The sequence below is a fragment of the Quercus lobata genome, chromosome 2, assembly GCF_001633185.2.
Source record: "Quercus lobata isolate SW786 chromosome 2, ValleyOak3.0 Primary Assembly, whole genome shotgun sequence".
In the NCBI taxonomy this organism is placed as follows: Eukaryota; Viridiplantae; Streptophyta; class Magnoliopsida; order Fagales; family Fagaceae; genus Quercus; species Quercus lobata.
This window is the reverse complement of record NC_044905.1, coordinates 85,167,146-85,221,366: the sequence shown is the minus strand read 5'-3', so window position 1 is coordinate 85,221,366 and position 54,221 is coordinate 85,167,146. Positions and strand designations below refer to the sequence as shown.

At 37.9% G+C, this 54,221-nt stretch overlaps 5 protein-coding genes across 5 annotated transcripts; 3 read left to right on the top strand and 2 right to left on the bottom strand.

Moving 5' to 3' along the window:
• Positions 1-9,740: 9,740 nt before the first annotated feature.
• LOC115963530 (60S ribosomal protein L37-3-like) lies at positions 9,741-11,380 on the top strand. The gene is made up of 4 exons (XM_031082564.1): positions 9,741-9,799; positions 9,917-10,052; positions 10,162-10,263; positions 11,185-11,380. Exons 1-4 carry the CDS (start codon positions 9,797-9,799, stop codon positions 11,223-11,225), a joined length of 282 nt encoding a protein of 93 aa, XP_030938424.1. The 5' UTR covers positions 9,741-9,796; the 3' UTR covers positions 11,226-11,380.
• Positions 11,381-12,435: 1,055 nt separating this feature from the next.
• On the bottom strand, positions 12,436-18,292 carry LOC115976945. The gene is made up of 5 exons (XM_031098517.1): positions 17,805-18,292; positions 17,621-17,658; positions 14,423-14,693; positions 13,438-13,721; positions 12,436-13,010 (listed from the first exon to the last, which is right to left on the bottom strand). Exons 1-5 carry the CDS (start codon positions 18,159-18,161, stop codon positions 12,569-12,571), a joined length of 1,392 nt encoding a protein of 463 aa, XP_030954377.1. The 5' UTR covers positions 18,162-18,292; the 3' UTR covers positions 12,436-12,568.
• Positions 18,293-19,387: 1,095 nt separating this feature from the next.
• On the bottom strand, positions 19,388-23,616 carry LOC115976944 (ribulose bisphosphate carboxylase/oxygenase activase, chloroplastic). Its single transcript, XM_031098516.1, has 7 exons — positions 23,176-23,616; positions 22,257-22,367; positions 22,042-22,140; positions 21,829-21,939; positions 21,442-21,745; positions 20,440-20,579; positions 19,388-20,310 (listed from the first exon to the last, which is right to left on the bottom strand). The coding sequence occupies exons 1-7, from the start codon at positions 23,314-23,316 to the stop codon at positions 19,768-19,770; spliced, it is 1,449 nt and encodes a 482-aa protein (XP_030954376.1). The 5' UTR covers positions 23,317-23,616; the 3' UTR covers positions 19,388-19,767.
• Positions 23,617-29,839: 6,223 nt separating this feature from the next.
• On the top strand, positions 29,840-30,511 carry LOC115973078. Its single transcript, XM_031093323.1, has one exon. The coding sequence runs from the start codon at positions 29,840-29,842 to the stop codon at positions 30,509-30,511; it is 672 nt and encodes a 223-aa protein (XP_030949183.1).
• Positions 30,512-41,811: 11,300 nt separating this feature from the next.
• LOC115976943 (probable chlorophyll(ide) b reductase NYC1, chloroplastic) lies at positions 41,812-48,350 on the top strand. The gene is made up of 10 exons (XM_031098515.1): positions 41,812-42,316; positions 43,174-43,252; positions 43,355-43,490; positions 43,971-44,045; positions 44,146-44,341; positions 45,367-45,435; positions 46,007-46,146; positions 46,313-46,435; positions 46,678-46,870; positions 47,835-48,350. The coding sequence occupies exons 1-10, from the start codon at positions 41,969-41,971 to the stop codon at positions 48,018-48,020; spliced, it is 1,545 nt and encodes a 514-aa protein (XP_030954375.1). The 5' UTR covers positions 41,812-41,968; the 3' UTR covers positions 48,021-48,350.
• Positions 48,351-54,221: the final 5,871 nt, after the last annotated feature.

The window sequence follows — 54,221 nt, the reverse complement described above, 5'->3', positions numbered from 1 at the left end:
TGAAACGCTTTACTCGAGAGACTCTAGAGGTGGACGAACTGATGACAAGGTGCAGCTGACGACCTTCAAAGCGGGATTAAGATCCAGAGATCTCGTGGCTTCACTTGCGAAGAATCCACCAAAGACGATGGCAGAGATGCTCCTGAAAGCGCAGAAGTACATGAATGCTGAAAACGCTTTAGCAGCCATAAAGAATGCAGAGAAGCCAGGAGACAAGGGAAAGAAGGAAGACGAGTGTAGGGGTCAAAAAAAGGAGCTCCCAGATCGTTGGAACTATGACGGGAACAGAAGAAAGGATGACAAAGGTCCTCGAACGGTAAAATTTACTCCTTTAATTATGCCTGTTAACAAAACTTCAATGCAGATTAAGGACGAGCACTATCTCAAATGGCTGAGACCATTACACACGTCCCCTAACGTCCGCGATAAGAACAAGTACTGTCGATTTCACAAAGATCGCGGCCACAACACAGAAGATTGTAGGGACCTAAAGGAGCAAAGAGAGAAGTTGATACGGAAAGGGAAATTACAGAAATATGTGAAAAATGGGGAATATAGCAAGTTTAGGGATGGCAATAAGAGCCAGCATGAGCCCTCTTACGGGAGTGACGACCGTCCATCCCAACCTCCACAGAATGTGATCGGGGAGATAAAGACAATTACAGGAGGGCCTTTCTCAGGAGGATCATTTAAATCCCTCAAGAAAGCGTACTAAAGGCAGGTGAATAGCGTCCACACGATACCTCCACTTAAGCAGCAACGAACCGACCGGGACATGTCCTTTAGTGAAGCGGATGCCAGAGGAGTGAAGCAGCCCCACAATGACCCTTTGGTTATAATGCTGAATATAGAGGGATTCAATACCAAAAGGATCCTCGTGGACAACGGTAGCTCCGCCGACATCATCTACCTCCCTGCTTTCCAGGAGCTGAAGTTAGATCCAAAGAAACTGCGCTCGTTTAATTCTCCCCTCGTCAGCTTCAGCGGAGACAGGGTATATCCCAGGGGTATAGTGATGTTGACAGTAACAGTGGGGGCCTACCCGATGCAGTTGACACGTCAGTTAGACTTCCTAGTGGTAGATTGCCCTTCATCTTACAATGTCATTATTGGGAGGCCCACGCTCAACAAATGGAAAGCAGCCACGTCCACATATTGTTTGAAGGTGAAATTCTCAACAGATAACGGTGTTGGCGAAGTAAAAGGAGATCAAGTCTTAGCTAGGGAGTGTTATTAGGCCGTCCTGGCTGCAAAGGAGAACCATACATGGATGATTGAAGAGAAGGAAGAAGGCAAATTGGAAGCTCTGGAAATAGTAGAACTGGCTAAAGGAGAAGCAAACAAAACAACGAAGATAGGGACGACGCTAAGCCCTGAGATGAGAACAAACCTCATCCAATTTCTCAAAGAAAATCTAGATGTCTTCGCATGGAGCCACGAGGACATGCCGGGTATAACTCCTGAAGTCATCCAGCACAAGTTGAATGTGAACCCATAAAGGAAACCCGTCCAGCAAAGACGGAGAGTCTTCGCCCCAGAACGAGACCAAGCAGTTGTTGATGAAGTTACCAAGTTATTGACGGCAGGGTTCATCCGGGAGGTATACTATCCTAAATGGCTCGTAAACGTCGTCCTAGTGAAGAAAGCAAATGGAAGATGGAGGATCTGCGTAGACTTCACAGACCTGAACAAAGCATGCCCGAAGGACAGTTTCCCCCTACCAAGAATAGACCAGCTAGTGGACTCTACAACCGGACATAAGTTACTGATGTTTATGGACGCCTTCTCGGGATATAACTAGATAAGGATGGTTGGAGAAGATCAAGAGAAGACTGCTTTCATCACGAGTCAAGGACTCTACTGTTACAAGGTGATGCCTTTTGGATTAAAGAATGTCGGGGCAACGTATCAGAGGCTGGTGAACAAAATGTTCAGCCAACAGATTGGTAGGAACATGAAAGTATACGTGGATGATATGCTCGTCAAGAGTAAGGAAGAGCTCACTCATCTGGACGACCTGAAGGAGACGTTTGCCACCCTCAAAAAATACTAGATGAGGCTGAACCCTAGTAAGTATGTTTTTGGTGTAGTTTCAGGGAAATTCTTAGGATTCATGGTGTCCCAAAGAGGAATAGAAGCAAACCCGGAGAAAGTACAAGCCATAATCAACATGGCATCGCCCAAAACTGTCAAGGAAGTCCAGAAGCTCACAGGAAGGATTGCAGCTTTAAATAGGTTCGTCTCTAGGGCTACGGATAAGTGCCTACCCTTTTTCAAGACCTTAAAATAGGTTTTCACCTGGATCGACGAATGTGAAGCAGCATTCCAAGAACTCAAACGTTACCTGAGTAGTCCGCCCCTCTTAAGCCAGTCCAAAGAAGGGGAAAACCTATATTTGTACCTGGCAGTGTCAGCTTCAGCAGTGAGTGTAGCCTTGATTAGAGAAGAAGGCAAGAAGCAACTCCCAGTTTACTATGTCAACCAAGCTTTCCAAGGGGCTGAGACCAGGTATCCATAGATTGAAAAGCTCGCGTTTGCGTTAATAATAGCCTCACGCAAGCTAAGGCAATACTTTCAGGCAAATTCCATCCTAGTGATGACGGACCAACCAATCAAGAAATCCATGAACAAACCTGAGGCAGCAAGAAGGATGGTCCAGTGGGCAATTGAACTCAGTCAATTTGACATTGAGTACCATCCCAGAACGGCAATCAAAGCGCAAGCTTTGGCAGACTTCATCGCAGAGTTCACCTCCCCGGACGAGGACAGCCTCACCGACGAAGTCGAGCGATGGACGATACAAACTAATGGTTCGTCGGCCCAAAGAAGGGGGGAGTAGGGGGAGTCATAACCACCCCCGATGGAGAAATACTCAAGTATAGAGTTCAACTGAAATTTTCGGCCACCAACAACGAAGCTGAATACGAAGGGATACTAACGGAATTGAGGCTCGGAAAGGCGCTTGGAGCTAAGAACCTGTTAGTCCAAAATGATTCAAAGCTAGTGATCGGGCAGGTCAAGGGGGAGTACGAAGCAAAGGAAGAGAGAATGTAGAAATACCTCAGGCTGACGAAACATCTGATTCAGGGGTTCGATGCGGTGGAGTTCGTACAGATCCCAAGAAGTCAGAATATGGGGGCAGACGAAGTCTCGAAGCTAACATCGTCAGAAGAGGGGGAGATTAGCATGGACTTGGCGATGGAAGTCCAGAAACACCCCAGTATTGAAGAAGCCCCAACATTCGCAATCCAGAGCATAAACAGCTGGATGACACCAATAATATCTTTCCTCCAAGACGAGCACCTCCCTCAGAATATAGAAGAAGCTAAAAAGATCAGGAAAAGGGCGGTCAGATTTACAATCCTCAATGACACCTTATACAAGAGAGGTTTTTCCATGCCTTACTTGAAATGTGTCGACAAAGAAGAAGCCAGATACATACTGGAAGAAATCCACGGAGGAATTTGCGGCAACCACGCCGGCCCAAGATCCCTGGTAAACAAGGTAATACGAACAGGTTATTTCTGGCCTACTATGAAGGTGGATGCAGTGGAGCTCGTGAAGAAGTGTGACAAGTGCCAACGATACGGGAATGTCCAGCGTCTTCCAGCAGAGAGACTGGCGACAATAGCCTCCCCGTGGCCATTCACACAATGGGGAATCAACATCGCCGGTCCACTACCCCAAGGTAAAGATCAGGTAAAATTCCTACTAGTTACTATTGATTACTTCACAAAGTGGGTTGAAGTAGAAGCTCTAGCAACTATCACCGAGGCAAGAATTCGAAGTTTTGTGTGAAAGAATATAATCTGCAGGTTCGAGATTCCACTGACGATTATAACAGACAACGGGAGACAGTTCGACAGCCAAGGCTTCAGAGACTTCTATTTAAACCTTGGAATCAAGAACCAGTTCTCATCCCCAAGGCATCCTCAGGCAAACGAACAGACGAAAGTAACAAACCGGACGCTACTCAAGATTATGAAAGCCAAGCTGGACGACACGAAGGGCGCTTGGCCAGAAGAATTACCAAATGTCCTGTGGGCTTACAGAACCACGGCAAGAACCCCAACAGGAGAAACCCCCTTCAGGCTTACCTACGGCACCGAAGCAGTAATCCTGGTTGAAGTAGGAGTAACAAGCACCAGGCGAGATGCGTTTGACGAAGAGTGCAATGACGATGAACTGCGAGTCAACTTGGATTGTTTGGACGAAGTAAGAGACAAAACTTCCAGCAAGATGACAAAGTACCAGCTAAAAATGGCCGAATACTACAATAAGAGGGTTAAACTCAAACGACTAGACATAGGTGATCTCGTCCTGCGCAAGATCACAACAGCGACTAAAGACCCTGCCCAAGGAAAGCTGGGTCCCACATGGGAAGGGGCTTACTGAGTCATTCACTACTTAAGGCAAGACAGTTATCACCTAGAAACCATGGACGGACAGAGACTCCCTCGGCCATAGAACATTGAGCATTCAAAGAAGTACTACCACTAGATGTAACAAACAAATATATTCATTCCTGAAATTAACAAAAGAATTATTTATCTAATGTCTTTCTGTAAGCAGGTCTAGTCAACTGTACAACATAAAAAGGCTATGTAACAAGATTCCGCCTTGACGGATGTAAGTTACTGACGAATCCAAAACATGACAAAATCCCTTGAAAGGGTGTAAGTCAAAAAGCTAAGCAACAAGATTCCGCCCTAACGGATGTAAGTTACTAACGAAGCCATAAACATGACAAAATCCCTTGAAAGGGCGTAAGTCAAAAAGCTAACAAGATTCCGCCCTGACAGATGTAAGTTACTGATGAATACACAAACATGACAAAATCCCTTGGAAGGGCGTAAGTCAAAAGGCTAAGTAACAAGATTCCGCCTTGACGGATGTAACTTACTGACGAAGCCACAAACATTACAAAACCCCTTAAATGGGTGTTAGTCAAGTAACAAGACTCCGTCTTGATGGGTGTAAACTACTAACGCAGGCACAATCCCTTAGTGGGCGCAAGTGACAAGATTCCGCCTAACGGATGCAAGTTACCGACGGATCCACACAAAAAAAAAAAAAAAAAAAAAAAAAAAAAAAAAGACAAGTACCTTGCAACAAATCAAAATAAAGCTCAGGCTGTATCCAAGCCCCTCTGAAGGATTGCGAGTTGCAGATTAAGTAGCAAATCAATGACGAAAGGAGGGAAAAGGTCACAGCTAAAAGTTTTGCTAAGTGCAAGATACGAACAAGCGCAAAACACCACAAACATATCAGGTGCCAACAAAGTACAATCACATAAGCAATGTCAGGTCCAGGCATCAGTGGGAGCGTCACCAGAAGGATCGTTAATGGCAGGGGTGTCACCAGAAGAAGTGTTATCACTAGGAGTCTTCTCAAGGGCATCACCTTCAGGGGCCGAAGACTGGGCAGCCTCATCCATCGCCATCTCTTGATCCACCACTTCAAGATCCAAGTTCGGCAAGTCAACTCCAGTAGGATGCTTGACGAGGTACCTCTGCAGAAGCTCGAAGCCCTTGAAATACCAACTGAAGAGCACTGTGGCATACTCCTCAGTTTGCTGGAAGGCCTCGACGGACCTAGCAACAATGGTTTTGAGCTTTTCTTTGGCCGCCTGAAACTGGTCGTCCTTCTCCAAGTTTAGTTGACGCTCAACCCTAAGATCGGCATTCAAGGCCTTGACATTTTCCTTCAAAGTGGCAGCTTCATCCATTAAATCGATAAGCTTCTTCTTCAACGTGGAGTTCTCCTTCTCCAAAGCCTCCATCCTGGATGCCAAAGATGTCACCTTAGCCTCTTGGGTAAGACATTCAGAAGCAATGTGGAGACTCTCCCCCAACACCTGATGAAGGAAACTGAGTTTGTCAGTATAAAAAAAAAAAAAAAAAAAAAAAAAAAAAAAAAAAAAAAAGGAGGAACAAAGAAAGTACAAAAGTATTTTACTTGGACGATCTTGTGTACGTGTTGACTCGTAACTACGTTGAGTGGCACCCCAGAAAAGACCTTGAGGTCCTCAACATTCACAACCCCATGTGCCCACTCCACGGCCATACCCTCGTCATCCCAAATGGTAGAACCAACTCTCTCCTTTTCCTTCTCCTTACTCGACACTCGCTGCCTTTTCGAGGAAGGAGTAGGAATCTCTTCAACCGACGTAGCCAGAGAAGCTGTCCTTACATTCTCAACTCCGAAGACGATGGGAGTGGCGTCTGTAGCTGGGAGAACGAATGGGCCCTTCCCCGTGACGCGGACCCCCTTCTTCCCAATATTAGACAAAGGCTCGTCCTTCTTGGACCTCATCTTAGCGTACATGTCCTTATTGAACCTAGTCGTCATCTCTACAAAAAAGAAAAAAACACTTAAAGATCCAAGCACACATGAGGAAATCAATATTGACAAAGTCAATACTTACTCTTTTTTCCCTCAATGTCGATGTTGCGCAAGACGTAGGGAGATGGGTCCGGGCCTTGGCAATAGAATGCAAGCGTCCGTGGATCTACAAGGTCCTCCCAACTTTCAATCGTCCTGGCGTACTCTATCGCCTTTTCAACACGATCCTGGTATTTGCTTTTTAACTTGGGTTGTCTCTTAACTGCCAAAGAAACAACTAAAGGGGTTAGAGACGACCACATAAGCAAAATGAAAATTAACAGACGAGGAGAAACATTGACACACCTAAGTTTAGGGTTCCCCACTGACGGAGCAACCTTGGGATATCACCCCAAGCCTTGCTAGAAGGGGTCTCAAAATCGTCCCCAGACATGAAAAAGAAACAGGACTTCCAATACCTGAATGACGAGGGTAAACCCTTGACGATCCTAGTCCCCCTCGCCCAAGGTACTAACTCATAATATCCATACTCTTTTGACTCTTTTAGACGGTAAAGGTAGACGAGCTCACTCACCTTGATCATATCCCCGTAAGCGGCCAACTATATCTCCATACAATTGATCACTATCCTCCATGAATTGGGTATAAGTTGCACGGGAGCAATACCAAAGTAACCCAAAAGCTCCATCACCAACGGATGGACGGGTAGCCTAAGCCCACAAGTGAAAGCAGCCTCGTAGAAGCACACCTCACCAGGGAAGAAGTGGCAGGCCCAATCCTCACTACCGGGCCGACGAACACTAACCCATTCAGGAAATTGAAATCTATCCTTAAACCTAGCTACAGTATCAGCATCCAGCCCACACACCTCCTCGAGGGCGTAAAAAGCCTTAACTGGACGAGGGGCAGAGACGGCCGTATCGCCCTCCACTGGGCCATCGCTAGACGACAACCTAGTTTCGAGTTCGCTAGATCTCACCTCAGACATCCTCTTCGTTTCACCCTCAAACCAAGCAAGTGATTGGCCTAATATTAGAGATAGCTCCCCTAAAACCACACTCAACCCACAACCTTCAAAAATAAAGTCCCCAACCAAAGGGAAAAAGTCACTGGAAACACCCAAAGCCGCCCTTAAGCGAGCAAAAAAGAAAGAAACCAAGGGGCAAGCTACCCTAACTTCAGAAGAACTGACCATGAAAAGGGGAATAAAATCCTAAAAACCCAAAAATCAAACGCAACAACAACAAAGCAAAGGGCAAAGAAAAAATCAGGAACTCATAAAAGGTTATGAAGGAAAGGGGAATAGAGGAGGAAGAAAAGAGGAACGTACCTTGAAGAATGAACGATTGAAACCAGAAAAATTCAAAAGATATTTTCGGAGCAGGGTCGAAGCGGTCGCAGGAATAAATGGGAAAAATAAAACTCAGAACAAATGATTAAAGTGAAGGAAAGGAAAGTTTTGAAACCAAGACCCAAGAAAACTGAAAAATAGCGGGAAACCTAAGGGTCATGCCATTAATTCCACTGATTAGCACGCGTCACGTGGCCACATTGCGTGTAGCGTCGCCACTAGCGCATTAAATTCGGAGCAAAACCCCAAGAGTCATAGACAGCTCAGGAAAACCTTTCATCTTCTATGGTCCTCATGACACGTCATAGACGACCACAGAACCTAGGGGGCAATTGATGGGAATGATGAGATTACATCCCCTAGACGAAGCCAACACCCATGACGAAGTCGTCTTGAATGACGAAGAAACCAGTCATCACTGACGAGTATAGGGAAATCATTCAATATAATCAATCGATGACTTGGGTAGTTACAAAACCAGCCAGGCAGATCATTGGGAGCCTATTAAAAGCCTCATTATTAGGCAGGAGGCGTTACTAAGAAATGCATTAACGACCACAATGGCTAGCAACCAAAGCCACATATATAAAGCCCTCACATTGACAACAGAAGGTACATACACACTCTAAGAAACGCCCATTATTATCTTGCTTATCTATTTCATTTCACAAAGTGCTTTCATATTCTAACTTTCGCATCGGAGGCGTTGTGGCAGGCACCACACCGGTGACCATCTTAGAGAATACATTCACGCCGACAGGAGGTTGGTTCCATCTGCCTATCTCGACTGACGAACTCACGCTTCATCAGAAACCATGCGATGTGGTGGTGTGTTGTCTAGAGCAAAGAATTCATAAAGCTTGACAAGCCACCAAAAAGGATCTCCTCCTTTGAAATAAAACTCCATGAAAGCTTGATGAGCTGCAATAGATTTGGTCATCTCAAGATCGACGGCTCTGATATCACTTGTTAGGAATGATTCCTAATGAGGATAGTTAGGAATTGTAGAGGAATGTATGAAAAATTGTAAGGAAATTGACCTAATTCGAGGTAGTTACCCTCCATAGAGAAATACTAAGAGAGAGAGAGAGAGAGAGAGGGGAAATGCACTAAGAAATCAATTGGTTTATTTTTCAATATAAATGGAAATGTGATTACAAGTAGATATTTATAGAATCATAAAACTATTCTATTGACCCACTTGGCCTTATCCTAATGGTTATATTATTCCTCATGTGCATTAATAATTTCAACATATGTTAAATGTAATTAACATGCTTGGAATTGTAACTAACTAAATGCAACGTTACAATAATTATTATCCATATATACCTATAAGGTTTCCTAACATTCTTGCCATTGCTACTACAAAAGGTTTGTATCACACTCAATTAGATGTTAACAATGTCTTTCTTCATGGTAATTTATATGAAAAGGCTTATATTTCCTTACAAATTGGATTCATAGCAAGGGGAGCATGTATGCAAGTTGAATAAGTCTCTTTATGGCCAAAAACAAGATTTGCGTCAATGTTTCTCTAAATTTTCAACACTTCTTGCACATAAGAAAGCGACCTAGTCTGCACCTCAACTCTGCCATCTAAATTATACATAAATTGACTGTAATTTTCTTATCATGTTATGAGATGTATTTTTAGCACCAACAATGTATTACTCGTAATTTAATTTATGGTTTATGATGAAATCTAATTTTTATGAAATGTTATTATTCAAATGATAATTTGAAGATTATGAATTTGTAATATATTTATCAATTTATGTTCTTAGGACAATAATACAAAGATTTTTCTAGGCATCAAGTTTAACTCACGTTTTCAGTTAACTGAAAACACTTGACACACTGGAGTGTAGCAGAATTTACCCAAAAGTGTAGCAGAATTTACCCAAAATAATACATAATTATAAGCGCTAAAATAGTGGTTCTCTCGCTGTAATTCCTGAGGAGGTTAAGGGTAGTTTAGTAAAGAAAACGCACTGCTTGAAAAAGATTAAAAACACGTCCCATGCAGCTCGCACCGTCATGAGCCAGAGCTGAGAGCAAAAAAAAAAAATCTTCAAAGGTCTCTGCAATCGCAACAACATGGTAATAATTTTTACCATCTACTACTCCATCCATACTCTCAATTTTTATGTTTTCGATTTATTTTTTTAATTTCTAAGCAAGCAAAGTGAATCAATTAAATTGTTGTTTGTTAAACAGGGGAAGGGAACAGGAAGCCTCGGAAAGAGGAGGAACGAGAGTCACACACTCTGCGTGCGGTGCGGCCGTCATAGGTTTCATCTTCAGAAGAGTCGTTGTGCTTCTTGTGGCTTCCCTGCTAGCCGTATCAGAAGATGTAAGAGCTAAGACCTAAGACCTTTTTAATATTTTGCATTGAGCTCTACCTCTGCTGTGTGTGTGGAGTGTTTGTTGTAAATTCAATGCTATTTTTTTTTTTTTATTAGACAATTGGAGTGAGAAGGCGATCCGGAGGAAGACTACTGGAACCGGTAGAATGAGGTATTTGCGTTACGTTGCTGTCTGCTTCAAGTACAACTTCAGACAAGGTAATAAATATATTTACTGACTAACGGAATGTACACACTTTTACTTCTCTTGCCTTGTATATTAGGAAAATGCTAATGAATTCAACGGTTAATAATTTATTTTTAAAAAAAAAATTTATGGAAAAAAAAAATAATTAATGTTTTTAAAGTTTTTTTCATTTTCTATAAAAGTGTTATAAAAACTTTCCTAAAATGAATGGTTAACCATTGTTTTAAAGAGCACCCATTAGCATGACCTTTTATATTATTAGTTAGTTGGAATAAGAAATTTGGAGTTCAATTCCTAACTATATCAAAAACCGATTATATATTGGTCTGATAATAAAGAACTATTATTAAGAGCTATTATTAGGAACTGACACCATAAGTTAAAACTCTAAACAAAAAAAAAAAATTAGTACCACATAAAACGGAAGAAGCACGTTACTGTATTATAATGAACTGAACTCAACATATATAAATATATAACAAAATACAACCACAGTAACTTTTTTTTTTTTTTTTTTTTTTTTTGAGTAGTAGCTACTAGCTATAGTCCAAGTCTATGGTATTTTTACAAAATCATTATTATCTACATAATTATATTCAAACAAATATAATTCAAATATTCTTTTACAGTTGTGTTTTTTTGGGCTTGTCTGTTAAGTGATTAACTCATGAACTCAAATCAGCCCCTATAATAACTAGTTTTATTCGTTTTATAAGTATTTATTTCTCTAGCTTGGTAATTTTTGCGATTTACGGAATAATTAGTTCTAAATTTGACAGTTTTTCATTCGAATTTCATATAAAACAAGACAAAAACTAGTTCCAAGTTGGATTTACTGAATCGGGTCCTTCATGTGTCTAACACCCTTGGATTGATACAGTTTCATTGGCTTATGTGTTTTTCAACATTTTTTTTTTTTTTTTGGGGTATAGGTACTCAGCCAGGCCCGAGGAAGAAGGGAGCTTCAGCCTGACAGCCTCGTCTTAAGTTTTCAAAGGTTGTTGTTTGTAAGTTGGAATTTATCGTTTTAGTTGTACTGAGGACTGAAGTCTCGCAATGGTTATGATGTTTGTTTAGCAAGAGTCGCACTTTATTTCAATGTTTGTGTATCAAGATGAATGAATGAATAGTGTATTTTAAATATATCGATTAGGATGTATGCATTTCTAAGCATTTGAGCAACATTGTCATTTCTCGCAAGCTTGCACAAATTGGTAACTTTATTGCAATGTCCTGGATGCATTAATCTTGCTACAATCTCTACCTTTAGGGCCCGTTTGGATTGAGAGTGGAGGGAAGTAAAGTAAAGTTGATTGAAAATAAACTAATTTTGAACCAAAATTACTTTATTCTACTCTACTTCCCCTCAAACCAAACAGACCATTAAAGTGGCTTTATTCATGAGCATCCATTTTGGCTTTTGATCCTAAATGTGCCACAAGAATGCCTCCACTTCATGCTGTACAACTTCATTTAAAAGACTTCAGTTAAAGAGCAGGGATCATTAACTAGAGAGAGTATCTCATGCATCGGTTATGTGCATCACCATCTCACTCCATACGGGTTCCACACAATTATGGGGTTCACACTTCACACATTGTAAGAGGAAAGATAAATATACCAATGCATGAGATAATTGTTGGATTAATTAAGGGTTACAACTTATAATAGCTCTTTATTCACGGTATTCCTTCTGGGTTACATTCAAGGCAAAAGGTTCAATTAGGCAATGCTTGTCTACTTAGGAGGATGCTATCCAGTTTTTCAGATACATGCAGCAGGTATCCAGTATCCTTTTTCCTACTTGGGACTTGGGAGGGTGGTGTTGGCATGTTGCGACACCCCTGATGGCCCGGTTGACTCCACATCCTAGTTCTCATGCACTTCCCCTCATGGCTCTACTTAGTACTTACTTCATGCTCTACTACATATTTTCAGACAGTTGACTAACACACTGATTCACTTCTATAAACTTCAACCCTAAATTGTATTTAGGGAGAAAAAAAAAAGGAAAAGAAAAGAGGGAGATGGCCAACGAACATATTCCTATGATATTTTTACCAAGAAAGCAACAACTATTAATTCTAGCCATATCCAATTAGAAGTAACCAAATGTTATGCAAAGAAAAGACACACTGAACTAGTGTAAGGCTGATGTTCTACCACAATGATGTCCAATAAAACTTCGTCAATAAAAAATCATACTTAATATTTGGACTGACCAAGTGATTTACAATCTATTAATCAGACAAGTTTAAAATATTTACACAAGCTTATAAAGAATGTCTAGTAGTAAATGCATATGAGTTACAATTATCACATCACCTGTGCATTATCAACATATTGAAAAACTTCAGATACAAGTTGCGCGATCCAGTTAACTACATTGCCGAAAAAGAGCTCCCAAAACCAAAGATCTATTGCCAGCACTGAGGAAAAGATGAGCAGTGCCAATGTCTGGTAGCGATTTAGTGGCCAACCTGAGACTTTGGCCAGTGTCTTAAGAAATGGAAGGGAATTGCTATTTAGAATCCGATTCCTTATAGACCAAGCTGTTACCCACTGCACTCGGTTAGGGATTAGGTCAAACTCCTCTCGTAATCTTCTCCCTAAGTCCGGCATGTGGCCACCCCCATACAGTATGGCAATCCTATTATTGCCCTCATCCATTGCTCTTTTAAGTGCCTCTAACGCAGCTCTGTTCCTCTCACCAATAATAACAGATCCCTCCTCTACGTCTGCTGTCACCTGTGTAAACCTTCACAACCCCATGCACACACATACACACAAATAAATAAACCTGTGGCATCAGATACAACACCTAAAAAACTATACCTAAGTTTTACCCTTATCTAAATAAAGATGCAACTAGATGATCCACCCCAATTCTCTGCCAAAGGGCACCGAGTGGGGCTGCCTTTTCTTTACAAATCTAAAAATGAAACACTTGGAGATTGATGTCATATACTTTCTTGGTTTCTCACTGGATTTCCAAGATAATTAAATTAATAGTTATGTGAACTACATGACAAAGAACTAGGTAATAATACAAAACTCTAAAAGTAAAATATCAGTTGAGCATTATATCAAACATTAACCATCACTGCCTGAATCAAATAAAATTAAAATGTAGAAGGATATATAGAGAAATTAAAGAAAGAAGCTGGTAAATACATAGTACTTACTCAGATGTTAGTCGCTTTGCCAAGAAGACCTTCATTGCAGCACCAAGATCAAGCCTAGACAAGGCTTCCAGTTCTGGATATTCTGATGCCTGGCTTCCCGTATCACAAACACTTCCAATAATGAGAAGGCCAACAAGTGGCATAGGAAGCACACGTGAAGCCCATAGAAGCTTGGTTCTCCAAGGATCAAGGTCTTCTGGAATTGAAGGGGGCTGCACCATAGCTTTTGTTGATCGAAGAGTCATATCTCTTGCAAAAGTAAAAAAACTTTCACCTTTTTCAATCTGAAAAGAAATGATAGGATGGCATTAGATGCAGAGAGCACAAATTATTAAGAAATATGGTGGACTTTCAACTTTGAACCACAGGAAGAGAAAACACACGCATACACAGAATACAATATTATTATATACAAATATATAAAAGGCCATCACTACAAGTTATAGGGCAAGCACAACAGCAGGGATGCATCCAGACTGATACCGAGACTTTGAAAGAGAGGAAAAGCTTTTAATGAAAGCAAAAAAAAACAGTGTGACATGCAGTTGGAGATAAATCCATGTCCATACTTGAAAAGAGCACCACCTGCCTGGTGATAAAGCATCTCTAGACCACCTAGCCCACTTGTAAAATTTCACTGAAGAATGGAATAAATTAACTCAAAGCAAATGTAAATTACTTTTTTTATATAGATAAGTTATATGCACATCTAGTGAATTTTGAACCCATTACCTCACCCTCCACCCATTTTTATAGGAGAAGGTCCCATTTGAACTAGAGCCCAACAGCAAGAAAATGTCAATCACTTCAATGACCTCATAATAATATTACTTTTTTTATTGGTAGTTATATTTGCATTCCCAGTGAATCTTGAATCCACAACCACCTTGCTCTTACAAGAGGAGGTACCGTTTGAACTATAGTTCATTGGCTAATATTACTAGTTGACATGACCAGTTTAAGCAGAGGAGATAAAAGAACAGACCTGAAGTAATTTGAAGGTCTCATAGTCAAGATCTGCATGGTACCAATTCTCAGCCTGGTAATCTAGACAGTCTAATTGGAAATCAAGCATAAGAACTCGAGCCATCTGTCGCTGGATGCATCCCAGGATGTTAAAACCTCGTGAGCGTGAGCCTTTAAGTCTTTTTGTAGCAGTGGCGTTTCTTCTGTTTTCTAAACTCTCTCTGCTAGCCACCATTTCATAGAGGACACAGTCATATGGTTCAAGTTCCTTCTGGAGGGTTGCAAAATATCTGCACATATGGATCAGAATCATTTGAATTGATATTATTACGGAAAATATACTTTAGTAAGAAAAAAGGTCAACAAAACAGCAAGTAATTACTATTCAAGGGAGTGAGTCATAAAAATAACTCAGAAAGGGCTTGAACATAAAGTCAAGAATGTATCATCTTCCCCTAAATCACCACAAAAAAAACACATATAAATCCCCTTCCTATGAATTTAATACTCATTAAGTCAAAATTTTAGCCATAAGGCTATACAGTGGAACATCAAGTAATAAGTAAAGAAAACAAGGTAAAATAATTAGTAGCCTCAAAATTTTAATTGCTAACCAAAGAGAACACTCTCAACTCACAAGTCAATTCAGCAAGAAACAAAGACACTTAAACCCTAAACTCCAATTCTAAGCTTAAATTGAGGGAGGAATCAAATGTCCTAATTTATAAACCCCACCATCCCATTTCCACGTCTCTTCTCATGAGAAAGTATAATAAGCCAAAGTTCTACAGGCAAATGAGCACACAGGAATTCAGCACTTAACACATTGTTTTGGCCACTTGTTCCATCTCTCCATGCCACAATTTTATAGAGAAATGATCCAGATTTAATATGTTTTTATACTCAAATGTGGATTTTATAACTAAACAACAACAACTACGAAACCTTAGTCCTAACACTTTTGGGATGAGCTAGGATCCTCAACAAATTAATAGGGTCAACCACAAGTATTCTTCTCCACCATTTTATCCCATCTAAAATCATACTCTCAGTCACCTACCTTAATTAACATACCTTTTTTACTACTTCTACTAATGCTATTTTAGGTCTTCTTCTACCTCTTTTCGTTTCCTTAACTTAAATCAAATTACTCTTCCTCATTGATGCATTAGCTCTCCTTTGCACATAACCAAATCACCTCAAGTGACTATTACTCTCTTTTTTTTTCTTTTTTTTTTATTAATAGAAGCCATCCATAGATGTAAACAAAATTCTTCATTTCCTATCCTATCTTTCCTTGTTTTTCCACTTATCCATCTTAAAATCCTCATTTCAAGTACACATATTTTATGAACATGTTGCTTTTTAATAGCCCAACATTCAATATCATATAGCACAGCACGATTGAACAAAAAAAGAAACAAAGACACTACTTTGAACATAATCACCTTTCACATATTCCGAAAACCACCAAATAACTTAATTAACCAGTGCAAACATTCTGCCATCCCTTCTCATACTTACATCTTTTACTATCAAGATGTCACCCTTACCAATCCATATGAGTGCTACGGTACCTCATTCACCTTTGCTCTCTCAAACATAGATGTCCGAAGAGTCTCCACAATGCAGATTTTCCTTGTAGTCTAACTCTTCATCAATATCCTCCAACCACACTCTCTGTCCACTTCTTTAATCTAATTTTTAGGCTTGAAAAGTTGATACAACTACTCAATCCCTGTACATATTGTAATTGTTTAATTTACCCTATGCAACATGATAAACCAAGCTTACATCTAATGCCTACTAATCTTGATGTAGAGTTTATTTCATAAAAGGTCTTCACAACCACCAAAAAAAAGAAGCAATTTCCACTATATTATACCCAATGCACAAAACTCCCACTTTTGTGGGAGCTGAGAGAAGTCATAGTAGGCAACCTTACCCCTAATATTTTTTGGAGAGACTAATTCCCAGACTTGAATCTGCGACTTGTCGCTTTTGGTGGAAGGCACTTTCAAATAATAAAAATTCCATCCTATCCTTCCTCCTCATTAGACTATGTTAGGACCCTTAGTGTGTTGGCAAATCCCGTGCCAAGTTTGGATGTAATTCAAATTTCAATTTTACATTCTACTCATGCATTATTGTGGGTTTTAATTTGTAATGGGTTTGTGAGGCCAAATGCTGGAAATTGAAGTTGGAAGCTACGAAATTTCATTCGACTGAAATTCAATGTGGCAAGTAAATTAAGAGAGGAAATCAGAAGTTTGAATTTCAGTTTGACAGCTAGTTCTCCCCTCACTCACATCTCTCCCAGTTGTAAGAAAATCATAGAACTTGAGAGAATTCAGTTACAAATTGCTCTGCTATTCCAGCGGCCTCACTATACATCTCTCTTTTCCAACAAAATTCAACACCCAATTCCCATATTGAAGGGCTAGAGAGAACCCAAGGGCCCTAGAACTACAACCCTTTTCATCTCTCTACCTTCTCCCTCTCCAATTGTCAATTACTATGAGAGGAGATTAAATCCATCACACACAAAGTAACCTTCAGAGTCTTGAGTGTTTGCAGGTGCTAGGAATTATTTGATAACAATCCCAAATCTCCAAGAGGCCTTGGAGTGACCAAGGAGACCTGATCTTACGGATGGCAGATCAACTTGCAGATCTGGTGATAATCAAGAAGAAAGGATTCGAAGAATCGGTTGCTAACAGGAGCTAGAGTCTCAAGTACGTAGCCATTACTTAGCTTTAAGGATTTTGTAAGTGATATCTGCTGCAACTATTCGTGATTAGTGAATCTTTTGGTGCTATGGGTCCCAAAGAGTTTTTTTTTCACGTGTTTTTTTTTCACTTGATTGTTTTTGTTTATCTATCCATGCATATGTAAATTGTTTAATTACATTAACAATTGGGCTTAAATTCTAGTATTAGCTTAAAATTGACATAGACCGTAAAACCAGGGTCTAAACGTGTTACTCTCAGACTACATGTTTCAGATTCAACCAACCTATCTTTATAAGAATTCACCATGTTCTTATGTCACCACCACCCTAATTTTTTGCCACTTTTGTTTCCAAATATCCTATACCTATCTCATAATACCAACACATACAACCAATAGCATACATTACCAACAAATACAAATCAAGCTACAAACCAAAACTTTAGAACAATAGTAATTGAAACTCTATAAAAACAAATAGACATACTCTTTATCCGCAATGTGAATCGTCGAAACCAAATCAACCTAGACCACCAAAAGAACAAGAATCTCAGAGTCAAAACAACAACCCAGATAAGAAACAGACACACCCGCTTGAAGTGAAATTTTATTTTTTATTTAAAAAAAAAAAAAAAAAAAAAAAAAAAAAACCCATCTTGAATTGTATATACCTGAAGAAAAGGGCGCAAAAGGGACCAAGGAAACTTCTTTCTGTAGCTGACCACAGCAGTCTGTAACTCCGCAGTGCCTCCTCCATCAACACCACCATCACCCTTCTTAAACCTCATGAAGTCTGCAATGGAATTGTTCTGCAAAAACTGCTCTGCAGAGCCATCTTCAATAAGCTGTTTCAACGAAGCTCTGGGGATTGCCAAATTGAGAGGTTTGGGGAAGCCAAGGCTGCGTTTGAAGGAGTTGGAGGATCTGGGTCTGGGTTTAGTGGATATGGAAGTGGAAGCTGTATCGGTGTTGGAATTGGATAGAAATGAAGATGTGGAAGAGAGTATTGACAAAGAGCCTGAGACCATACTTCTCTCTGCAGATAGAGAGAGAGAGAGAGAGTGTGTGTGTGTGTTTTGGGGATGTTTGGATAACTAGAGAATGAAGGATTTTCCAGCGAGACTCTCGTTCTGGTTATTGCGGTTATTACAGTTTGTGTACCATACAATAATACTTTTATACTTGTATGGTATTTATTTATTTATATTTTTTTTTTTTAGAAACTGATATAATTAATAATTATATTTGTATGGTCTTTTTTCTTTGGGGTTTGGTGTTTTTAATTATATAATGATTTTTTTTTCCTTCATGTTTTACTATGAAGTATAAATATATTGTTGAAAAAGTTCTGGCTTGCACGCAAAAGTCGGAAGGCTTTGAAGTATGAACTTTGAACATTTGATTTTCAATTATTGGGACAACAAGGACTTGGCTCTATGCTTTTTGCACTACATCCATGATTCAATGTTGTCATTTAGATCTTCAGCCCAAAAAAAAAAAAATGTTGCCACGTAGATGTTTATTTGTTTTTTCTCTTAAACAAAACAATGTGTCTGAATTTTATTTCATTAATGAATTATTAATTTTATCAATTTTTTTTAATAATTAAAGTTTTGAAGACTGCTTTCTTCTCAAAAAAAAAAAAAAAAGTTTTGAAGACTATTTATTATTATCCTTGCTACCACATATAATACATTATTCAAAGGCAAAATTATATACTAATATCTTACGAACTCTTGGGTGTTACATTACAACGGATCAAAACCACTTACAATTTAAATGAGTCTATTTTTTATAAAAAAAAATTCACAAAAAATCACTCAAATTTTAAAAGGAATTTGAGGTTAATGACAAAATTGAACCATTTTCTTTTTTTGAGAAGAAGGTAATGAGAACCATTTTCAAAACATCTCAATTAAACTAGCAGTTTAAAAGGAGAAATTAAACTTTAATATAAAATTTGGGTGCCAAAATCATAAGTTACTCTTTTAAGCTTTTCATCTGATTAATTTGGCTGAACGAATAGAGAAAATTTTAGCTCTCCCACAAGCATATTTTGAACATATATGACAGATATATTGAAGTAACAAACAACTGCGCCAACCGTTCATACTTCATTCCCTGTGACTTTAAGTGCACAAAACCAGCTATGAAGAGAAAATTAGTAAAGAAAGAAAGTGGTAAACAAATGAAAATGATCTAAATGCATGCAACTGTGCAATATCTTATTGTTTGGCTGAACAATTCAAAGAACAATGTGAATTTAGATATCCATCAAATAAAAAGAAAAAATGGATCCTTTAAAGAATTTTATTGACACAAATAAATCAATCAAAATAATGAATTTAATAGAACCCACCCAGCAAAGATTTCATGCACCATTGACAGATGCCGTGAAGTTTTCAATTACAAAGAAAAGGATACTAAACCAATTCATTGGAAATAGGCCCACCAGCTATCAGTGCTACTCATGCCTGCTTCAACATCTTTTAACAGTAACTGCAGCTAATCCTTACAAGATGGTGCAAATAAGGGAAAGGCGTATGGATAAAAATCTTCCTAATTCAATTTGAAGAAGTCCTAATAGGCTGCCAAAAGAATGCTTGCTGAGTTCTTGTCATAGCTTATCCAAGACTATGACACTCGTGATAACAGATGTAGACCAGCTTCTAAGTCTTCTAGGGTAATAGTCTGAATTTCATCTGTGTCTATACAATCAAAAGAGAGCCTCAGGTCCAAATTCTCTCTAGCATTAACTAGCATTGGATCCACTAAACCACCATTCATCTCCTTACGCTGCTTTTCCGTTGTTTCACTCTCTATCAGTGCTGCCACGGCTTCTTCAGTACAAGAAGTGTGTAACTTAAATCCATACAATGAGCTCTCCTCTGCTTGATTATTCATCTTGATATGGAGAATCTTGGCTAATTCTTCTGAACTGAAGTCGTTAAAATAGAAAAATTTAGTCACCCGTCTGCAGAAACCTTCATTAGAAGCAATGACACGCTTCATCGGTTCACTATACCCAGCAAAGATGACCACAACTTTTCCACTGTCCATGACAGACATGATCTCTTCTAAGGCTTCCAATCCATAGTCCTTATCATCTGCCTTCTGCATAGGTATCAGTCGATATGCTTCATCCACAAAAAGAATTCCTCCCTCTGCGTCTTTAATCTGTGCATGGTGTTATATTATTAGCTTGCTACGGTAAAGCACCCGTACTTCTCCCTACCCATTTATTTATAAAATAAAATAAAATAAATGGAGAAACATAACAACATTTTATAAAGCCCAGTAGAGTACCTTCCTCCTAGTTTTTGGCCCAGTATGACCAACAAATTCTCCAACCAAATCAGTCCGCTGTACTTCTGTTACCTTGTCAGTTGGTAAAATTCCCACCATATGGAGTAATTTTCCAAGGATTCGAGCTACCATAGTCTTACCTGTTGAATGTAATAATAATCATGTTTTTCCAGTTAATTAAACAAGATAGAATAGAGTAATCTCTTGATACAATCAAAGCAAGTGGTGTGGCAAAAAGCAGCAGTTAAAATCCCTTGGAAAATATTCCAGGTTTCAGAAGAAAATGAGCATCAAATACATGGATGGACATAAAGTACACAAACATAACATAATTAACAACCAGCAAGCCCCTACCTAAAGTATGTCCCTTTTTTTTGGTTTGGGTGGGGTAGGGGAGACTGGAGAGGGAGGAAACTTAGTTGATCCCAAATAGTTTGGATAGGATTTTTATCAAATCAACTCAAGAAGTTCACATTGTACATAGAAAATCTAGTGATTATACACAATAAAAACACAATGCCAAAACAACGCATGTTTTATATTTTTATAATGGGGTGAACTATACTAACCACCATTGAGATTTGAGGAAATATCATAAACCTCCCATTTTCATAAACAACACTCCACCCCTTGAGGTTTTGATATATAATATTAACGGATAACCCCTATGATCATTTATGTGCCATTGCAAATTAACTCAAAATACACTTTGTTCAAATTAAAATCTCATCATATAGTATTTACTACCTAGGTTGGTTATATGATCAGGAAAATCCAGATACCTAAAATATAATTAGTAACCTCAAGGGGCTAAGTGTGATTTTTGAAAATAGGAGGTTTATAACATTTCCACAAAGTTCAAGGGAGGTTACTCACCCATTATGATGAGATTGTCTTCAAAATACAGAAAGCATAGTGTAGCAAAATAAAGAGAAATTAGCAGTGTTGACAGCAAATATAGAAATATCATCATGAGCCAGAAACAATCTTTCTAGAAATTACCTGTTCCAGGATTGCCAAGGAACGCCATATGTGGGGATCTTCTAGCGCCGACTTTCAGCCCAAGGGCCCTACGCCTCTCATCCAAAAGCATCCCCTTTGCCCATTTACGTAGTTGTACTTTGAGCTCATGCAAACCTACTACATTTGATATTTCATTTTCAAGTTCATCCATCTTAGCTTTAGTTTCACTGCATGCTTCAATTGCTTTTCTCTTTCGCTGCTCTTCAAGATGCCAGTGCAATAGTTTCTGCAACTTTTCACTTCCAGGGCCTTGTGCGAGATGATTCAGAGGTGTCATGCCCTCCTGCAATCCAAAGTATTACAATTTACTACAGTATAATTTTTTACTGAAATGTAAATATGGCATGCAATTGTAACCCACAGTACATTATCCTTAGCACTACAGTCAGCATTGTACTCGAGTAATGTCTTGACAGTAGAGCAGTCTTCAGCTCGAAGTGAGTACCAAACAGCAAGGTGTAATGGTGTCATTCCATTCTGCATCAATAAGACAGGAAAAGAAGACATAAGAACAATTTCAAACCCTTGAGTTAACTCAAGCTCTTTAAAAATAAATCATAAGTTGAGAAGAAAATGCACATTTGCTTTGGATTCAATAAGAGCACCATGAGCTAGAAGCAACCGTGCAGCATCACTGCACCCATTCTTTGCTGCCATGTGCAATGGAGTTTCTCCGTACTGCAAAGCAAAACAATAAGTCCATGAACATAAGCTCAAATAAAATCCAAGCATCATAACGATCTAGATCATCCAAATTTTTGCCAAAGGAAAATAATTACAATGAATCTACCTACCATGTTCTTGGCTTCCAACTCAACCTTTCCTGGCCCTTGCCAATCAAGAAGAAATTGAACTATCTCAGCCCTGTTGTAACCAGCAGAAACATGAAGTGGTGTCTGTGCCATCTGCAATCAAGCCAAAAATAAATAAATAAAATAAAAGGATGCATAAAAAGAAGATTAAACAACTGTGTAAAACATGCAGATTCAGGAATGCACTAAATTCATGATAAAGCATAGTCCTTGATATATTATAAAAAACTAGATGCAAATATAAACAAAAAGAAAAAGCCTAACAAAATAAATGATAGCTCATAGCTCATACCCACTATTTATAAATTCCACACCTACGTTACCCGAAGTTACTACTCATATGATCCGTGCTCATCCTACCTACTCTATAGCGTTCTCATTCTTTATATCCATATACCCCTATTCAGCAATGATAACTTCTCTAGTCTAATTAAACCAAGTCCATTTTATCACTACATGACACACATTATGCGAGCTCATTGTGAATTTAACTAATTAGATCCCTCATAACTAATGTGTGATTAAAAAGAGTAAAGAATCAATGCAATCCTTCATGCACACTGATAGAAAACTCATTCACCAGTAACCCAATTGTGAACAAGCTATATCAATCTCCATCTCCATCTCTGTCCTTGGATCTCATTAAAACATCATTTGGGGCTGCTTATGACTTCTCTATATTTAACCAAATTACATCTACATAGACCCTACTAAAAACATTTCCAAATCACCAAAAAAAGACAATAATAATAAAAAGACATGCCTTGCCTAACCCACCAAAGTTCAAACTTTTCAAACTCCAAATTAATTGATACAATACAATTATCACAACCCAATTCACCCACAAACTTAAAGAAACACATAGACCCAAAAAGAAAAGAGAAGAGAAGGGAGATCTTACAACGGGGTTTGTGTCGTTGAGAAGAGAGGGGTTGTCACGGAGTAGCCTCTGAAAGCCAAGAAGGTCACCAGACTGAGCGTAGCCATGAATGGTGAGCGGCTTGGCAGATCTTGAGCGATGATCGTTTGGCCTATGCATCATCCCCTAATCAGTGTGTTGTTTTTTTTTTTTTTTGGCTTTGTGGGTCACAATGTGGGTCTCTCCAATTACAACAAAGAAATGATGAAAATTGGAGAGACAAAACAGAAAGAGAGAGAGGATTGAGAGGTTGTGTTTGTTTATATAATTTGCTAGTAATTGTGAGAGAGGAATTTTGATTACAGTCTTTGGCGGTCAGTGAAGAAAGGAGGAAAGGAGACCCAACCCCGCGTCCGACTCTCGCGTCCGATTCTCACACAATTTTTAGTTTCTCCTCTTTTTCTTTCTCTCTACCTGGTGCCAGCTGCATGCCTGCCTAGGCTGCTTTGACTCTTTTGTTTTTTACTTTTTTGAAACTTGTTTTTTTTGTGGAAAAAATTTTTTTTTTCTTTTTTTTTTACTTGATATAAAGAAGTGTGCCGACCTTTTTAGTAAGGATTTTTCATTTTTAGAATGTTTTAAAATTATAACATTCTATTTATTTTTGTTCCTATTTATGGTTTCATTGTATTTTTTAGTACTATTTATGGGTCTCATTATATTATTTCAAGTAACTTTCACATTTATTTACAGTACTTTTAGTAATAAGTTTTCAGTTTCAGTAAAATAAACGGTATCCAAACAAACCCTTAGTATTTCATTCTGTCCATAAAACATTCTAAAAATGTTGGGCAAAACTACATTATTGGTCCCTGAAGTTTACCTTGTAAGTACAATTAGTCCCTTAAGTTTCAAGTGTATATTATTGGTCCCTCAAGTTTTAAAAATGAACAATGTTAATCCTCTATTAACTGCAATTAATAATGTTACTTATATGACTAACTGAGTAATGACTTGTCATTTTTTTTAATGATGTGTCATTTTTTTAATTTAAAAAATTATAAAAATTATTAGAAATTTCTAAAAATATTAGTATATATAAGTTTTACAAACTTATTATGCCACGTAAGTGATTTAAAAAATAGTTTTACATGTCCAAGCGTCCTTATCATTTTGGTAAAAACTTAATAATTAAAAAAATTAAAAGCTGTATATCTCTCCCCTCAACCTTTCTCTCTCATGTTCTTCGTCTACCATCTCCTAGAAAATACCCAATATCAAACTCTAATTCAGCTAACTCATTTTCACAATATCAACGTCTCTTATGAGTCAAAATCAACGATGAATAACTTTATTCAATTTCAAAATATTTTCTAAAGTCCCCCTTTTGTTTCAATTTCACTAGGGTTTCAAATCTAAATATAATTTTGATTTTCTTTTCAAACCTAATTCAAAATTTCCACGATGCATATGAAGCCCTATGGAAAAAGACAAAAGAGTAACAACTCCATATACCTCCAAATCTAGATCCTATTTGAATCAACTACATAGCAATGGATTACAATTGTTTCAGATACTAATAAGTTATAAGGATTCAAACAGAAACTTAGGTGTGGTATTTGAAAGTTCAAAAATTAAGGCATGAAAGTTAGAAATTTTCAAATATTTGAAGAATTTTAAGTATTATATACATGTTTTATTATCTGGGAAAAAAAATGAAAGAAATATTGGTCCTTTTTCTTTCTCCACCCTGAACCAGTGGCAGTCATTGTGAGAATCTTTGTTGCTTGTCACATTTGTTGCACTCAAAATCTTCTTTGTTGGGTTGCTTGCACCGAACCTTAGACTTCTCTCAGCTCTTGATTTTTGTTGAGTTTTTCCAGCATATTTTGTTGGCTCTGAGGTATTCTGGCAACTTGATCGGAAAATTGAAAAATAGTGAAGTGAAAGGGAAATACTTACATAGGGGAAGAGAGGGTGGGGCTAAAGCCAATATTTTTTTTCCATTAGAATAAATAAAAATCAATTAAAAATGACATAAGACACTTAAGTTGCCACATCAATTTGTAAGTACTTTTAGTAAATTAAAAATGTTAAGTCATTATTCCGTTAGCCATATAGACAATCTCACTAACGACAGTTAACAGAAGGACTAATATCACTCACTTTTAAAATTTGAGGGACTGATAGTGCTCATTTGAAACTTGAGAGACCAATTGCGCTCACAGAATAAACTTCAAGGACCAATAGTATGGTTTCGCCAAAATGTTGTGATGGATGAAAATGAGAATTTCAAGCCTATACCATTTTTTCAAGTCAATTGAGCTCATTGTGTCCATCAAGGGACTGCTTCGGCACTTATTGTTATGGATTAGTTTGGTGCGTAAATAAGGAAAGTTTTTAAAGTAATGTTTCAAGTAATTTGAGACAAATTGGGTATGGCTGCAACTTGCAAGCGTACTACAGCTTCTAGCACATGAGGTTTATTACCTTTAAATTTTTTAATGGAAGATTCCTTAAGGAAAAGATCAAATTATTAATTCTGATGATTGGATTTTGTTTTCTTATCCAGCACTGTTTTTGATTTTCTTGGATGGATGAGGAAGTTTTATCAGATAAACAAGTATAGAAATCAAAAGTACAACCATAACACCAAGCCTACAACTCAGAGCAACTAAGAAGCCTCCTGGGAAATGCTATGATTCTGTCCATCCTCTAATAATATTTGTTGGGTTAATTATACTTTCACCTACCCCTTTGTCTATTGGGTCGTTCACAATGTCCTCTTTTAACTTTTGAAAATAAGCATACAGCCCATTGTAGTCCATTTTGTTGTTTAGATCAATCATAATCTATTGATTTCTTTTATATTCTCTATTGAATTGATTAAAATACCCTTGAGGGAGGAACTCCAAATGGCCCAATATGGATTCTTTGAATGTTAACTATTGGGGTTATTGGACCATTTACAATTGCCCCCCTCAAGGGTATTTTAGTAACTTCGGTATGAATATTAAAAGAATCAAAATATTTCATTATATGTTTTAAAAAACCAGATTGGACCTAGCGGTCTGACTAGTTGAACCGGGAACTTGAGGCTAGTCTAGTAAAAAAAAAAAAGCCTAAAACCAAGAAAAATTGAGAAAAAATTGGTCAAAAGTCGGGAACCAAAAGCAAATTTGATTTTGCCTACGATCTGATTTTTAAAACCATGAGAGGATATTTGTCTATTTTAAATAATGGAGGGGGGATATAGGCTGATTTTATAGTTTATGAGGGAATTAAAAATGACCCAATGGATAAATGGGGAAAATGCAATTTACGCATGTTTGTTTTATTCGAAAAAAACAATTTGCACCACGCACTTTCATTTCTCAAATTTGTCCCTAAAGATTCCTTCATGGGAAATGCTTTCTTGGAAAATAAAAGGCTTTGAAAAATACATATATAACATATGCCTCATTTCATTCTATTTGGTGAATATCATTTGTCATCACTTTTTTTTTAATGTTTCTTCACACATATAGCATCACTCTTCGATGGAATGCAATTATTTTACTCACCATATCAACATGTGGTTCGTGATGCATCCCTTTATATATATTTTTTTTATAATTCAATAGTTATAACGAGGGATTAAGGAATTTGAATTGTAGACACTTGTATTAGAAAAGCCAAAAAGTATAAGTTAAGTTACAAAACTCTTAATTCCTCTTTAATTTATTAGGCATCACCGATAATAACAAGCATCAATTTATAAGGCAAACACATTCATATTTACTTCTTCTTCTTTTTGAAATCTAGCTGATGTATTGTTTGATTGTTATATTCATTAATGCAAGGTTCTGAAGTTGCTGCCATTTTAGGAGCCACTTCTTCACGCATATAACATCGCTCTTCGATGAAATGCAATCATTTTACTCACCATATCAACGTGTGGTTTGTGATGCATCCCTCTATATATATATATATATATATATATATATATATATATATATATATATATATATTTTTTTTTTTTTTTTTTTGATAATTCAATAATTATAATTTAGGAATTTGAATTGTAGAAACCTTTATTAGAAAAATCAAAAGGTATAAGTTAAGTTACAAAACTCTTAGTTCCCCTTTAATTTATTACGCATCACCGATAATAACAAGCATCAATTTATTAGGCCAACACATTCATGTTTACTTTTTCCTTTTCTTTTTCTTTTTGAAATCTAGTTGATGTATTGTTTGATTGTTATATTCATTAATGCAAGGTTCTAAAGTTGCTACCATTTTAGGAGCCACTTCATCATAATTCATACAACAATGTGACTAGTTGTCAAATTAAACCATTTATAAATTTTTTTTTTTAAAAAAATTATATGTTATTCACTAAATCCATTTGCTTTCCCTAACAAATTTTTTTTTTTTTTTTTTAAGGGAAAAGACTAAACTTTTATTAAGAAAAGCTAGCTAAATCCACTTGAATTACATTGAGAGTTTATAGTAGAACATCCTCCATCCAAACAACATCATCTAAGACATTTATTGCATACTTAGCTAAATTGTGTGCAACCATATTACCTTCTCTCCTAGTGTGAGAGTAATGTAATGGAGTAAAAGATCTAGAACAAAACTTTGCATCTTAGATCAACAAACCATGAGTTGTCAAAGAGTCAACATCTTCTGTAAAGGGTTTAATTATCACCTCCAAGTCACCTTCCAATATAGCCTCTAAAATGCCTAATTCTGAAGCAAACTGTAGAGCCTTAGCAGCTGCTAAGGCTTCAATCTCCACTACTTTATACACCTAGGGTAGGATCTAGGAGAGAGAGGCAATGACTAGACCTTGCCTATTCCAAATTACAACTCCAATGCCAGATTTATTCTCAGTTGTGAATGTGGCACCATAAAAATTGATTTAAGCAAATCAAAAGGAGGGGGATGCCATAAAACACAATGATGAGGGGTCCTGGGTTTTGGTGGAGTTTGCACTGCTATGAACTCATCCTATCGATCCTTCAAGAGTTGGGCCATTTGGTCTAGACTGAAGTTTGGTTATTGAGCTCGGACTTAGTTCCTCTGGTTCCATATCGACCACACGATCATAACGAATGGTTCTAGGTTATTCTTCTTCTACAGGATCCATAACACCAAGCCTTTGAAGTCTTCGAAATTAGTAGTAATGGGACTAACAAACTCAACTTCCTTGAACGATCTCATCAAATGAACTCGTCCACCTTGGCACGAACACAGGAGAGCCATTCATAAGAGCCATCAATACCTTGGACAGTTACCAAATAGTTAGCAAACTGTTGAAGCCTCATCAAAACTCATATTCATAAGGCCAAAGGCGTAAAAAAAAAGGCACTAAAGCCACAATCAAGGCCCCCAACGGCTAGGAACCATGAAGCTGTATACATACACTCTGATCAGAGATAAACCAGGTACATAGACTCATCCAAAAGTATTCATAGACACTCTGATATTCAGTCCTTTCTTATTATTCTCTAGAAAACTTCTATATACAAACTTTGGCATCAGAGGCATGGTGGCAAGCACCACACCGGTGGCCACCTTAAGGCAGCCATTGTTTCACATTTGCAGGGACAATGACGAGGATCCAGTTCCATCTGGACAAACTTACAAGACTGATGATTTTTACTTCATCAGTTTGGCGCCGTCTGTGGGGACGACATTTACGCACTTAGGTTCGAAAGCATAATTTTCAATCAATTCCTAAGTTCAAATGGAGTCCAACCAGGATCCTGCAGCATTAGCCCTACAAGTCCAGGCACTTGTAGCTAGTGTCGAAAAGCTCACTAGACAGAATCAGGAGATGTGGCTACGACTTCAACAAGAGGAAAATCAATCCAGGATCAGTCAAGAAGACAACGAGGATAGTCAAAGAAGGAGTGACCGTCGAAGGCCGGCCACTCCGAATGAACAAAACTCAGATCTTCTCCGAGAGATGAGAAAGGAAATGGATGAGCTAAGGAATGCCATTAAAGGGAAGACAGATCGAAGCCTGGATAGGATGGTCAAGACAACAGATTCGCCTTTTACAGTGGCAGTCCTAGAATTCCCAGTGCCGTTGAAATTTCACCTGCCTCAATTTGAACAGTTTGACAGCCTCAAGGACCCCCTGGATCACCTTAACACCTTTAAGACGACACTAAGCCTTTAACAACCTCCTGACAAAATGCTCTGTATCTCTTTCCCCACCACTCTCAAATAAGCTGCAAGGGAGTGGTTCACGAAATTACCAACATCATCCATCGACAACTTTGAGCAGTTAGGCAATGCCTTCTTATGACATTGACCAGTAGACCACTTACTCACCATCAAACAAAGGGAGAAAGAGACCATGAGGTCCTATGTGAAATGCGTCACTCGAGAAACCTTAGAAGTAGACGAAACTGATGACAAGGTACAATTAACTACCTTTAAAGCCGGATTGAAGTCCAAAGAGTTTGTGGTTTCACTCGCGAAGAATCCTCTTAAGACGATGGCGAAAATGCTCCTAAAAGCATAGAAATATATGAACGTAGAAGACACTTTAGCCGCGATAAAGGATGAGGAAAAGACCAGTGAAAAAAGAAGGAAGGAGGATGATCGTAGAGGATGAAAAAGGGAATGTCAAGATTGTTAGACAAGCGACAAGGGTAAAAGGAAAGACGAAAAAGCTCCTCGAATGATAAAATTCACTCCTTTAGTTATGCCTGTTGATAAAATTTTGGCGCAGATTAAAGATAAGCACTATCTCAAATGGCCTAGGCAATTACATTCATTACCCAACGTGCGTGATAAGAAGAAGTATTGCCATTTCCACAAGGATCATGACCATTACATAGAGGATTACAGAGACTTGAAAAAGCAGATAGAGGAGCTCATACGAAAAGGGAAATTGCAGAGATTTGTGAAGAAGGGGGAGCACAGCAGGTCCAGGGATGATGACAAGGACAAATGTGAAGCCCCACCAAGGGACGAGGACCGTACGCCTCAACGTCCGCCAAGTGTGATCGGGGAGATTAAGACAATCACAGGCGGACCATCCATAGGAGGGTCATTTAAGTCCCTCAAGAAGTCATATAAAAGGCAGGTGAACAACGTCCACAGGATATCCCCGATGAAACAGAGACGAATGGACAGGGAGATGTTTTTCTCTGAAGAAGATGCCAAAGGGGTGAAGCAGCCTCATGATGATCCCTTGGTCATAATGTTAACAATAGAAGGGTTCAACACCAGGAGAATCCTCGTGGATAATGGTAGCTCCACGGATATCATCTACCTTTCTACTTTTCAGCAGCTGAAGATCCAGGAAGGCTGTCCCCATTTGACTCCCCCCTCATCAACTTCAGTGGAGACAGGGTATATCCCAAAGGCATAGTGACACTGACGGTCACAGTGAGGACTCACCCGAGTCAGCTAACTCATCAATTGGACTTCTTAGTGGTAGACTGTCCCTCATCGTACAATGTAATCATCGGGAGGCCCACACTCAACCATTGGAAAGTAGCCATGTCCACTTATTGCTTGAAGGTAAAGTTCCTGATAGAAAACACTGTGGGCGAGGTAAAAGGAGATCAGGTACTAGCTAGGGAATGCTACTAAGCCATGTTAGCTGCAAAAGAAAACCATACGTGGATGATTGAGGAGAAGGAAGAAGATAAAGTGGAAGTCCTGGAGACAATGGAATTGGTTGAAGGAGAAACGGCAAGGACGACCAGAATAGGGACGACATTGAGCCCAGAGATGAGGACAAGACTCGTCCTGTTCCTTAAAGAGAATCTGGACTTCTTCGCATGGAGTCACGAGGACATACCAGGTATATCCCCAAAGGTCATCCAACACAGACTAAATATGGATCTCGAGAAGAAGCCCGTCCAGTAGAGACGATGGGTCTTCGCTCCAGAACGGAATCAAGCAATTACAGACAAGGTTAATAAGCTATTGTCAGTAGGCTTTATTCGAGAAGTCTACTATCCAGATTGGGTCGCCAATGTCGTCCTAGTGAAGAAAGCAAATGGAAAATGAAGAATATGCGTGGATTTCACAGACCTGAACAAAGCTTGCCCAAAAGACAATTTCCCTCTACCGAGGATAGACCAGCTAGCGGATTCCATGGCAGGGCATAAACTACTGACGTTCATGGATGCATTCTCAGGATACAATTAGATAAAGATGGCTAAAGAAGACCAGGAGAAAACTGCTTTCATCATAAGCCAAGGGCTCTATTGTTATAAGGTAATGCCCTTCGAATTGAAGGATGCAAAAGCAACCTACCAGAGGTCAGTGAATAAAATGTTCAACAAGCAAATCGGGAGAAATATGGAGGTATTTGCGGATGACATGCTCGTCAAGAGTAAGGAAAAGTTTGCTCATCTGGACGACCTCAAGGAAACATTTGCCACACTCAGACAGTACCAAATGAAGTTGAACCCTAATAAGTGTGCATTTGAAGTAGCCTTGGGGAAGTTCTTGGGGTTCATGGTGTCCCAAAGGGGGATAGAAGCAAATCTAGAGAAGGTGTGAGCCATACTCAATATGACGTCACCAAAGACGGTCAAGGAAGTCCAGAAGCTCACAGGAAGGATAGCGGCACTCAACAGGTTCGTCTTTAGAGCGACAGACAAATCCTTACCTTTCTTCAAGACACTAAAGCAAGCTTTTGCTTGGACTGATGAATGTGAGATAGCTTTTCAAGAACTCAAGCACTATCTAAGCATCCACCCCTTCTAAGTCCGTCCAAGGAAGGGGAAAACTTGTATTTGTTTCTGGCAGTATCAACCACAGCCATAATATAGCCTTGGTTCGAGAAGAAGACAGGAAACAGCTTCCAGTCTACTATGTTAGCCAAGTTTTCCAAGGGACAAAAGTCATGTACCCGAGGATTGAGAAGATTGCATTCGCATTAATAGTAGTTTCGCGTAAGCTACGACCTTATTTTCAGGCGAACCCCATCTTGGTAATGACGGACCAACCAATTAAGAAGTCAATGAACAAGCCCGAGGTAGCAAGGAGAATGGTCCAATGGGCCATTGAACTTAGCCAATTCGACATTGAGTACCACCCCAGGACAACTATTAAAGCGCAAGTATTGGCGGACTTCATCGCTGAGTTCACCATCCTAGACGAGGATAGTCTCCCCAACGAAGCAAAATGATGGACGATATAAACTGATGGTTCATCAGCTCAAAAGAGGGGAGGAGTAGGGATCGTCATCATCACCCCAGACGGGGAAACGCTTAAATGTGGAGTTCAGCTAAAATTCCTAACCACCAATAATGAAGCCAAGTACGAAGGAATATTGACGAGGCTAGGGGTCAGAAAAGAACTAGGAGCTAAAAACTTGCTCCTCCAGAGTGATTCTAAACTAGTAATAGGGTAGATAAAGGAGGAATATGAAGCAAAGGAAGAGAGAATGCAAAAATACCTCAGGCTAACAAAGCACTTAACACAGGAATTCGATATGGTGGAATTCGTGTAGATCCCTAGAAGCCAGAACATGATAGTAGACGAGATCGCAAAAATAGCATCGTCAGAAGAAAGATCAATAAGCACGATTTCAGAGATGGAAGTCCAAAAACACCCCAGCATTGAAGAAGTCCCTACATTTGCAATCCAAAGCACAAGTAGCTGAATGAATCCGATCATATCCTTCCTCCAAGACGGACATCTTCCACAGGATGTCGAGGAGGCCAGGAAGGTCAGGAAGAGAGCAACCAGATTCACGATCCTTAATGACATCCTATACAATAGAGGCTTTTCCATGCCCTACTTGAGGTGCGTTGACAAAAAAGAAGCCAAATATATTCTGGAAGAGATCCATGAAGGGGTTTGCGAAGACCATGCAGGCCCCAGGTTCTTGGTAAGTTATTAGAACAGATTACTTCTGGCCTACTATGTAGGTAGACACAAGAAAGCTCGTTAAGAAGTGCGACAAGTGCCAAAGGTTTGGGAATGTCCAACGCCTTCTAGCCGAGAGACTGACGATGATAGCCTCTCTTTGGCCATTTGCACAATGGGGAATTGACATCGTTGGCCTACTACCCTGAGGTAAGGGACAAGTAAAGTTTCTACTAGTCACTATCGATTACTTCACAAAATGGGTTAAAGCGAAGGCATTATCAACCATCACCGAAGCAAAAATCCAGAACTTTATATGGAAGAACATAATTTATATGTTTGGGATTCCACAAACGATCGTATCAGATAATGGGCAGTAGTTCGACAGTCAAAGTTTCAAGGATTTTTGTTCAAGTTTAGGGATCAAGAACTAGTTCTCATCCCTAGGACACCCACAAGCAAGCGAACAGACGGAGGTGACTAATCAAACACTACTCAAGATCATCAAAGCCAGTTTGGATGACGCTAAGGGAGTCTAGCCCGTGAAATTGCCCAATGTCTTATAAGCTTACAGGACTACAGCAAGAACCCCAACAGGAGAAACTCCCTTCAAACTCACTTACGGCACTGAGACAGTAATCCCAATCGAGGTGGGAATAACCAGCATTAGACGAGAGATGTTCCACAAGGAAAGCAACGATGATCAACTAAAAGTTAACCTAGACTGCTTAGATAAAGTCAGAGATGGAGCTTCTAACAAGATGACAAAGTACCAACAGAAGATGGCCGAGTACTACGACAAGAGAGTGAAGCTTAGAAGACTTGACATAGGGGACCTCGTCCTATGCAAAGCCACCCCGACAACCAAAGACCCTATCCAAGGGAAACTTGGCTCAACCTAGGAAGGTCCCTACCGTGTTGTCCATTAGTCCAATCAAGGCAGCTATCACCTAGAGACCTTAAACGGGCAAAGACTGCCACGACCATGGAACATTGCGCACTTGAAGAAATACCACCAGTAGATGTAACAGAAAATTATATTCATTTTTTAAAGCAATAAAAGAACTATTTAGCCAATGACTCAATGCAAGCAAAACCAGCAGTTTAAAAGTCAAAAATGACAAGATCCCTTAAATGGGTGTAAGTCACAAAAAAAAAAAAAAAAAAAAAAAAAAAAAAAAAAAAAATAACAAGATTCTGCCTAGACGGATGTAAGTTACTGATGAAACCAAAAATGAAAAGATCTCTTAAATAGGTGTAAGTCACAAAAAATGGCTAAGTACAAAATTCCGCCTAGACAGATGTAAGTTACTGACGAATCTAAAAATGACAAGATTCCTTAAATGGGTGTAAGTCACAAAAAAAACGGCCAAGTAACAAGATTTCGCCTAGACGGATGTAAGTTATTGACGAAGCCAAAAACGACAAGATTCCTTAAACGGATGTAAGTCATAAAAAATGGCTAAGTAACAAAATTCAGCCTAAACGGATGTAAGTTACTGACGAATCCATAAAAATGACAAAAATCTCTTAAACAGATGTAAGTCACAAAAAAGAAATTTTGGCTAACAAAGACTCCGCCTATACGAGTGCGAGTTACTGACAGGTAGGGGTATCCAAGCAAACCGGCAACCCGCCCAACCAGTCTAACCCGCCGCCATTCGACTTGCTGCCACCCGATCCGACGACTCCTACGGTCGGACGCGGTTTCTGACTTTCCTAACCCGACACCCAACAAGTCAATTATCGGTTTTTCAGTTCAAAACCCGTGAAACCCGACCCGAACCGAAGTCCATTCAATATCCGGCCATTTTTTCCAGATTCCGGCCACTTTTTTCTAGATTTCGACCCTTTTTTTTCTAAATTCCGACCCCTTTTTCACTTAAATCCGTCGATTTCTGGCACAATAAACACCGGATCTAGCCAAACCAGTGATTTTTCATCACGATTTGGCAGAAATCTCGCTGTATCCGACGAGATCTCACCGGATCTTGGATGGATCTGGCAAGATCTTGCCGGATCTGGCAAGATCTCGCTACGTTTTGAAGGATTTCGGTGAGATCAGTTTCACCCGAAACCGACCACCACCCGTCGACAACTCAAACCAACGAATCTGTTACTGTTACGGGTCGGTTGCGGGTTGGGCAAAAATCCGACCTGCCCGACCCATGGACAGCCCTACTGACAGGTCAATACCCCTTCAAAAGTGCAAGTCATAACAGAAAATTTAATTAAGTACAAGATACCAATGCAGATGAAGCAACTAAGTGGACAAAGCAAGCGGGATCATGCAAAGACAAGAATACAAAAAAGTAAGTATGTAATTACGAATATAATTAAAGGCCCAAAAACAACAGGCAGCCATCATTGTTTCAACATCAAAATTAAAAGCCCATAAACGCTGGGCCAAAAACATTGTTCTTAAATTAGAATAAAAATATTGTTCTGGAATTAGAATTAAAAAAGGCCCAAAATACACCGAGCACCCAAAATAGAAAACAAAAAGAAAAAAGACAAGTAGTAGGTTTAGGCATCGACTGCCACATCGTCAACAATTGGGGGCGCAGAAGCACTCTCAGGGACATCACCTTCAGGAGCCATGGACTGGGAAGCCTCGTCAGTAGCCATCTCTTTGTCTACGTCCATGAGATCGAGGTTTTCTAGATCCACTCCAGTAGGGTGCTTAACGAGGTATCACCTCAAGAGCTCAAATCCTTTGAAATACCAACTGAAGAGCATAGTATTGTACTTTTCAGTATGCTGAAAAGCCTCAACGGCCTTGGCAGCAATGGTCTTGATCTTTTCTTTGGCTGCCTGGAGCTGCTCGTCTTTTTCCACCGTCAGTTGTCGCTCAGCCCTGAGGTCGTCTCCTATGATTTGATCTTCTCCTTCAAAGTGTTGGCCTCGTCCATGGTGATAATCAAGTCTTTTTCCAATTTTGAGTTCTCCGCCTTTAAGGTCTCCACCTTGGACACTGCAGGCACGACCTTGGCCTCTTGAGTAAGATATTTTGAGGTGATGCAAAGGCTTTCCCCCAGCACCTGAAAGAAGGAACCAGATAGGGGTGTGCAGAAAACCCACCGACCCGCCAAACCCGACCCAACCCGATCCGACCCACCGGGTTGGGTCAGTTTTTAAGGCTTGGTGGGTTGGGTTGGGTTACCAAAAAAATTATTATCGCGAGTCGGGTTGGGTTTGGGTCATAAAATTACAAACCCGCCAAACCCGACCCGACCCACCCATATTTAATATATATTTTATATTTAATAATTTAAAAAAAAAAATCAATTGTAGGACACTTATTTATATATATATATATATATATATATATTTAAATATATATTATATATTTAATAATTTGCATTTCCTCAATTCCTTTTACTAATACTAATTTAATATATATATATATATATATTATATAATTAATAAATTTTTTTAAATAACCAATTCTTCCTATCTTATATAAAAGCCAATTAGTTCACACAAATTCTAATAAATTACTATTTTTGTTTAGTCATTAGTGTTGAGCCTTCAAGGAGTTACATTGATACTAATCTTTAGGTTTTTTTAATATATTAATATTTATATTTTTTTCTACTCAATTTAATAATAAATAAAAAATTGTCAAACCCATAGGTTCAACCCGACCCAACCCGACCCACGTGGGTTGGGTTGGGTTGGGTTGAATTTATATGATGGGTTGGGTTGGGTTGAATTTTTTTTGACCCACCATGGTGGGTTGGGTCAAAAAATTCCTTCAACCCGACCCAACCCGACCCATGCACACCCCTAGAACCAAATCTTAAAATTAAAAAAAAAAAAAAAAAAAAAAAAAAAAGAAGTGGGGGAAGATAAATTTGCACAAGTACGTTACCGAGACGAGCTTATGGAGATGACGACCCACAACCTCGTTGGGAGACGTGCCCAAGAACACCTTCATCTCCTCGGTAGTGAAGGCCTCCTATGCCCATGCTTGTGCAACCCTAACATCGTCCTAGACACTGGACTATCGAGAATCAACTTTATCCTTCAGCTTATCCCCAATACATTGCCTCTTATTCCGGAAAGGAATAATTTTTTCAACCAAGCTAGCCGGGGAGGATGTCCTCGTCGTCTCGATGCTAGGGGTAGCTGGGGTAGTCGGAGTGAAGGAGGCCCCCTTATCCATTACCCACACGTTCCTGGCCCCAAGATTGGAAATAGGCTCATTCTTCTTGGCCCTCATCCGGGCATACATTCCCTAATTAAATTTTGTCGTCATCCCTGCAAGAGGAAAACACTTGTTAAAAAAAAAGAAAAAAGAAAAAGGGAAGACGAGATTAGTAGCATGGACGAACTTAACACTTACTCTTTTTTTCCTCAATCTCAATGTTTCGTAGGACAAAAGCAAAGGGCTTTGGACCCAGGCAATGGAAAGCTAGAGTCTGTGGGTCAACCAGGTCGTCGAAATTTTATATTGTCCTCGCGCACTCGATGGCCTTCTCAACGCGTTCCTTATACTTGCTCTTAAGCTTGGGTCGTCTCTTAACTGCACAAGACGATAGACAGAAGAGTTAGTGACGACAAAATGAACACAAAAAAGAATGAAGGTTAAAAGACTAGAAGAAATAATGACGCACCTAAGTTCGGGGTTCTCCACCGATGGAGCAACCTAAGGAGATCACCCCAAACCTCGTCAGAGGGAGTTTCCCAATCATCCCCGGACACAAAAAAGAACCGGGATTTCCAGTATCTGAATGATAAAGGTAGATCCCGGACGATCTTGTTCCTCCTCTCCCAAGGTACCAGTTCGTAATACCCATGCTCCTTAAACTCCTTTAAACAGTACAGATAAACGAGCTCATCCACCTTAATCATGTCACCGTCCGTAGCAGCCAACCATATTTCCATACAGCTAACCACTATCTTCTACGAATTGGGCATAAGTTGCCCAAAAGCAATACCAAAACGACCTAGAAGCTCCATAATAAATGGGTGGACGAGGAACCTAAGCCCACTCGGGAAAGCAGCTTCATAAAAACATACCTCTTCAAGCGAGAAGTGGCAAGCTCGTTCCTCTGCACGAGGAAGACGAACCCTAACCCTATCAAGAAATTGGAATCTATCCCTAAATCTAGAGAGTGTCTCACCGTCCAAACCACACACCTCCTCAGGGGCATGGAAAGCTCTAATCTCTCGAGGGACGGAGACGGTGGTATCCCCTTCCACGGGATTGCCACTAGATGACAACCCGATTTCAAGTTTACTTGATCTCACTTCAGACATTACCCCTTGCTCCCTCGCTAAACCCTCAAACCAAGCAATTGATTGACGAAGCAAGGGTAGCGAATCAGCCAATGCAACACTCAAACTACTACCCTCAAATACAAAATTTTCAAGGTACGGAAAAACACCTAAGGATCCCCCCAAACATGCAAAAAGAAATGAGATTGAGGGGTAAGCTATCCTAACCTCAGAGCTACTAACCAAGGAAAAACAGAGAACAGGGGAAAAGGGAAGACAATCCTAAAAGCCCCAACACAAAGAAAAAAAACAACAACAAAAATCAGAAATCAAGCACTATTTATATATGCCATAGAAAAGTAAAGGAAAAGGAGAAAAAAAAAACATACCTTAAAGGAAGCACCCACAGCTCAGCCACAGAATGCAGAGGTTCAAAGAAAATCGCAAAAGCAAAGTAGAGAAGAAGAAACACAAAGCAATAATTGAGAGATTGGGAAAAGTGAAGGGGAAAGTGAAAAGAAGGGAAGTTTAAAAACCAAGGCACAAAAACTGAATTTCAGTGGGAAACCCAAGAGTCACACAATTGAAGCATTAAACTCCACTTGTCAGAACACGCCACGTGGCCACGACGCGTGTGGCGCCGCCACCACGCATTAAATGTAGAGCAAAATCCCAAGAGCCATGTCCAGTCAGAAAACCTTTCATCTTCTGATGGTCGTCATGACACATCATGACGACTACAAAACCTAGGGGGCAGCTGATGGGACTGACGAACTCAACTTCCTTGAACGATCTCATCAAATGAACTCATCCACCTTGGCACGAGCACAGGAGAGCCATTAATAAGAGCATTCAATACCTTGGACAGTAACCAAATAGTTACCAAACCGTTGGAGCCTCGTCAAAACCCATATTCATGAGGATTGAGGCGTTAAAAAAAAGGGCACTAAAGCCACAATCAAGGCCCCCAACGGCTAGGAACCATGAAGCTGTATACATACACTCTGATCACAGACAAACCAGGTACATAAACTCATCCAAAAGTATTCATAGACATTCTGATATGTAGTCCTCTCTTATTATTCTCTAGAAAACTTCTATATACTGACTTTGGCATCGGAGGCGTAATGGTAGGCATCACACCGGTGACCACCTTAAGGGAGCCATTGTTTCACATTGGCAAGGACAGTGACAAGGATCCAGTTCCATCTGGACGAACTTACAAGACTGACGATTTGCACTTCATCAAGTAGCTCTTTGGAAATCCCATAGGTTAGCATTGGACCATACCTCATCTAGGGCCGAACAAGTCTATAACGCATGTAGGGTTGTCTCCGAAGCTTCTTTACACCATTCACACATAGGGCTGTCAATAATAGTTCAACGAACTAAGTTAACCTTCGTGGGCAGAGAGTTCTCGCAGGCTCTCTATAGCTGGTTCTTTACTTTGTTTGGGGAAAGTAGTGACCACACACCTCCCCAAACTTCTCTGTCTTGGTTCATAGGAGCCAAACGGAAAATCTGGTTTGCCTCCTCTTTTAAGAAACGGTAACCTGACTTACAAGTATATTTGCCATCCTGGGAAAATAGCCAACAGAGAGCATCACATACCGTCAATCATAGCCTTATCCCATTGTAGAGTATGTGCATCAATCAATACATCCACTGTTCTTGCATCCTCCATTGTATCAATTGTTGGCGAAGTTATCTTAGTAGGGTGTTTGATTGGCTACCAGCGGTATTGCCAAATTTTTACTTTCCTTCCATTTCCAATCCGCCAACGTGAACCCCTCTGAATCACATCTCTTCCTTTGAGTATACTTCTCCAAGAATAGGATCCGGATCTCGAATCTTTTGCTTCCATGATTGTACAGTTAGGAAAAAAGCAAGCCTTGAAAACTCTATAGATTATAGATGTTTTATTTTGCAGCAGTCTCCAAGCCTGCTTAGCCAGAAGAGACTCATTAAACATAGCCAAATCTCATACCACTCACTAATTTAGACTTTGTCCACCTTTCCCTAACAATCTAGATAACACACTATACAAGTATACATTACAAGTATGATCCATAAGATATAATTTATCTAAAAAAATTTCAATTGTGTGCTGGTGTTAGAGTCTGTTTAAGTTTATAAGATGATTTAAAGTTTAAGTTAATAGCTAAAACTTGGAGCTTGAAATTGTAAAAACACACTGAGATAGAAGAAAAATAATAGTGAGTGAGACTATGTCAGTTCATAGTTCCTTTACTAAGTGTTGTTTTGTTATTTTGTCTATGTTAAAGAATCAGAGGGGGAAAACTCTTCTCATATGAAGTATAGTTATGAAAGTTTTGGAGGAGTTCGGGGGGCAATTGCCCTTCCTTGCCCCCTAGCTCTGCCCTGGGTACAATAATATTTTTTCTCAAATTAAACCAGTTGTAAATCTGTAGAATAATAATTTTGGAATTTTGACTCTCAAATCATGAAATTGGTGCATTTGATATTTGGTCAGGACAAATTAATTAAATTCTCACAATTTTCTAAATTTTTAAATGAAAAATGCAATTTTTGAAAATTTTCATGTTTTAAATTGTAATTTTTATATGTAAATTGAGGGAGCACAATTCACAAATTTGGCAAAATTTGATAAGAAGACGATGGTAGAGAAGAGAGTGAGCCACCGGTAAGGATCACCACCATTGGTGAAGGAAAGAGGCTTGAGTTTTACTGTGACTATGATGGATTAAGGAGAGAGAATGACAAAGAAAAAAAAAAGAGTAGAAAGAGAGAGAAACAAAACAAAGCAAGAAAAAAAAGATAATATTTTAATATAGTGTATTGTAAATTAAGCAACGTAACGTAATTAAAGTGTATTGTTAAATTCTTCTAAAAAAAATAGTGTACTGTTAAATTGGTTATGTATAATAGAAAAACATAACACTTCTTGGTAGACTAAAAATAGATAAATGCTGATAAACTAGTTTGGAATGTGATTGTTATTAGGAAAGTGTAAATTTAGTCATTCAACCATTATACAAATAATATGAGATCAAAAGCAATGATTATAAATTAAATAACGAAGCACAAAATTATAGCGTTTATTAATTATTAGGGATGTATTGTAACAAAAAAAATTATTATGATTTATTGTGGCGAATATAATCGCCTCAATAACTTATAAGACGATCTTAGTAGGTGATTAATAAAGTAAAGCCACAAGGGACCTCAAGTAGGAATTTTGGAATAAATGAATACCAATCATTGTACGACTACGATGTATTTCACGACCCCACTAATGACTAATCAGCCTTCACAATCAAGCAAAGAGTTTCCTACGGCGATATTTCCAGGCTAAGCCAACTAAAATTATCGCCTCTACAACGCTTTAGATGTTCTTACACAACTGATTACAAGTGCACAATACGTACAAGTGTCACCCTTTCGTCCCGCCCCCACCAAACAAAAAACGACACGCAGTGACATAAATCCCCATAACAAAGCCATGTTTTCAATAGGTACAGATGGAGATGAGGTTGCTTTAACGTGTGGTCATCACAGTTCTCCACCTCCCTAGATCTTCTCCGAATCTCTTTCTCTCTCTCAGATTTTTTATACATTTTTTTAAAACTTTACCTCTCAAAAAAAAAAAAAAAAAAAAAAATCCAACGTATAAAAGTAGGGAACTCTCACAGTAACTCAGTCTCACACCCAAGTATCTTGGAACAGTTATTACACGAGCCTTAAAAACTTAAAAGTAGTAGCTAGCAAGTCTCAGTTTGTCATAGGTATAGCCATGGCCACGGTAACTAGGCTTCACATATTCCCACAATGTTTCGACCACTACAGGACCGGCCAACCAGTGGTGCTTGGACCGGGTTTATGCCGGTCCAGGTTGGGACGAGTCGGTGGGCGTAATGGGTTGTGCTTGAAACTGAAACAGTACTGCAGGTCGTTTAGGTGCGAGAAGGGTGGGGAAGTGGAAGAGAAAGAGGCTGTAAGTGAGAGAAAGAGTGGGAATTTGAAGAAAAGTGATGCTAAGCTCGAAAGGGGAAGTGGGTTTTGGAAATCTTTTAGAACTACTATTTTGGGGGGTGATGAGTATGACAAGGCTGTGGCCAAAGTGGAGGAGGTATTCTTTTCGGTGAGTTGTATGCGATTTGTTTTTCTTTGTTTTAAATATTATCTGGATGAGATTATTAACTTACTATGATATATTTTGTCTGATTTGGTGAATATGTGATTGAATTCTATATCTCACAGCGAGTAATGTTACCAGTGTATATTTGTTGGATTGAATCTTTATTCTGTTGGTTGCTTTCAAAATATTAGAGAAGTGAAGATATTGAAATTGTGTGAATCTTGAAACTTTTATACGGAGGACTAGAAAATTGAAACTTAAACTTTAAACTTATTAACGGAGCCTAATATTTTTGTTTTATTTGTTCAGCCATTCAATTTTTAACTACAAAGAGCTCATGGCTCAAAATTTTGTTTTTGTTTGCTAATTAGAACTTGTGAATTCACAATTTTTTGCTCAATCCAGGGGAGTATGGCTTGAGAAAATGGAAAGAGGTAGATACTAGTGCTCAAATCATACTAGTGCAAAGTTTCATGCACTGGTGAAAAAGAGTAATTTAATTCAAGTTGAGCAGTTGAGGGGATGGAAAGAGGTAGATAAAAGTGTAAAATAATATGAGCAGAACTAGTGAGATATTGTATGTTAACAAGGGAGGTGACAGAGTATGATTTTAGAGAGGATAGATTGGCAGAAATGATTACCTATGGCCAATCCAATTAGTGGATAAGGATTTATAACCAGCCCCAATTTAATTGGGATTATGGCTTAGTTGAATTGAGTTGAGTTGGTTTCCCTTTATTTATTTATTTATTGGTGAATCAGTTATCGTAGGCTATGATATGTGTTGTTCAAGTTATATGTTATTAACTCCAATTGGTGAGCAAATGTTTGACTTTTATATTACTCTGTTTCACAACTAGATTGCCCTCCAAGTCGGAAGATATATCATAACCATGATGAGCACTGGTGTGATACTTGCAGTTGGATTTCAGTTATCAGGTTAGCAACGATGCACCCTGATTGTGAGAATGCATGCATTTTTGAGATACCATAATGACTATAACTCATATATGTAATAATTCAATTTGTAATTTTGTGAAGGTGGAGATAGTCAGATGAATACTTTGATCTGGTATAGCTGGCTCGGAGGAATTATTATTGGAACAATGGTAGGTGCTAATATGGTGTTAGATGAGCATTGTCGAGCTGGTCCACGCAATGTTGTCATTACTGGAAGGTGACCTCTCGCTCTTTCTAAGTCTCTTTTCCTAAGCTGGATAAACTAGTTCGTTTTACTCCTAGATTTTGTTTGAAATCCTATTACTTCTGCATTTTGTTTAAATAGAATGTTCTGCAATCATTGCTTAATGCTTTTGCATGCTCCTCTCCCAAAGTTTCCTCCTTTAGTTACAGTTGAATTACGTATTTGAGTTGGAAGGGAAGGGTAGTCTGGGTAGAGACACTATAGTGTCAGATTAACATGAAGGTTTGCATATGATATGAAAATTATATTGGAAGATGCTATATATATCTGATATTGATGCTTAAAACATGTGTAAATGTTCCTTTTATTACAATTCCTATGTTCAACTAATCCTCTGTCTAAAATGATTCACTTGGGTTTAATCAAGATTTGGGTAGAGAGGCTACCAATGAGTTATTGCTAATGGATAAATAATGCTTGTCCATCACTGCATGTTCTTTTTGTCTGGTACAGTACAAGGGGATTGGGAAAAGCGCTTGCTCGTGAATTTCTTCTTTCTGGAGATCGTGTGGTTGTTGCTTCTCGCAGGTGGTATTCAGAAATAGTATTTTCTTAGTTCTAATATGCGCCTATAATTTCTATATAAGTATCACTCACAACACCTCTGCATTGGATCTTGTGAAGGCAGCCCTGAGTCTGTACATATGACTGTCAAAGAGCTTGAAGAGAACCTAAAGGATGTTATAACCACTGCAAGTGGCTCAGCCAGGAAAAATCTGCAACATGCAAAAGTGGTAGGCATAGCATGTGATGTTAGTGAACCAGATGATGTGCAGAAATTGGCAAACTTTGCTGGCAATCAGCTTGGTTCTATCAACATTTGGGTGAGTGATTGATCCTTTTTAATTGATGTGTGTTGCTTCTCATTCATGAGTATTATATATATATATATATATATATGAAATTTCTGTGTTTTTAAGACTGTGCATTGTAATTTCAAATTATCATGAATGCTTCCATATCGTTGTTGCTTTTGTAACACATTGCTGGGTCGAACTTTGGAAGATGGATTACTTTTAAGGCATACTAGTTTTGGCTCTCTAGTTTTCTTAGAAAAAAATTAAGCAACAGGAAAATAAAGGATAGGAACTTAGGAGTCAGAACCTAGGCTTGCTTGGAGTCAACACCAAGCAAGGAAAACCACTAGGAGTCAACACCTAGGGTTGGCTGGAGTCAGCCCCAGGCCAAATAAACTAAAAGAAACTTTTCATTCATGAAAATCATCTCTGAATCCTCTCCAAAAGGATTACAATTGTTTGCATATATGAGAAAACTAAAACCTAAGGTGTAGGAAACCCTACTTATTGAGTGACAAAAATACTCAAAAGGGCCTAAACTTAAAATAAAATTCTAATTAACCTAATTAAATGCTTGGGCCTAAAATAATAATACAATTGATGTTCAAACAGAAATAAAATAAAATTGTCTCTTTTGCTTCCCGCATGATTTCAGATACTTATCTTTTGGTTGTGTTGTGTCAAAACTAATACTTTTCAGTAGCAGTTTCTATACAACCAGTGATGCTCAGATTCGAAACAAGAAGAAATATGGGATGAAAATAATTTTATCTCCTTGTAACTGCAAACTTTAGTTACAAGAACCAAATAAGTTGGATGGTCTTACCTTATTATGATTGGATTTATGCCTTTTACACAACTGATCAAGAAGGGTCGATATACTGGCTATTATTTGTTCTTATCTCTATTCATCATTTGCAAATTTAATTCCTGTGCATTCCTGGTTAAGTTAAAATAAGAACTGAGATTTCTTGAATTTGATGTAGCATGAAAATTTTTAATTTTCTCTCAATTACTAAGTGATTCTGTTTAATACTTATACTCCTGGGCAGATAAATAATGCTGGCACAAATAAAGGTTTTAGACCATTGCTGCAATTCTCTGATGAAGATGTTAAACAGGTATTAGTATGTGAAACACTTCTTGCTGTATTTATTTATTTATTTTGATAATTCAACGGTTACAATGGGGGAGGAGGGATTTGAATCCTAGATATCACCTTAGAAACACCAGGAGGTACCAACCAATTGAGCTACAAGGCTCTAGGCAATTTTTGCCTTATTTTGTTGGATAGGGTAATTGGGAGGTTACGCATGTGTGTGTGAATATGTGTCTTCAGATGTGCTAGGAGCTGTTATATTGAATCCTGTTCTGTTTGACATATCTTAAATATGGCCAGTTTTTGTTGTTTATATTACTAGTTATTTGCACAAGTTTCAAGCTCTGAAACTTAAGTGATGTCTAAGATGGTATTTTGCTCCCTCTCCCTGATCCCCCCTTTTCATTTATTTACATATGAGTGTTGACCAAAGCATTTACAACTGCTCATAGTTCTATATGTCATGCATCAAACTTTTTATTGGGGTTTATTTCTTGTGTTGAGCTAAGGGTACTACCAATACATCAAAATAGTATACACATTGCACTCAAAGTAGCAACTGATTTGTGGAGTGCCACTTTGTTTCATGGTAGATTGTCTCAACAAACATGGTTGGTTCTCTACTCTGCACTCGAGAAGCCATGCGAGTGATGAAGAACCAGGCTAAGGGGGGCCACATATTTAACATGGATGGTGCAGGCTCAGGGGGATCTAGTACCCCTCTAACAGCTGTGTAAGTTCAATTTTTAGTACTATGGGAATTTAGTTTATTCTCTAGTGAGCAGAAGTATGTCATGGTTTTTGCTAATCATTATTCAATGATTAATGGAAGTTTGTACTATTCCAAGTTGTTGGTGACTCAGAACGATTTTCATTATTTTATATCCTTTGACTTGTAGCTATGGGTCCACAAAGTGTGGCCTAAGGCAGCTTCAAGCATCACTCTTGAAAGAGTCCAAGCGGTCCAAAGTTGGGGTGCACACAGCATCTCCAGGCATGGTCCTTACAGATCTTCTGCTTAGGTATGGAATATATATCCCTGCATGTTGCAATGCACTTATGGCTCCATTCTGATTCATCTCCTAACAACATGTTAAAGGGCCTTAAGTCCCTGAACTATTGGTCTTACCCTTGTCTATTTCTTCTTTTTGGGTCTATATCATTATATGTAGATTTGAAGGTTGCAACTGTTTGTCTAACTGCCTAGCTGTAATAAATGTTCTAACCTTATATGCATTTACTGCGATTTTCTCTATGATTGCAGTGGCTCAACTATACAAAATAAGCAAATGTTTAACATCATCTGTGAGCATCCAGAAACAGTTGCTAGAACTTTAGTACCAAGGATGCGGGTTGTAAAAGGATCTGGGAAAGCAATCAATTACTTGACCCCTCCCAGAATATTACTTGCTTTAGTCACTGCATGGGTACGACGAGGTCGCTGGTTTGATGACCAGGTAATCCTAGTTATTTTGTGAAAGCATTTGACACCCCATGTGGTGGCAGGACTACAAGTTTCACACTTTTGTTCGACATCCAGAAGAACTTTCATGTCAAGTTACTAGATTTTGAAATTTTTTTACTGTCATTCAAAATTTATATTTCATGGCATGACTTCATATATTAATACTTAAATGGATTTCCTATATCAAAACTGAACTTTGTGTGGAAGAGCGACTTCAAATTTTCCCTTTTTGACACATTTGTTATTTGGAATTGTTAAGTTGCCATCCCTGCTAAGCTGGTGACACAGTTCAGGCAAGTCAACAATTGTAATGACAATAGGTAAACGTCAAGAGTCTATTATCTGGGTTTTAATTTCTAGCTCTCATAGTTTTGCCTCTTTAGTTGTATTCGAATGAATTTAAGTAACTTAGGCCCCAGTGGGGTTCCTCAAAAAAAAAAAAAAAGTAACTTAGGGATTAGGGGCATTGATTTCCAAGTTTTTAACTTTCAGGGGTTTAGATTTTATAATTGATTAGACCTATTAAGCATGGATTTTGGATACAGATGCAAGAAACTGGTAATGATGTGACACTAATATGTTGATATGTAAGTTTTAAATATGTAGATAACATATTGATGTGTTTTCAGTAATCATTAAACATATAGATTCTTAAATATTGTTAGCCCCCAAACCACAACCCAATTGCTACATATTTCCACTCTCATGGTATAATTGTTTGATCGTGAAGCATTCTAATTTATTTATTTTTGTTAGTCAAAATGTGATATTCCCTTTCTGCTTTTCACTTATATATTCTTAATTTTGAAAAGGGTTTATTGGAAATTTGGTCAATACTTCCAAAGGAGTAATTTTTTATGTTGATAAATGTGTTTCAGCTGGAATGGTATTTGTAGAACACTAGGGTGTTCTTAATTTGGTCAATATTTTTATGGGTATTCTTAATTTTTATGCAGGGAAGGGCATTATATGCAGCAGAGGCAGATCGGCTACGTAACTGGGCTGAAAACCGCACTCGGTTTTCTTTTACTGATGCAATGGAGATGTACACAGAGAACACTTGGGTGTCAGTGTTCTCACTTTCTGTTGTTTGTGCCTTCATAATCCTTTCTAGCACTAGCAGCACATTTCCTGGTACGTGAGTTTGTGCGCACAATTACAACATGAAAGAATCAGAAATAGATGTACATCAGACCAATAATCATCGTGGGGGTAGTCAACTGCTATGCCTGAGATCACAGGGCAACAGAAAGGTACAAGTTATATATCACCAACAGCTGATTAGCGGTTTTTATACCCCGCATTTCTCAGATGTTTTGGTTAACTATTAGGAAGTTCAGTTATACCATAATGTTAAAATTCTGCCACCCATGCATTAGAGTCCAGTTAAAAGGTTGCATATATGTCATGTATACAGAAAAAGACACTATATATTTATTTCATTAATGAAGCATTCTCCATTTAGATGCATATATAAAGATGTAATGTGTTGGTTTCGATTAGCTTAACTAATAAAATCTTTGATGGTTGAATAAGAGATCTGAAGTTCAATTTCCGCTTATACCAAGACCCAATTGGTATCTTGGTCTGATGATAAAGAGCATCATCAGGAGCAGATATCATAGGTTGAAACTCTCTAAAAAAAATGGAACGTAATGGCAGAAATTCCATTTCAACACCTTAGTGTACAGGCGCCAAACTTTTTGACAATCAATGTCAGAACAAATTCCATTTTTCTTTCTTGTTGGCTCTCCCCTTGATCAAGACAGTTGATTATTGCGCTCTAGGCCACTAAGCGCATCATCTGGTAACCAAACTTGGACTACTTATTAAGAAAGCAACAACTCTGATATTTATCAAGATTAAAAGCAACCAAAGTATCCAGCACATGTACAACCTTCACAAGGACAGTCTTGCATTCCACAAGCAACCAAAGTATTGTTGTTGTTTTCTTAGTTTTGACCACACAAATCTTATAAGCTAAAATGTGAATTTGGATAAGAGTGCTATTGATACAAATTGTCAGCACACTGGGTAAGGGTTAAAGCCTTCGAAGACTACCTTGTGCCTACATATTATCACAACAAATTGCAGCAAACAAAATGGACCCTTTGGTTCAACCTCCAATAGAATATGAAGAAGATGTTGGGCAGGAAACACAATCAAAATATACTCTCAGACATTGGTTTAGGTGCAACATTTGCAAAAATTAATGTGCCAAACAGAACATAACCATGTGAAGATATTAAAAAAGAATGTAACCACTCTTGGCAGTTAGAGTTCAACGACCAAATGATCCTATATTTTTAAATAGGTTGCCTTAAGGTCAGGCCTAATAAAAATAAAATACAATTTCTTATACGTCTGAACTCTGAACTCTCATTAAGCAATATCTGTTGACTGTTGGTGGGTGCTTCACAGTTCACATTTATTCTCCACAACAATTTGTTTAAACCATAAAATCTTAATAATAAGACGAGGACACTATCACACTAATTGTGGTCTTATCTCTTTAAATATATCCACACTTTCCTCGACCCAAAAAAATAATAATAATAATAATAAATCCACATACGTTAGACGGTGTTTTATATATTGTGTGACGCGGTTTGGTCACTTCCACCGCGTACTGGAAATTATTCATTGCATTTGGAGCAAGGTTTCCAAAACGGAACGGTTTTAGAGAGAGAGAGAGAGAGAGAGAGATATTGAGAAGGGGGTTTCAGGATATAATTATAATTGTGTGAGGCTAATTCAATTTTATTGTAATAATTACAGATTTTGTTGCTGTTTTCTTTGCTCCCTATTGACCAACCTAAAAAACAAAAAATGCTACAATAAGAGCACTAACATTGGGGTGTTTACACTTCTAGTTGCTATTTTACAACCCAAGATGTCATAAACTCACTTCATCTGAGTTTGCAAACATTAAAAAAAAAAAAAAATTACAACCTATGAACATTGTAAAAAATATATATTTTTTTTTAATCTCATAGTTGTGAGAGAAAAGTACTTTTTATTATTTTATTACATAGTTTATATTATTTTATTAGGTTGTGTATAAAAATAAAAATTGAGATGTATGATGAGTTATAAAATTTATTAGTAAAATAAATAAGGTGATGTTTGAGGATACAAAATATATTTTTTTTTCATCTCCGAAGGCTAATTCTCTAATTTTGTTATAACAAGACACCAACGACAAGGAATATAATTAACTTAAAAAAAGAAAAAAGAAAGAGACAAGGAATATAATTTAATACTTATTCCATAAAAAGATTAATATTTATTATTAAAATTAGACAAAATAGCTGGATTGATTGGGATATTTGGCTATAGTCAGGCAGCGAATGTCATGCCCCTAATCATGAGAAGAGGAATATGATAGTTGCCATGTGGATGTGATGATGTAAGTTCTCATGACCTTGGCCTCCTCATCTCTTATAAAGTAAACAAATCAGGAGTATATTTTATTCATATATTTTTTTAATTCTTTAAACTAAAAAACATCAGAAAATTCACCGTCAACCAAAATTTAGAAGAAATAAGGAAGAATCCCATAAAAGACAGCATTCCACATGACCACATGCAAAGGTTTAGAAATCTCTCTCTCTCTTAATTTCATAACTAAGGAAGAAGGGATTTAAACTTTGAATGACTCCGCAGGAAACATAAAAATGGCCAACAACTAATTAAACTACAAGATTTGGCTTTTCAATTAGAGTTAAGAAAGGACAGACCTAGTAAGGGGCTCAGGCCCCCTGGCCCAATTTTTTTTTTACTAGATATATTTTATGTTTTTAATAGTAGGGCCCCCTCTCTCCCAAAACCTTGGCCCCCGTTAGCCAGCCCCGCCCAGACAGTCCAGACCCAATCCAACCCAAAAAAAAATTAAAAACCCATTAACCTGCGTTATATACAAACTGAATTTAGAAAAAAAAAAAAAATAGAGAAGTTGAGAGAGAGAGAGAGAGAGAGAGACCGAGAGACAGAAATTGGAGAGAATAAAGACAGCCAACTCATGTAAATCCTCAACCTAAAAAATAATATATTTTATTAAATATTTTATCTTGACTTCCTAAATTTTTTTTAACACCCTACTTTGAACGCCTTGGAAAAAAAAAAACTTTAGGTTACTTTGGAGATGACCGTAGAAGAATATTACCAACCTTCAACACATTAAAGATCTGCATTTCTGAGCCTTTGACTTTTCTAATTTTTTTTCTCTATCTATTCACCTCCCTTATTTCTTAATCTCTGGCGTCCTGAGTCTCCTAACTCGGTAAGTTTGGTCTGTTTGCTCTTGCTTGTTTTCTTCTTTACTTGCTGATTAGATTGCTCCAGGAATTACAACCATAATCCGCGTGTATGGTTTAGATTTATAACCATGGTCCACATGTTTTAGTTCCAGTAGTTTGATCTCTCTTTTTTTCTTCTTTTGTTTCTCTGTTATTTTACCACCACACACGTGTATGGTATACTGGGATAGGTATGACTTTTCTTAATTCTACTTTTCTTGATTTTTATTAAATTAATTATATTATTATGTAAAATATTGACAATATATATTGTAGAGTTCCGATTTGTGGTCCAAACCTAAAGTATATAGGATATCGGTCCAATGAAGCCAATATAATAAATTTGTAGAAAGTGGGGTCAAAAAACTAGATCATAATGAGTTGAACAACGGCTAATATGGAATTAAGTGACAATCAAGCACAAATAAGATGTATTGATGTCAATAGACTTTCAATTCGAGTAGGCTACAATTATCTATATTGATCACAGTTGGATACATAAACAATTTAGATTGTTACAGTGTTCTCTTTCTCTTTTTTCCGATCCTTCTCCATGAAGAGTCTTTCACCTTATATATCCTCCTTTGAACCATCTTCATCCTACACTTGTTGATCATCCGAATTCTTATTTGAGTACCTGTCCCATTAGACACTCCCTCTGATTTTCTGTGAATTGTGGTAGCTAAGGTAGTACTATTCAGAAGTCTTCTCTATATAAATGCGGCCATAAAAAGTAGCTGCAGTGCATTCAATGTGGTGGTGGCAGCTTTCCCTTAGATATTTTTAGGTTTTCTTCCTTCTAGTATGTTTATGAAGCATGTCTCTATCATTGGAGCTTCTTGGAGGAATACGCTAGCAAATGGAGTACATATTATGAATTACATTCATCATATCCGAGGAGGAATTCCTCCTCAGACAACCTCTCACTTGTTCCTCATCTTTGAGACTTTAATTGGGAACGTTTAACAACTACTTGCTCCTCCTCGGACAAGGCCCAATATACTATTTTGGGTCCTTATCCCTACATATATATATATATAATAAGCTACTTTTAAAATAGATAAAAATATATAATATAAAAAATAAAACACTAAAATGTGCAAATCATTATTTGATTAATTTTTTTAATGCATTTAATTTCAAGAATTGTTTGTCTACTTTGCAACTTTAACTTATTAGTATTTTTTTTTATATGTTAGTCATTAAGTACTTAATGGATTATAATTTAGTTTTGAATCTAATCCCATAAGCAAGTTAAAAACTGTTTGATTTAATCATGATGATATTTCAAAAAATAATACTATACTTTTGCATTCTAATGTTGAGTTATAAAATAATTAACTTATATATTGAATGGTATTTTTTATTTTCAAAAAAAAAAAATTTATATATTGAATGGTATTTACATTATACTTTGGACTATTTTATAAATTATGAATATAACATATATACAAATCTCATTTTCATTCCCCCCCCCCCCCCCCCAAAGACAAGTTCCAAGTTATGTCATTGCTACAATTTTATTCACATAACTTAAGTTTTTTAATGACCACCTTAAAAATATTTCTAGAGTCATCACTAACTATATAGATGCTTGTTTGAAATATATATTTTTTGCTTATACTCTGGTCCCCTAAACTTGAAATCCTGGGTCTGTCCCTAGAGTTAAGTATATCCATTTTTGGTGGTTATCATTTATCGTTAAGGGTGTCAAAATCCAACACGATCACGAATACGACAAGAAGTTAGCAAGTTTTGGGTTGAGACTTAATGAGTTTTTATCATATTTAAGTTAATACGACTAACCCATTTAATAAACGTGTTGTGTTTATGTTCAACTTACGAAATTCATTTGACTCGTGTGACTCATTTAACTAAGTTTTATTTTACCAATATATCCTTCAAAATACCATGTGTTTAAACTTATTAGTTGTTGTGATTTATTTTGTTTGACATATTGTGATTGATTATTTGTGATATTGAAATATGTTTTAGTTTTAAATAATTATGTTTGATTTTTCATAGATTAGATCAATTGGATTAATACTACTTTTTTTTCTTTTTCGCCTTGATAAAATCCAATAAACAAGTCAATATAATTGACCCATTTAATAAACAAGTCGGGTTAGGATTGAGGAATTCTGACCCATTTAATAAACGTGTCGCATTAGTGTCAAGTTTGTTGACCCATGTAGTCAAATACTAGCTCATAAGTTGACAAGACACGAACCTAACACGCAAACACGAATTGCCACCTCCATCTGTCATGGTTCTCTTAAGTCTTAATTTAGAAGTAGCTCTCTCACTAGCAGTGGCAAAATTCTAAGCACGTTTATTTCTCATACAATCTGCAGTTCATTTTAGTATTTTTTTTTATAGTAAATAGTAATGCTTATTAGAACACATACGAAAATAGTAATGTTAATGTTTTAAACTGTGTTTATAATATATTATATAACCAGAGTACAACTACAAAAGGGCCTAACCTTTGTATTATTGTTTACTCAAAAAAAAAGTAGGGATGTTTATTCCACATTGGTTATATGTGTCTAGTATATAACTCCAGTCTACAACTATAAAGGTTAGGCCATTTTGTAGTTGTACTCTAGTTATGTAATGTATTATAAACTCGATTTAAAACACTAATATTACTATTTTCATGTGTTTTCTAATAATTATTATTGTTTACTCAAATTTTAGTATTTTCAATTGCACTTCATTTTCGTAATTTAGCTTAATTATTGTGTCCTTTTTTTTTTTTTCCAAATATATATATATTTTTTTGACAAATCCCATTAAATACTAGAGCGTGTCATTAACCTCCACAAGGTTTGATTGATGGCTGAGGTTAAAATAGATCAAAGAATCTCCCCCCTTTCAATATCACACAACGTCAACCTCGGAAAATTTAATTTCCAGAGCCAATTTCGGAGAAGAGAAGAAAAGGACAGTGGTTTTGGTTAAATGCGAGTTTCATGTTTCATTTTCAACTAAATTACAAATGACATCCTTCAAGTTTAGGGTAATTTTGATTTTGTCTCCTAA

Coding starts and splice junctions, on each gene's coding strand:
- LOC115976945 (XM_031098517.1), bottom strand. CDS start 18,161: ATGGTCTCAGGCTCTTTGTCAATACTCTCTTCCACATCTTCATTTCTA. Junction 14,694..17,620: donor ATTCACATTGCGGATAAAGA/GTATGTCTATTT, acceptor CCATATGTGCAG/ATATTTTGCAACCCTCCAGA. Junction 13,011..13,437: donor GCAAAGCGACTAACATCTGA/GTAAGTACTATG, acceptor GGGGTTGTGAAG/GTTTACACAGGTGACAGCAG.
- LOC115976943 (XM_031098515.1), top strand. CDS start 41,969: ATGGCCACGGTAACTAGGCTTCACATATTCCCACAATGTTTCGACCAC. Junction 42,317..43,173: donor TGGAGGAGGTATTCTTTTCG/GTGAGTTGTATG, acceptor TTTCACAACTAG/ATTGCCCTCCAAGTCGGAAG. Junction 46,436..46,677: donor CTTACAGATCTTCTGCTTAG/GTATGGAATATA, acceptor CTATGATTGCAG/TGGCTCAACTATACAAAATA.
- LOC115976944 (XM_031098516.1), bottom strand. CDS start 23,316: ATGATGCATAGGCCAAACGATCATCGCTCAAGATCTGCCAAGCCGCTC. Junction 22,141..22,256: donor AGTTGGAAGCCAAGAACATG/GTAGGTAGATTC, acceptor TTTGCTTTGCAG/TACGGAGAAACTCCATTGCA. Junction 20,580..21,441: donor CCTTGGCAATCCTGGAACAG/GTAATTTCTAGA, acceptor TACATTCAACAG/GTAAGACTATGGTAGCTCGA.
- LOC115963530 (XM_031082564.1), top strand. Junction 10,053..10,161: donor TGCTAGCCGTATCAGAAGAT/GTAAGAGCTAAG, acceptor TTTTTTTATTAG/ACAATTGGAGTGAGAAGGCG. Junction 10,264..11,184: donor CAAGTACAACTTCAGACAAG/GTAATAAATATA, acceptor TTTGGGGTATAG/GTACTCAGCCAGGCCCGAGG.
- LOC115973078 (XM_031093323.1), top strand. CDS start 29,840: ATGCCTGTTGATAAAATTTTGGCGCAGATTAAAGATAAGCACTATCTC.